The sequence below is a fragment of the Lithobates pipiens genome, unplaced genomic scaffold (genome assembly GCF_037356315.1).
Source record: "Lithobates pipiens isolate NorthernLeopardFrog02 unplaced genomic scaffold, aLitPip1_a1.2 Scaffold_3, whole genome shotgun sequence".
NCBI lineage: Eukaryota > Metazoa > Chordata > Amphibia > Anura > Ranidae > Lithobates > Lithobates pipiens.
In genome coordinates, this window is record NW_027507790.1 from 13393286 (window position 1) to 13446821 (window position 53536).

At 44.5% G+C, this 53536-nt stretch overlaps 1 protein-coding gene across 2 annotated transcripts; it reads left to right on the plus strand.

The window, feature by feature from the left end:
* Nucleotides 1–10904: 10904 nt before the first annotated feature.
* LOC143940163 (L-serine dehydratase/L-threonine deaminase-like) lies at nt 10905–31576 on the plus strand. 2 transcript variants are annotated; one of them, XM_077461276.1, is made up of 8 exons: nt 10905–11170; nt 14709–14867; nt 17722–17761; nt 19366–19505; nt 20926–21017; nt 27260–27487; nt 30264–30388; nt 30470–31576. In XM_077461276.1, the coding sequence occupies exons 2-8, from the start codon at nt 14715–14717 to the stop codon at nt 30676–30678; spliced, it is 987 nt and encodes a 328-aa protein (XP_077317402.1). In that variant the 5' UTR covers nt 10905–11170; nt 14709–14714; the 3' UTR covers nt 30679–31576. The 2 variants fall into 2 exon arrangements, with proteins under 2 accessions (XP_077317402.1, XP_077317400.1); XM_077461274.1 differs by lacking the exon at nt 10905–11170 and adding an exon at nt 12409–12530.
* The last annotated feature ends 21960 nt before the right edge of the window (nt 31577–53536 follow it).

Consider the following 53536-nt stretch of genomic DNA (forward strand, 5'->3'; position numbering starts at 1 on the left):
AAGCCGAGGGCATCATATGATGTCCGCTAAGGATGTGAAATCCCATCTGCGGACATCATATGACTATAGCCCGGTATTAAAGTGGTTAATCTAAATCTAATATCCTACCCCCCATTGTGTTTAGCTGATAGTGGGCATGGAGGAGGGAGGGAGTGGGCTATAATTTATCACTGTGTATACACCCACATGTGTGACTCTATAGTAGCATGGGCTGCTCAGATGTGATGGGGGGGAAAAATGCTCAGTATAAAAACCTCAACAACACTGCTCTGAAAAATCCCTAGCTGAATTGGGGACATGAACAGAAGGTGGAGATAGAAAACGGGAGGATCAACCAGGTATTTTGAGAATGCAGAAAATTGATATTTTAGTAACTGGGTATGTACAGCATGTAATTCAACATTTATTGATAGTGGGTTTTTTTTTTGTTTGTTTTTTTATGATGGGGGTTTAGTGACATTTTAACTTTTATCTAGATATACAGTAGATCTATGTTTAAATTCACTCACTCTCTGCTGGAAGTACATTCCAAGTACCAACTGCTGAGCACCAACAGCAACCTTTTTTTCCTCACACTGGCCATCTTATCATCCTGCTGACTAGGGATGAGCTTGACGTTCGACTCGAACATCAGCTGTTCGGCGAATACCGAATGCTATGGGCCGTTCGAGCCAAATTCATGTGGCGCTCACGGCCCACAATGCACTGCGCTCATGATTGGCCAAGCATGCACTGTGACCCCGCATGCTTGGCCAATCACAGCACCAGCAGCGAGGAGAGCCATGATTGGCCACAGGCAGGATGCCTGTGGCCAATCATAGGTCAGGCTGTGTAGTACACGCCCCACACTATATAAGGCCGCCAGCGCGGCGGCCTTGTATAGTGTATTGGCGTCTGTAGGACGGGCGTTTAATTAAAATTTTTGATGCAATGCTTTGCAGCAGGGCTCATTCCTGCACTACAACTAGAGTATATGGGATAGGTTGCAGTGTCGTGGCACCAGTGCCTAAGGCCCAATTTTTCAGCCCCTGTTTAACAGGGGCATGTAATTACAATTCTTGATATAATATTTGACAGCAGGGCCCGTTACTGTGCCCACCGAGAGTACCTGTGAGGACATATAGTGTTGTGGCACCAGCACCACAACCACCAAAGGCCCAATTTTTCAGCCCCTGTTTAACAGGGACATGTAATTACAATTCTTGATATAATATTTTACAGCAGGGCCCGTTACTGTGCCCACCGAGAGTACCTGTGAGGACATATAGTGTTGTGGCACCAGCACCACAACCACCAAAGGCCCAATTTTTCTACCACTGTTCCACAATGGCATGTAATTACAATTCTTGATATAATCGTTCACAGCAGGGCGCTCCAGCGCCCACCAAGAGTAACTTTGAGGGCTTACAATGTTGTGGCAACACCAACACCTTGTTCCGCCATTTCTGCTGAGCATATAGGGCAGGCCCCTACTTTCAAACATCCAACTTACAAACGTCTGCTACTTGCAAATGGAAGTAGACAACAGGAAGTGAGATGAAAAAAGACGGACGGCAAAACAAATTATACAGGGGTGATAACCCTTCCCTATGTTTTCCAAAAAGCTTAAAAATAGATTTTTTGACTGGAGCTACACTTTAAAAATGTACTAGTTCAAAATTACATACAGATTCTACTTAACACAACAAACCTACACAGTCCCTGTCTTGTTTGCACCGCCTGTATACTGAGTATATAGGGCCTAGGGGCCCCACGTCTTTCCTTTTTTTTTTTTATATGAGTATGGGGTTCCCCTTAATATCCGTACAAGACCCAAAGGGGCTGGTGATGGGCATGGGGGGGGCTACCTATGCCATTTTTCTCAATGATTTTCATCCATATTGCCGTAACCAGATACTACATTAAAACCGCAAGCAGTTTTAAATGACTTTTTTCTGTTAAATGTCATTTTGTGCAGGGACTGTTCTAAACACGGGAAACATGTGCCACTTCACAGGCATACTAAAGACACCCCCCAGGCACGATATTTAAAGGAATATTTCACTTTAATCGTCATTAAAATCAGTGCTCCCGCAAAAACTGACATTTTTAAAAACATTTTGGCCATTGACCCATGTCCCCTGGGGCAGGAGCCAGGTCCCCAAACCCTTTTTAGGACAGTATCTTGCATATTAGCCATTAAAATTAGCACTTTTTATTTCAAACGTTCGAGTCCCATAGACTTCAATGGGGTTCTAAAGTTCGCACAAATTTTCGGTCATTCGAAAGTCCTGGTGCAAACCGAACCGGGGGGTGTTCGGCTCATCCCTACTGCTGACTATGATATATACTGCTGACTGCTGTACTCTATTTGTTGTGTTGTACATAACAAAGTACTTACCACTGTACATTACACATGGCTCCCAACTGTCCATTGTCCTACCAAATCTGTCTGTCCCTCATGAAGCCTCAGCTGTCCCTCTATTTTGTCTGATGTGTACATCTCTATACTGAATGTACTATTTTATTACTGAAAGTGTTTATGCTGCACTAAAATGTTCATCCAACCTCTATCACTGCAGGTGAAAAGATTACTTGTGTGATTTAGGGCCTATTCACCTGGGGCTCAGACATGCATCTCTAGCGCAGGGCTATCTTTTACGTTATGGGGATGCGCAGCTGATGTGTGCATCCCCATGTTGGCATCCCATTAATTTCTACTGGGGCAGGCACAGCTTCTGTGTCCAGCATGCAGGTGGGTGCTGGTCCCCAAACATACTCTGTATGCATTCAGGGACCCACACCCACCTGCATGTAATATTAGGACACAATGGGTGTGCCTGTGCAGCCGCATGTCCCAATAGAAATTAATGGGACACACATAACGGCTGGTGCATGAGCCCTTAGCCCAGCCATTCTCAATCAGGGTTTTTCCAAAGGTTGCTAGGGGTTCCTTGAGCTGTGGCTGATGAACCACCTATTTGATGGTGCCTACAGAGTTCAAGGTTCAGCACCACTTTGCAAAGCCAGCAGCATGACACCAAATATCTTTTTAGTTGTCTTTTAAGGGTGGCATTCTAAACACCACTTTACTGGCCCGTACACATGATCCGAATATCGTACGAAAGCGGTCGTCCGAGGAAGGATTTATGATTTTCGGATCGTGTGTACACTACTTTCAACAGCCAATCATGACCGTTCATCCGATCTTAGTCGATTGGGCATGCGCGATAATTTTCCTTGTACGATTCCAGATCGTATGATTTTCGGTTAGTCAGTACAGTTGTCACCCGAAAATTCAATACAAATACATTACAACACATGACTTCACTTTCGATATTTGTTTTTTTTTTCTGTCATACGAGAATTTTTGTGACTTTATTTAGCTATTCAATTTCTACTTGTGAATATTAAGCGGAAACGGCCGTATGATATTTCCGATCGTGTTTACGGGCCATAAGGGGGAAATTCTTCCTATTGACCACTAATATAAGGAGCATTGTTCCTATTGAGCCTTGACGATTTGTTTTTAGTAAGGGTTCCTTGAGACATGAAAATTATTTTTGGGGTTCCTCTAGGGTTAAAAGGTTGAGAGAGCTGCTTGCTGATTTTTCACCTGTGGCAATTTCAAGAGCGGGATACTGAAAGAATGCCCATTGCATTTTGAGAGGAGATGCGGCGTACGTGAGAGAGGGGAGGGGCCTGACAGCGGCGCTCTCACGAGCGGATGGAGGAGGTCCTGCAGATCCAGCTGGAGCCGAGTGTAGTGAGAGAGCGCGACGCTCCGCAATGAAGTCAGTCTTACCCCGCTGACCGTGCTCCCCCGCCCGCCCGCACGTGCTATGTAAACCGGGAACAACCGAGAAAGATTACAAGCGAGACCCGGAAAACGCTCTCTGACTGGAGCCTGGAGCCTGACTCAGGAAGGAGTGGTGTAGAACGCATGAGAAGAAGTTTTTTCTTGTATTTTTTTTTCTCCCTGTGATGTGATGCTCCAAGGTGCTCTTTAACAGGATATGACCTGTATCCTTTTTCATGCTGCTTTTCTCCCTCTTATTGCATTGCCTGGAAATCTACTGAATCTATTTAAAGAGACACTACTCCGCTTAAAGGCACACCTAAAGGGGCCTGCGCTCCAGTCTATATATTCAATATATGGTATAATATAATATAAGTTGTGACACTGACTTTTGAAAAAGGGGAAAGAAAGATCACTTGTTGATGAAAATCTAAAATTGCTTCTGGTTATAAAAGCACGATGATTGAACGACACGCTGCATCGAGTATTGAGCACTATTAAGTGATTTTTTTCTCTTAAATAATACATCTACAGCGGGACACACTTTTGCACTGTATATTTTGATTTAAAGTGTAATAGGCCTGGATACAAGGGGTTGAGTATTGAGTAGCGGAGAACAGCAGGTGATACGTGCTGAGACATCAGCTGAATATTTATGATTATATGCTGGCGGAGAAGACATCAGAAACTGACCCCCAAAGACTTTTACATACGTCCCTGGGCAGATAACTAGAAAGGAGTAGCTCCGCCCCTTTTGCCCCGCTCTTTCACCTCCTATATAAAGGGGAACCCTGGGGAAGAGAAAAATAAAAAGAGACAATATGAGAGGAAGAAACCCTAAAACGAATGACCCTAAAGCTTCGAGGGAGAGTTTAAACACAAGCACAATTCAGAAATATCTGAAGGAAACAAGTCAAAAAAGCCCCGGCTTAGAAAGAAAACAACAAGGGGTGAGAGAGAGGAAGAGAGATACTGGAAAACCAGAAGGGTTACGGGGAGATACCTCCGGGGAGGAGATGGACTCAGACCTGGACAGCAGAAGAAGGGAGCTGAGGGGTACTTCTCAAATACCAACAACAGGCGAAATGCAAGAAATGTTTATGAAATTAGAAAATACAATTAAAGCTGAGATCTTAACAGTAAGGACGGATATGGGGAATTTGCTAAGGAGAGTAGAGGAAGTAGAGGAGAAAACAGGAAGACAAGCCCAGGAAATATTAGATTTAAAAATGCAAGCAAAAAGAATGCAAGAGGCACACAGGGATATCCTATATAAGATGGAGGAACAGGAGAACCAAAATAGACGCCAAAACCTGAGGATCAGAGCCCTTCCAGAACAGGGGGAAGATTTAGGAGTAAAAATGGGAAAGATATTTAACCCTATATTGGGAAGAGAAGAAGGAGCGGAGTTAAAAATAGATCGGGTGCACAGAGTGAGGAAACCCCCTGGGTTAAAAGAAGAGGTACCGAGAGATGTGATCATAAAATTCCATTTCTATGAAGATAAAGCCAAGATCTGGAGTAAACTCAGAGGACTATCACCCGTTCAATATGAAGGGGTAACGTTACAGGTTTTTACAGATCTGTCTTCGGCAACTTTGGCGCGGAGAAGAAGATTAAAACCTCTATTGTTCCCGGCAGCACTTTTGGTTCAGAAAGAGGGAAGAACTATTAGGCTAAAGTTCTTAGATGAACTGGAGGATTTTTGCAATAAATTAGGAATACCAACCCCCAAGATCCCAGGATCATCTCCAGTTCCTTTTTTTTCTCTTCTCTACTGACGGGGGGGGGGGGGTGTAGGGTGGAGGGGGGTGGAGGGGGGGACGGATTGATGGAGGGATTGGCTCCATCACTCCTAGTCTGTAGAGGGTGACCCCTTCTCCCCGGGGGTGAAGGGGAGTGGGAGTACAGAAGGGGGGCGCTGCAGTCAGGGTCATACCCCGGAAGATAGTGCTTGCAGAAGGAGTTGATCTCACCATGCAAAGCAAAGGCCAGGAATGGGCCGGAGGAATGGAGAGGGATGGGGAGGAGGGGAGGGGGGAGGTAGGAGGGAAAAGGGGGAAAAGATATTCCTTGCAGTGGAGGGGAAGAGGGGGAAAAAAAAAGAGAAAAGAAAAGGGGGTTCAAATGAGTTGTAAGATTAAAAGGTGTAGATTAAGCATCTCCTCTGGTAGTATCGGATGACAGAGATAAAGTTTGTGTCATACAATGTAAAGGGTCTAAACTCCCCCGATAAGAGATATAAACTCTTAAAGGCATTACAGCAATATAAAGCGGAAGTGGTGTTTCTGCAAGAGACCCACTTAACTCAAGACACAAACGTTAAACTGTATTCCGATAACTTCCCGAATTGGTTTTACAGGGACTCACCAATAAGGAGGGCCAAAGGAGTGGCGATTGGGTTTGAGAAATGTACAAAGTTCAAGGTGATTGATAGGTTGACTGATCCAGAGGGCAGATATTTGTTCCTGAAAGGAAAACTTGGGGATAGGACCTTTTACTCTAGCTAATATATACAGTCCAAATAAAAATCCTGTAAGATATTTGAAACAAATCCTGAGGAGACTAGCAGATTTCAAAACAGGGGATGTAATATTGGCGGGGGATTTTAATTTTTGTATGGACCCACCTCTTGATAGTACGTCTCGTGCAAAGGGGATGAGTGGGAAGAGCTTGAAAACAATCAAACTCAGATTAAGACAAAATCAACTGATAGATACCTGGAGGATACAACATGAAAAGATAAAAGATTACACTTTTTTCTCCCCGGTGCACGGGACGCACTCTAGGCTGGATTACATAATGGTTGATCATAGACTGTTGGAGACCGTGTTGGAAACAGGGATAGGAATAGTATCCTTGTCAGATCACTCCCCGGTGACAATGAAGATGAGGATACCTGGAATACATAGACATCCGTTTACCTGGCGGCTAAATGAGAAATTTTACAAGATAATAAAACCGCAGAAACAATACAGAAAGAAATAGAATTTTATTTCTCTATGAATGACACTGGTGAGGCAACAGGTGCCTCCCTATGGGAGGGACATAAAGCCTTTGTTAGAGGTATCCACATCTCCATTGGGGCAGGAAAAAAAAAGGAAAGAATAGAGAAAAGGGAGAAATTGATAAAGGAGGTCCATAGACTGGAGCAGGAACATAAAAAACAAAAGGGCCGACAACAGGAACTCTTTCATGAATTGATCAACAAGAGGGAGGAACTTAAAGATATGTATGATCGGGAAGCAAGAAGGGTACTAGAGGGGAGAACTAGAGAGAGATACTATGGGGAAAATAAAATAGGTAAATATTTAGCGAGACAGGTGAAAAAAAAGAGAGAGATTAATTTTATTTCTAAAAATTCAGGATAAGAAGGGGAAGATTGTCCACACAACTAGGGAAATTGCGGAAGTATTTAAGCAATATTATGAAGCCCTGTACAATGTAGGTCAGAAAGGGGAACAAGGTAAAGGGGAAAAAGGAAAAAATGTAAGAATATTTGTATAAAGCTCAACTACTGCGATTACTAGATTGTGATAGGCAGAATATGGATAGACCCATTACAGAAGAGGAAATCCATAATGCTCTAAAAGAAACGGCATTAGGTAAAAGTCCGGGCCCAGACGGGTTTACGATCTCTTACTATAAAAAATATAAGGAAATCTTGGTCCCTCAATTTTGTAAATATATAAATGGATTAGGTACAAAATACGAAATGGGAGGAGAAGCCCTGCGAGCTGCAATAACGTTGATCCCGAAGGAGGACAAAGACCATTTGCTCTGCTCTAATTATAGGCCGATAGCCTTATTGAATACAGACATAAAGCTATACGCCAAAGTTTTGGCGTCTAGACTAAAGGAAAAAATGACAGAACTGGTACATCCGGACCAAGTCGGATTCATACCCGAGAGAGAAGGTAGGGATAATGGGGTGAGGGCATTGCTCCTTCTCCAGGTCCTAAAAAACAATGGGTCCCCAGGTCTATTCCTGTCAATGGACGCCGAAAAAGCTTTCGACAGGGTAGACTGGGGACTCATGTTAGAAACTTTGGAAGTGATGGGTATGGGCCCGAGGATGATCCAATGGATTAAAGTACTTTACAACAGTCCGAAGGCTGCGGTAAAGGTCAATGGAGAAACATCTGCACAGTTTCAAATGGGAAATGGCACCAGACAGGGGTGCCCATTATCACCTCTTCTGTTTGCGCTATCTCTCGAACCGTTACTGGCCTCGATCCAAAACAATCCAGATATAAAGGGGATTAGGGTGGGAGAGGACGAGCACAAACTCGCAGCATACGTGGATGATGTGCTTTTTTTCATCACTAACCCTAGGATAACGCTCCCGAACTTGCTAAGGTCACTGGAAAAATTTGGTAAAATATCAAATTTAAAGATAAACCTTGGCAAGTCCGAAGCGTTAAACATCAATATCAGCAACCAGGAAGAGGCGAGACTCCAAGCAGAATTTCACTTCCCCTGGCGTAAGGAGATTAAATACTTGGTAATTCTCCTCTCAGATACTATTAGGAAAATATATATGAATAATTACATTCCATTATTAAATGAAATAAAGAGAGAAATAAAAAAAATCTCAACCAGCCCTCTCTCGTGGTTAGGACGGATAAATGTGGTTAAAATGATTTTGGTCCCGAAGATCATATATAAGTTCCAAATGTTGCCCATTTCACTCCCTTTGGCCTTCTTTGAAATATTAAGAAAATTAATCTCTAAGTATATATGGCAATATAAAAAGCCGAGAATTGCGTTTGCGGTGTTAAGGAGGGGGAAAAAACAAGGGGGGTTGGCGGTTCCGGACTTGAAAAGATATTATAATGCAGTGGTTCTCTCACGGGTGGTGGAGTGGGCGAAAGATGTAAATGATAAGAGATGGGTTAGTCTAGAGAATGTAATTTGTCAAGCACAATTAGGGAGAATTATATGGAACCCTCCACAACCTAGGACAATAGGCCCTAACATACATGAAATAACACGATATGCACTTAAAACCTGGGATCGAATCCATACACAAAATAAATGGGGTTACAATTCACCTTTGATTTTTTTTTTAAAGAAAATGATTATTTTTTACCTGAAAAACAAGAAATAGGGGGGAATTGGATAATAAAAAATAATGCACAATTAAAAGATATATTAGTCAAGGGTAAACTAGTCACTTTTCAAGCACTAAGGGAGGATACTGAATTTATGAGGATTGATGCTTGGCGGTTCCTCCAGTTACGTCAGTTCATCGCAAAGCTTCCCCAACCAGTACGAGGTGAAGAAGAACTAAGGCCCTTTGAACGGCTTTGTCAGAGAGTAAAATCAAAAAATAACATAGGCCGAATATATAAAATACTCTCAGAGGGGAATGAACTGGAGGACCCGGCGTTTATCAAAAAATGGGAAAACGAGTTGGGGTCACATTGTAGCACTCAAATTAGAAAGAAAATATTTAAATTAGTTCACTGTGCGGTGGGGGATAATAAATTGATAGAGACGAATTATAAATGCATAGCAAGGTGGTATGCCACCCCTGATAAACTGAGCAGGTTTGGAGTCAAACAACCCTCGGATTGTTGGCGGGGATGTAAGAAAATTGGGAATATGGGCCACATCTGGTGGGACTGTCCCATTATTAAAGAATATTGGAGGAGGATTATTGACATAATAAAAGTTGTAACAAAAAAAGAAGTAAGAGAAAACCCATGGATTGTTTTATTCCATGGGACAGACGAACCAATAAAACAATATAGATCCACGGTGATCCCCATACTGCTTGACACCGCAAAAGGCTTAATTCCGAAAAAATGGCGAGAGAAGGAGAGCCCTAAAATACAGGATTGGATGTTCCGAGTAAATGAAATACAACACATGGAATGTGTTAAGGAAGGGGGAGAGGAATTAACAGTAAAAGAGGGCGGTGTTGGGAAATGGGAACCCTGGGAAAAATTTTAAAAATCATGGAGATCCGTGGAGGAAATAACACAATAGCATTAAGGATAAGCAACACCTGTTAGAAAAAGATGATTTAATTAGGAACCCCTCGAGATACCTGCAAGGAAGGGTAGGAGGGTGGGAAGGGAGGGGGCGGGGGAAGATAGAAGGGTATTTAAGGTTCAGAGGGAATATGTATAAATTAAGAAAGTATTAAGAAATGTTTGTAAAAGGGAATAATGTGTTTCTTATTATTTTTGTATACTGATGGAAAAAATATAAATAAAGATTTAAAAAAAAAAAGGTTGAGAGAGCCTGCCTTAGCCAATCATTTTCTTCATCTTCGTCTTTTTGGTCTATGGCGGGGCTGTGTCCTTTTATCTACATACTGTGTGTTGTCCCTCTATTATTTCAAAAGCTGGGAGGAATTTACTATCATGTGTTACTGTAACGCACATTATTTTTATATAGCACCAACAGTTTACGCAGTGCTTTACAACATGGGAGCAGATGTTACAATTCTATACAAGGGGAATCGCAGGGCCCTGCTCATTAGTGTTTACAATCTAAAATCATACAATAACCTGTTTTGATTTGCTCGAAGGACTAATTCGCACCAACCAGTGTGTTACAATGAAGCAGCTGGTGTGCGGTGTGGTCCAACAAGATCACTGTAGTGCCAATCTCTCACTTTATTTATTTTTTATGAACTTTATTGAAATGTTACACAGTGACAACTGGCCACCATGAAGCCTGCTTTAGGGTTTTTTTTATTATTTATTTATTGTAACAGACACTGCCTGCAAATGTGTGGCACATAGGATAGGCATGTTTCCTGGTCCTGTGGTGGGACTGTACTGGAATACCCAATGCCTGGTGTGAAGGGCCCGAGAGCAATGCTACATTATATATCATGAAGAGGACAGTGTACATAGGATGTCCTCCTCCCAGCATGCACTGCACATGGTCACGTACATGGAATGTGTTTTCAGCATATATGTTAATGTGTCTTGGGGGCAGCACATTCCTGCCTGTTTATCCTCACAGAACATAGCGGCTTGTTTTCCCACTGAGGACCTTTCACACACACGCTGACTCACAGCCCTTTCACCAACCTGACCACATTCAGCAAGAACCTGAACGATCATCACACACCGGGGGGGTGGGGGGTATTTGTCCTCCTTTTGGTAAAGTAACCTCTAAAAATAACCGGCATTTCCTTTAGCTGCTAGTGACCTCCCCCCACGCTCATCCCTTTTGGTATTGTCTGAGATCTCGTGTAGCTGGATGGTCCCACAGCTGTTGCCGCACAGAGGGTGAGAGCTGGGGGGGTGTGTGCGTAGCTGGCCTCTGATTGGCCACCGGAATGACTCGCGGACCTATAAGTGCTCTCCCGTGTGAGCGGCTTTAAAATCAAATCGTCCTCAGCACCACGTGTCACTGGAAGGAGAGCAGGTAAGGCAATGAGAGCAACGCTCCCATCACATTCCTAGCAATGTATCTTTTTGTATTCTTATTATTTATTTCTTTTTTAACATCAGCTCTCTTTGTACAGAACGTTCCTATGGTTGTATCTTTTATTTACACCTTATTTATACATTTTTTTTTTTACATCAGATCTTTGTACAGGATATTTCTATGAATGTCTTTTATTTACACCTTATGTATAACATTTTTCACATAAGATCTTTGTACAGGACATTGCTATGTATGTATCTTTTTATTTTTTTTTTTAAATAAAAAGATACATAATAAAATATCATCGTATGTAGTATTTTTTTTTTTTAATAAAAAGATATACATAGCAATGTCCTGTACAAAGATCTGATGTGAAAAATGTTATAAATAAGGTGTAAATAAAAGATACATTCATAGAAATGTCCTGTACAAAGGGATCTGATGTGAAAAAAAGTCATATACAAAGAATAAATAAAAAAAAATACAAAAAAGGTGAAAATAAAAAGCTACATTCATAGGAACATCCTGTACAAAGATCTGATGTGAAGAAGAGGAAAGGAGGGGAAAAGATTTTCTTTACATCAGATCTTTGTACAGGATGTTCCTATGAATGTAGCTTTTTATTTTCACCTTTTTTGTATTTATTTATTTTTTTAACATAAGTTCTCTTTGTACAGGACTTTATTTTTTTTTCACATCAGATTCCTTTTGTACAGCACATTCCTATGAATGTATCTTTTGTTTATAACATTTTTCACATCAGATCTTTGTACAGGACATTGCTATAAATCAGGGGTCTCCAGGCTGCAGATGTGGCCCTTTGCTAGCCTTTATCTGGCCCTTGGGTCACTATTCCTTCCACCAATTTGAGGCACTATTCTTGCCACTGGCACCAACAAGGGGGCACCATTTCTTCCAATGATGAGATACTATTCATCCTACTAACCACCAGCCTTGAGGCCATATTCTCACTGGTGCTGGGCCCGAGACATTTTCTGCCCCTGCTGGCCACAATCTGGCCCTCCCCAACATCTCAAGGGCAATAAACTGGCCCGTTGTTTGGAGACCCCCCTGCCATAAACGTATCCTCTTTTGGGGGGAAAGAAAAAATTAAAAATCTTTTAATATCAAAGCCATTTTTGGAAACCTACTAGAGCCCGAAGGGATCTGAAGCTCACCCTACACATTACAATCTGATTGTCCCATCTCCTCTTCGTTTTGCAAGTTGCTGCTGAAGTCGTGTCTGAGTCGCGCTGCAAGTCGTGTCGCCCCTGTTTGAACCGGCACTAACTGCATGGAGTTTACATGATCTTCCTGTGCTTTTGTGGGTTTCCTCTTAAACTCCAAAGACATGCTGGTAAATTGGCTCTATGTGCATGCAAGACAGGGATCTTAGATTGTTAGCCCTTTAGGGCAGGGACTGATGTGAATGTGTACATTATATGTAAAGCACTGCAAAAATTGCCAGCACTAATAAATACACACACACACACACACACACACACACACACACACACACACACACACACACACACTTGTAATACGTTTGCTAAAGCTGGTTTATAGGCACCTAAAGCAATAGATATGGGAAGCAGTGATTATTTGTGTGTTCTGAACATAGGAACGCAGGTACAGAAGTAGTTTGAGATGGAGGAAAGATGCATTTTGTTTTCTATACAAAATGGTTACAATATTCTAAACTAGCACGCAATGAAGATGTCCATATTATCAGCAGCAATTCTAAACATTAAAATTAGGCATATTAAAAAACAAAAACAAAAAAAAAACTTCAAATCTATAGGTTTGAAGTTAATTAGGTATGGTGGGTCTTTTTAGGAACACAAAAAACAAAACAAAAAAACTTAAAGACCATCATTAAAGGCTGTTCATGGTCATGCTGACAGTCAATTTATATTCTGTTTAAATAACATTGTATTTATGGACTTACATGTACAGCAAGTGGTAGTCTTGCGTGTTGCTTGTAGCCACTGCATACTAATTAGTGGTTCGTTCTGTGACTGGTACCCAAGGAGAATCCTGGGAATTCTGCCCTTTTACAAAAGTCTTTGTATCTAGGAAACTGTCCCTTTACGTGTAAGCGAGCCAGGGCTAACTGGAAATTTCTGTATAGAACATTTCCAAGGGTCTTGAGTACACCAGCTAATAAAGGCAGATCATTAGAGCTGTTTTACAAGTCAGTAAAAGTAGTGAAGAATTATTATTATTATTATCATGCCAAAGTATATTTGAGGTCTATAGACAAGTCTAGCGTGGCTTATCCCCTGTGCCTCTAGAATTATAGGGAGATTTCACCCTGTGATAATGCACTTCATCTTGTCCTAGCGTGACAACACTCAGTACTGTATCTATGAAAGAGCAATGTTGTCACCCTAGACTGCACTTCTGATTTGAACTACAAACTCTACCCCTTTTCCTCATTATATAGTTTAACCACTTCAGTACCGGGCCTATTCTGGCACTTCTCTCCTACATGTAAAAATCATATATTTTTTTTTTTTTGCTAGAAAATGACTTGGAACCCCCCAAACATGATGGGGTTTTTTTTTGTTTGTTTTTTTTTTCAGACACCCTAGGGAATAAAATGGCAGTCATTGCATGGTATTTCCGCAATAATAATAAAAAAAAAAAACTGTAAAGTTAGCCCAATATTTTTTTATTATTTTTTTTTTTTATAATGTGAACGATGATGTTACACTGAGTAAATAGATACCTAACATGTCATGCTTTAAAATTGTGCCCATTCATGGAATGGCACCAAACTTCGGTATTTAAAAATCTCCATGGGTGACGCTTTGAAAATTTTTAGAGGTTACCGTTTTTTTTTTTTTTGTTTTTTTTTTTTCCCCTATTACAAGGAATCTAAACATCCCTTGTAATAGGAATCTATTGTGACCGGTCCTCTGTATGGAGAGATGCAGGGTCAATAAGACCCCACATCTCTCCTCCAGGCTGGAAAGCATGAGATCGAGGGGAAAAAAATTCACGATCTCATGCCGACAGCCGTGATCTTTTACTTGCCCGGGCGTGTCGTCAGAATGTCGAGCCCAGGCCTCTGATGGTCATAGAGATGACTGGTGACCATCTGGTCATCGGAAATCTCTATCGTCCTCATCCAGCACTGGCCGATTCTTTCTCTGGGCCCCCAAAGGCATGGGAGAGCCCGGAAAAGCATGGGGGGGGGGGGCAGGGCACGCGTCCCCTTCCGTCGCCTGTAAGAACGATCAAGTGGTGGAACTGCCGCTATGATCATTCTTATTGTGCACAGAATCGCTGGCTGGAAAGAATGACCTCTAAACCCAAGAACATCAATGTACAACCAGTACCTGGATACTGTGGCTGCATTATTTATTGATTTACAGACTTTTATAGCCGTCACGCAGCCCTTTACTTTTATATTGTATGTTCCCATCAGTCCTTGGCTGTCCATTCCCATTAGGAGAATAAGCTATACTAATGAAGGAACGCTAGCCACATTCCCCCGTTGTTTAGAACTTTTTCTCTTTTTGCTTTGTAGGTCAAGATGGCAGAGATTAGAAGTCTTCATCTGAATACCCCTCTCAGAAACAGTGTGCCATTGTCCAAACTGTCTGGCACCAAAGTCTATCTAAAACTTGATAATGCTCAGCCAACAGGTTCTTTCAAGATTCGTGGCATTGGACATCTGTGTAAGACGGTTAGTAAACAGCCAATGAATGCCTATCAGACTGCTTTTGAAGTTGTGTCAATTTGAATATGTAAATTAGGAAGCTTAACTTCAATAGGTCCCCCCCCCCCCAGTGTTTAATGGCAAAACTACTGAAAGCAGAAGCAGTGACACTAATTTGCTTGAAGTAGAGTTTTTTCAAAGTGTTTTTAATTTGCAAGATGCGTTTTTACTGAATGAGGTGAAATGGACTGAAAATTCACTTTGCAAAGAATATTAAGTCGTGTGCGGAGGGGGGGGGGGGGGGGGGAGGGAGCACAGTGCCACCTCAATCACTAAGCAATGAGTGAATTTCCGCTTTGCAATGTGAATTTGTAGCGCTCATGTATATAAACTCATTTGGGTGTACATCCACAGAATGTCTCTACCAGCTTTGCACATCTAGAGTAACTTCTTTGCAAAATGGCTCAAGCTCTGTCTGATTAGATGGAGAGTGTCTGAACAGCAATTCTCAAGGGTCAACAGATACCCCAATACCAAACAAGGAGGCATGGATTGTTTCAAAAAATTATTATAGAACAGTCCATTATGGAAAGATTATACATGTATCATGAACTCTTCCAAGCTGGTTGGTCAACGCATTCTGCATTAAATTGCTTCCTTAGGACAAAATTGGGTAGGTGCTGATTGACCTGAACATCAACCTCCGCCCCAGTCTCAAGTCTTTTGCAGACTCTAAGGCCGCGTACACACGGGCGGACTGTTCGCCCAACTAAGTTTGTCAGACAATCCGACAAACAGTCCGCTCAAAATTTGCATGAACGGACTTGACCACACACGATGAACAGTCCGCTGAAAGCGTGCGCGATGACGTGAACGGCACGTACGACGGGACGAGAAATTCGACGTCCAATACACTGCAATGCAACCTTCGCCGTGTAAATCCTTTCTGAGCATGCGCGAAACTTAGTTTGTCGAACAAGCCTACACACGAGCGGACTGTCCGCTGAAACCAAGTTTCAGCGGACTGTCTTACGGAAATTCCGAAAAACTTTGTTCGTCAGACTGTCCGCTGAAACAGTCCGCTGAAGCCCACAAACGAGTGGACTGTCTGCTGAAACACTGTTCAGCGGACAAAGTTGGGCGAACAGTCCGCCCGTGTGTACGCGGCCTAACAGATTTTCTTTTAAGATTTCCCTGTATTTGGCTCCATACATCTTCCCATCAACTCTGACCAGCTTCTCGTCCCTGCTGAAGAAAAGCATCCCCACAACATGATGCTGCAACAACCAAGGTTTCACGGTGGGGGTGGTGTATTCAGGGTGATGTGCAGTGTTTTCTGCCCCACACAGCGTTTTGCTTTTAGGCCAAAAAGTTAAATTCTGGTCTCCTCTGACCAGAGCACCTTCTTCCACGTGCACATAGTATCCAGAGGTAGTAGTAGAGAGCTCAATGACGGAGCAGCAGAAGCTGTGAGAACATTTCTTTAGTGCACAACATGGCTCCCCTTCACCTGTCCTGCCTTCTTCTGGCCTGGGGGCCCCTTACAGTTGTATCGGCTGTACCCCCCCCCCCCCCCTCCGATGGCCGCCCTGCATGTGATTAAATGTGTCCAATCGCATCATAAACAGACTTGCTGGTTATTGGCAGTCCTTTCCTCACGCGCTGTCGCCGCATGAAGAAAGGAGAGCCAGTAACTGGCAATTCTGACAGGCACATTTACACTGATAATCAGCTTATCGTAGTCGATCAGTGAAACTTCATCAACGCACAATCTCAGGGCTGATTTAAATGCCACCAAAAGAGCTCTGTCGAAAAAATGATAAAAATTTGTTTGGGAACAGTGTTGCATGTCTGCTCAATTGTTGTCATACAAAGTGTGGAAGGGGGTGAAAGTGTCCAGTATCCAAGTTGGTTAATGTTTTTCCAAGTGATAAAGCACTATGGAGTTTTTATGTTTCTTTTTACTCTGAGAAGTGGATGAGAGGGCAGGCACCTTCTGGAGTTAGGGGCTAACCAATCCCTTAAGGGGAAAAAGGCATGTTTTGTGCTGTTGGAACATATAGGCCAGAGATATGCAATTAGCGGACCTCCAGCTGTTGCAAAAATACAAGTCCCATCATGCCTATGCCTCTGGGTGGCATGCTTGTGGCTGTCAGAATCTTGCTATGCCTCATGGGATTTGTAGTTCTGCAACAGCTGGAGGTCCGCTAATTGCATATCTCTGATATAGGTCAAAGAAGAGCACATCTGGTATTTGAGCACAAGTGGCGGTGGCGAGTGAACAAAGGAACACTTGCAGTGGTTTTTGTCTGCAGTGTGGAGTGGACCAACAAAGATACTGTTTAAAAGCACAGTACAAAGTGGAGTGATTATTAAAGACACCATTTTTTTTTTTTTATTTACTTTTTCCGTTAATTCATGATGATAAATGAATGGTTTTGGGAGTAAGCACGTTTTCCTCCATTAGTGAATCGCCTTCACTTAATGTATCTGCAGTGGGGGGTTGGAGAGGGGGACTCCTTCTCTCCCTCTCTCCCTCTCTCTCCCGAGACCACCTCCTGATCCTATTGTTAGTCAATATTTGACCCGCCTAATGTTATGCTAAATAGTTTTATATAGTCAAAGTTCTGGTATGTTCAGCAACAAGATGGAAACAAAGTAAAAAGGGTAGAACTGCAAAGATGCCAATCTGCATTCAGCTTGTCATTGTGTTGACTGATGTGGGGTAAAATTTGTTTGCTATGCACTATTGTACTTTGCAAATCATCATTGCACTTCTGAAATGTATTGTGAAGACCATTGTTTCCTCTAGCCAATATTGCATAAATTGCAATAATCCCCAGTAATAAGTTTAATTTTGTTTAAATGTCTTCTCTTATAGTGGGCAGAACGTGGCTGTATCCATTTTGTGTGCTCCTCAGGTGAGTTTCCTAACTGGTTAAATTCTTGTTTCTATAGTCAGATATTACCTTTTGTTGGCACTGCACGTGCCAGGTATGCTCAATCTACCGTATACGTAGCACTGTTGCCAAAAAGACTAAGTAACCCCCCCCCCCCATTTTGAGCCTTGGGTTCTCTTAAGTAGTTGCATGCAGCCATTTAATTTTATTTTTACTACAGTTTTTGTATTAAAATGAATGTCAAGTCAAAGCTTAAACTGAATTCTTCTTTCTACTGTGCTATAAGCTCCAGTAATGTTAACTCGGCCCAAAACTTTTTTTCGTTTTTTGGATAGGGAATGTTAGAACCTTTTTGTCTTGTTTATATTGCTGTCAATGTCCCCATTGAAAAGATCTCCCATTCCTTTCTGTTCTAATGACTGGTGCCACCTAGGACAAGAAAATCTAACTAAGACGGCAATAAAACTACTTTTTTGTAATGTAAAAGGTATTACAACCTCTGATAGAAAATAATTTCTTTGACCTTCATGTGTACCTTATTTCCTCTCCATGCTACCAGTATTGCCTGTAAAATGAAGCAGTTTAAACTCTTGAATGGGGGATAAACAGCAATAGAAACCTGAAAGGGGTTCTAATCCTTCCCCACGCTATCATAAACTAACAAAGTTCTAGAAAATATGTAGAAACGCAATGGGACTTTTAAGGGGGAAAATACACAAGATAATATCAAAAATACATTTTATTTTACAAAGATTAAAAACGCTAGAATATAATCCATCAAGACAATGAGACCGTTTCAGAATGTGCAAAATTTACACACTTCTCTACATGTTTCTCCACTGGTTTAGTAGCTTCCTTAGGAACTTTACATTAATCAGGCACTGTCTACTGAAAAATAATACACATAATTACAAAACTATAAATGCCTAATATATATCCGTACTTCAGTTTTATCCCAAAGTTGGCTGGGGTCAAGAGGATCAAACTGGGATAAAACTGAAGTACGGGTGTATATATTAGGCATTTATAGTTTTGTAATTATGCGTATTTTTCAGTAGACAGTGCAGCTGTTCTCTACACATGTAGAGAATGTTGTAATTTTTGCACATTCCGAAAAGGTCTTTCATTGTCTTGATGGATTATGTTCTATTTTTAATCTTTGTAAAAATAAAATTTATTTTTGATATTACCTTGTGTATTTTGCACCTTTTTAAAAGTCTCATTTCGTTTCTACATATTGTTAAAGGATGTGGTACCAATTTTCAGATGACAAACTTTTCTCCCTAAAAGTTTTATAGGTTGAGATCTGCATCACAGGGGAAGCTTATGACACATTAAGGTGAATTTACTAAAACTGAGGAGTGCAAAATCGGCTTCCAAGTTATTTATGTCAGATCTTAATTGAACAAGCTGAAGTTAGAAGCTGATTGGCTACCATGCACAACTCCACCAGATTTTACACTCCAGTTTTAGTAAAGCCACCCCAGTGGAACTTTATTTATTTTTATTTATTTATTTTTTTTGCCATAAAAAAAGTGTTAGATATGTTCCTTGGTACAGTGATTAAAATTACAGCATACTACACATGCATCAAGCTTTCTGTTAACATCTGTTTGTTATTACAGGTGGTAATGCCGGCCTGGCAACTGCTTACAGTGCCCGCATGCTGTCCATTCCTGCCACCATCCTTGTCCCTACCACTACTCCAGCTTTTACCATTCAGAGGGTTAAGGATGAAGGAGCAAAAGTGTGTGTAGTGGGGGAGGTACGCTTACCTTAAAATTGGCCATGGTACTTGCATCTACAAAAAGGATGATGGGCATGGAGTGTTTAACTTTATCATTGTTGTGGACCTTGGCATCAGCACTACAAGCGATCTAGCAAAATAGAAAGATCATTCTATTTATTTTCAATTATACAGTACTCCTAAGGTTCTAGGAAATGGGATAATGCATAAGCTTTTACATCCTACTGTAAAGGATGAAAAGTCACATAAAAGACAAAAAACAAGGCAGTGAAATGCCGTTATTTACACTTAATAGCAAAGATGTCTAAAATCAGGTTATATAACTTCTAAAATGCAGTTACACTTTATTGTATTCTATTACAAAACTTTTTATCAGTAGTATTTAACTAGTTAGATTTAGATTCCTCAAATATAATCTCAACATCCGCAAAGGCCAACAGCAAATACTAGTTTTAAGGAAATTACTAAAATCATTGATTCAGTTTGGAACTGACTAATGTGTAGTTCAGACGTATTTTCCTGCATCTGGGGGTGACCATAGCAATAAAATGATTGGGAAAATCCTCTTGGATCGAAAAATCAGTTGGTCCCCTATATAAGGCAAAAATGCTAAGTGTACCCATTGTGCTTAAGACGCATTCTGGCTCTTGTGAGATGTCATGCTTATGCACTGATTTTCTCAAAATGGTGTTCATGAGTCAGATTTTTTTATTTAACATTTCTACAGGCACCCTAATACATTATATTTGAAAGTCAAATGAGCACTTAGAATGTCCAACTTTTCAGAGTCAATGGAGCTGATTTATTAAAACTGAAGAGTGCAAACTCTGGTGCAGTTCTGCATAGAAACCAATCGGCTTCCAGGTTTTGTCAAAGCTTAATTGAGCAAGCTGAAGTTAGAAGCTCGTTGGCTTCCATGCACAGCTGCACCAGACTTTGCACTCTCCAGTTTTAATAAATCAACCCCACTGTCAATTACAACAACTGCATTGTCCTGCTGTATGCACAATGCAGTGTTTTGAAAGTTCTGACCACATCGTCCTTATTCTTTCCCACAGAAATCCATAGATGAAGGGTAAAAAGGAACATGCAGTGTGTGTTCATACTTCTAATTTTGTTTCATAGTCAAGCTTAATGAATCATATGGGGTCCTAATTAAGCATTAATATGACCACTAATTAAGCACTATGGATCTGTATAGTCCTGGACGATTTTTTAACAATGTATGTATTTTTGGTGAATACCCAATTCTTACACATTATCAAGTCGTCTAACTTAACTCGCAAAGGTGTACATTTGGGGGTTACTTACGGCAAGTGCAGTCACTGTAGATCCGTGGGGGACATGCAAGGAAAATTAGCATTTTAGCTTGTGCATGATTGATCAAGTGGATTTGCCTTTCGTACATAACTCCCATTGTCTCTACTTTAATTTGCAGATGCTGGATGAGACAATTGAGCATGCTAAAGAGTTGACGAAGAATAACCCAGGATGGGTGTATATCCCCCCTTTTGATGATCCTTTGATATGGTAAAATATTTTCTTACAACATCAGCCATAATGATTGTCAGTGAATAAAATGTGTCCAGTACATGTATCAAACGGTAACATTATAGATTATGATTATACATATATGATCTAGGAGGAAGGTATGTAAACTATGAGGAAGACCACTCAGAGCATTTCCTAAACCACCAATGTCAAATAGTGGGGTCTTGATGCTCTTATTGTAAGAGGGTTGCTTTCAAAATAGCTAGAATTTATGGTCTAATAGAATGTGTCCTACTGTTTGGACTGTACATGGTGCTTAAGGACTAGAGTAATTCAGTCAGAGGAGCAGCGACATGGATTTCAGTTTATAGTAAGAGTGTGTGTATGTAATATAATTAGTTGGCCTTTAAGACTGAGGAGCAACCTTTCAAACTTGTTGGCTATAATGAATCTGTCAGGTAATCTTTCAGGCTGTATTCTCCAGGTGCAGCACCTTGCAGGGCCTCCTAGGTATCTTCATTTTCTGTTTGTTGGAGGAACTACTTGATCCCTGTTGTATGGTATGGTATGGTATGGTATGATATATATATATATATATATATATATATATATATATATATATATATATATATATATATATATATTATGACTTCTGCCCCTAACAGCCCAATGCAAGAAAAGAGTTTACTGTTCAATGAGTCTCTTGCACTCATCTCTTCAATAGAAGGGGTAATGGCTTTGCTTAAGGCCTATGTTCAGTATGTACCCAGCATGGCAAGGTCTTCCCTGGGACAGTCATTTTTGGACTAAAAATTATGTTCAGTCAGTGAGTTTTATTTATTGTGACTTCAAGGTTTCCTGTAAGATAAATTAGAAAATGTGTGACAGTATTGCCAGGATGACTGTAAGGCCCCTTTCACACGTGCGGATCCCGGGAGGGTCTGTAGCCAGCCATCCGCTGGCTCAGCGGGGATCGCTCCGTTGATCCCCTGCTGAGCCGGCGGACGACTAGTCTGTCTGCACTCTGTGCAGAGAAGGACAGGTCAGATCTCTGCTTTCCTCTATGGGGGGATCGGATGAAAATGGACCATCTTTCGGTTTTCATTCGATCCGCAGACGGATGGAAAAATAGGGGTTTCCTCCGTCATCGGTTTCGCATCATAGCGGAGACTGATGACGTTGGATGTCAGCAGATGTTCATTCACTATCCCATAGGGATACATGTGTGTCCCTCTTTCATCCGAAAACAGATGGGTGAAAAACTGACATACGGTCCGCCGTGTGAAAGGGGCCTATTGCCATTTACAGTATATCCTGTATTCAAGGGGGAGACATAATCATTAAAGTTACAAAATCTTAGGTAATGAAGGCAAAGGAGTATAGGACAGTAGTATGGTATTTGTGTAAATGGAGTATTTGGGATTAGTAGATGAAGGGAAAGCGCTGCAATTAAAAATGACAGATGGCAACAGTGGTAGGGGTTTGTCTTGACCTTTATTGTTATAAAGACCCCAAAAATATCACTTCTATTCAGTTTATCAATATAGCACATTCCTTTTGATAAATACTAGTCCACCTCTTCATGAAGAACTGACATTTTTCCTTTGGTACAATAACATTCTTGATTTAAAAATAAAAATATTTGTCATAGACGTTGGATAAAGGTTGGTTGCACATCTCGTGCATCTCGTTGTCTCAGTCTTCAGAACTGTCTTCTACTCTAATAGGAGGCCCAATTTCACACTGGACAAAACATATACAATGGGGAATGATTTTCCCAACATGCTGGTCTGCTTTGTTTCTTTTAAATATGCTTGTTTTTGACTGCTGCCCCATAGACCTAAAAATTCTCCCCAGTTCAGCTACAAAAGACTGGATTAGAAGACTGTCATTTTAATCTGTTTTACCTTGAATGTAATCATACAATCTCTCAATGGCTAACAAGGGTGTAACTGGCTCAAAGATGCGTGAAGATATGACCAGCACATGTATAGCATGAATATGCATCCTTAAGAGAGTCTTGAGCCTCATCTCTGGCAGTGACCATCCAGAAAAATGAGATGGAGATACTCTACATCAGGGGTGTCTACGCTGGTCAGGGTGTGGAGTTGCCATTGCTGACTTCATGGGCGTCGCAGGTAGGGGCAAGGGGTGTCAAGTGCCCCCCCCCTGGAATCGGGTATCGGATCGGCACATTCAACACATTGGCTTCACTATGAAGGTGCGGGTAGCCAGTGGGGTGACACCATCAAGGTGCTGTCAAGCCCCCCCCCCCCCCCCCATCAGTATAGTGTGTCTGCGGGCTCTTTTCCCTGCTCAGTCCAGCAGAGAACTCAGCGACTGTGTGTCAGGAGAAAGGCGAGCTGCGGGCAGGGCCGCTGATAAGCCAGTACAACTGACCCTGTTGTACCGGGCCTGGCCAGCAGGGGGGGGGCCCGAGCAATCTTAACAGCATTTAGAATAATAATAAAAAAAAGTCTGACTGCACAGGGGCCAGGGCTGACCGAGGGAGGAGAAGAGCATCACCCCAGGAGCCTGGATATCACCAATGCTCAGATAACTCGGGTCTATGGATAAGAGAAGAGCGGACTTGTATTTCTATCAGCAACCGAGCCTCCTCCCCCTCCCCCCCCCCCCCCGCCCCTCGGAAGGACAGAACACCGGAGATCTCCTCAAGGCAAGATAACAGGTGACAGATTGCATTCTTCTCCTGTGATCACCATTGTTCCGTCTCTGTACAAATATGTGCTGTAAACTTGCCCTGTACTTCAGCAGGACAGGTCTGGTGGAAGTGAAAGCTAAATTCATGAATATGTTAGGAAAATGGACTTTTCAGGTACTACACACAGATGCATTTCACAAAATAATTATTTTAATATTTGTGTATGTTGAATATATTTATATAGCACCTGAAAAATCCCAGTATATTCCTAACATATTCATAAAGTTGAGTATTAACAGCAAAGAAAGTGTATACACATATATACAGTCCATCTCCAGGAAATGAAATAAAGTCCAACCTTGCAGTGTATATATGTGTGTGTGTGGGGGGGGGAATAGACTCTTTCACTTACCTGTTTCCATGCTCCAGCCAGCTGCAGAGCCCTCTTCCTCCACCAAACCTCATCACATCGCAAGGGGGCTGAAGTGTGAGCAACTGAGCTTAGGTGTCCGTTTATGAAGCAGTGATCAGCAGTGATCCAGAGGATCGCCGCTGATCACAGACCATAAACAGTTTATGAACCAGAGATAATCGGGGGAGAAGTGTTTGAACATGTTCTCCCGCCGATTATCTCCACACACTGAGAATCCTCATTGAATTACACAGTAATGGCCAGTTTATGAAGCTGCGATCTGAGCGCAAACTGGCGATCTGTGTCAGAATTCACACTCCCCGATTCACCAGCTCAGAGGTGGAGAATCGGGGAGTGAAGAGAGAATGTGGGGGGATCTGAGGAGAGAGGGAGATAATTAACTTCCTTATGCCTCGTTCAGACCCCCCAACACTGTAACCATGTCCCCCTGTCCTATTTATGTGTGTGTATATATATATATATATATATATATAATGTGTGTGTATATATAATGTCTGTGTGTGTATACATGTATATATTATGTATGGGGACTTTTTATTTTACTAACATTAATCACACCGTGTGTCACTGTATTGAGCTGTGATAATTTATCAATGCTTAATAAATTGACATCTCTGTGTATCGGTGAATGTCTAGTACTGTAATCTTGTAAAGTCTCACGAGATTCCAGTATTAGGGGCCGTTCTCCAGTGTTAGAAGCGTCTGTAGATCGCTTCAATCCTCCAAGGGTGAAGCGATCTACTCCGCTTTATAAAATGGCATACAGAGGAGAGATCTCCTCTGTGAATGCCGGAGAATGAAGCGGTGAATAGATTTCACTGCTTCATAAAAGGACACCATAGTCAGTAAAACATACACAAGCGCTGTAGGGAACCATTCAGCGCTGGAAGAAGCCAGCTAAAGCAAGAAATTGGGTAAAGCTAGGTACACACACATCAAAATTCAGTTTAGCACTAATCAGCCAAATTTTGATCTATGTGTAGCCCTCCGTGTTAGAAGCCAATCATTATACCACCTTAGTATATTCATATGCCATCCCACATACTGACTCCTACCACCTTTGATCACTTCAAATCACTGAAGTGGTCATTGTGTTTAGAGTGTTCCTTTAATATCTCTCAGAAAAAGTTAACCTATGTATACTGATTCCATTTCATTTGATCATCCTCTAGTTGTGTTAAATTGGTGGGGGAGTGCTGTCTGTATACCCTAGCCTCTCGGTATAGGGGCGGGGCCAGGGGTGGGGCTGAAGGGGGCCCCGTCAGGTGGGCTGTATGGGGCCCCATGATTTCTATCAGCAGCCCTGGCTGCGGGCTGCCAGAAGTTTCCCCCGCTGGCCCCCCTTCTCCTGTCAGGTAGAAGAGCCGGCGGCTCTCACCAGGTTCCCCGCCCAGCTTCCTGCCCACTCCTTTCCTTTCACATTGGCCATTACCGAGGGCCAATCAAAGGAGACTAGGAGAGGAGGGCATCATGAGACATGTAGTCCCGAGGATTGGCAGCCCCATTTTCCACAGGAAGGAGGCTACAGCTCGATCAAGAGAGAGATTGAGAGACTGTAGCCTAGAAAAAAGCTGAGGGAGTGAGTGCTACAGGACAAAGAAAGAGGCGTTTGCTGCCCAGCGCCACCAGAGAGAGAGCCCCGCTGCCCAGCGCCACCAGAGAGAGAGCCCCGCTGCCCAGCGCCACCAGAGAGAGAGCCCCGCTGCCCAGCGCCACCAGAGAGAGGGCCACGCTACTCTGCATTAGAGAGAGAGCCACGCTACCCAGCACTACCAGAGAGAGCCACACTGCCCAGTGCCACTAGAGAAAGACTGAGCCACTGCCAGGGTACAGACATGCTATACTACTGACCAGAATCGCCCCCGGGGAACCCAGAGTGAGCAATTGTCCAGCCAGAGGGAACACTGCTATAGTTTTGCTGGGTCTGGTAGGAGGGTCTGTCCGCCATTATCCATTACATTGCGGTGCATGGGTGGCCCTAAAATGATGCCCCCCCCCTGAAAAAAGTTCTGCGGACGCCCATGGCTGACTTGTTTTTGGGGATGTATATTCAGGGGCTGTCACCATTATCTTTTGCTTTACATCTGGAACAAGCATGCAGTGTGATCAGCATGTACATATTCCAGATCAGTGGCTCAACTGGTGGTAAGGGAAGGATAAGGATGACCAGTCCCATACTTGTATAAAAAAAAGGGGGGTAAAAGCGCAGTGCTTAAAACATGAATTAAATAACATGCTAGTCCTTAAAGAAAAAAGTCCACAGGAAATATCCTGAATAAGGCCTCTGTAGTAAAGTGCAGCTAAAAAGCACACGGGTCTCTATACAAATTAATACTGGGATGCTGGCAAACTCTATTGAGAATATTATTTCTTTTTGTGGTTCACCACTTATAACTACAAAGGTCAAAAAGGCATTGGGCAGCAGTCAAGTATAGCATCAATATTTGTGGGTTAGCAGATAATCCAATATTATCCTCCAAAGCTTGATCAACCACATAAAGGGACAAAAGTCACTCCTCATGGTGCAGAACCTCAATCCAGTTTATTTGTGAGATGAAGAGTAATACTCGCATACACAAGCGTTGCATGTCTCCAGCTCCTCCTTATGCGTTTTGTCATCAGATGACATTGTCAGGTGTGTGGTTAGATGTACGTTCTGACTCTATATATAAGCAGGACAGGTATAGGCAGCGGCTATAGTCCCGTATTATGCTTTGACATGTTGCTTTTGGTTTTCTACTTTGGATATTTTTTTTTTTCTTTCTGCTAGTAGGAACATCGTGGAATGGGAGTACTGGGAAATTTACTGGCCTGCTATTAACTGCCAGTTACTAGTAAACTCCCAGACAAATTTTTACCACTGTAGCATTCAATTTTTATGTGGGAGGGGTTTAGCTCATGCTGCCAGACAGCGAAGATGCAAGGAACACATTTGGGCATTAGCAGAGATGGACAATTCCTAGGCTGCAGCTAACTCATTTAATTTGTTTATCAAATTAGTTTCACTCCTACATACCACACTATATGTAGCTTCATAAAATTAACTACCAGCGATGGAACATATTAGTTGTAGAGGGAAACCTTGGCTTAGGCGATGTTTAACTCAACACATGTTCTATTTTATAATGTAAAGTGATTATTTTGTTTGTCCAAACCGGAAGTTTTACAATGGTCTTTTTCATACAGGGAAGGTCACGCTTCACTAGTGAGAGAAATTAAAGAAAGTCTTCCTTCAAAACCTGGCGCTATAGCCCTGTCAGTAGGTGGTGGTGGCATGCTCTGTGGTGTGGTTCAAGGCCTGCGGGAAGTAGGATGGGATGATGTCCCTATCATTGCCATGGAAACCAAAGGAGCTCATAGCTTAAATGCAGCTGTGGAAGCTGGGAATCTAGTGACCTTACCAGAAATATCCAGGTAAGCCCTCAATTTTAACCAAAGTACACCCATAGCCTTCTATCAAAAAATAAAAATAAAATAAAAATATGTGCTGTACTTGAGTCTATTCACACTTTGTTTTCTTAGTCTCCCTGCAAAGTCCCCCAAATACCTGTTGACCTGCTAGTGAAATGCACCTAATGCAGGTTCCTGTGATAGTGTAGCAGTGATGCTGTACTTCTCCTGAATTCAGAGCAGCGTTGTCCCTCTCATGTAGGCTTTACCTGCCTGCACTATAGTGGGATGGCAAAAAAGATTGCAGTGAATGTGGCTATTGGCATTATCACTGCTGATTCACAAGTCTGTACTCTGTCACTTGGCACCTGACCAAACTTATTCCTGCCCACTGCTTTATGGATTGACAGCACTACCTCTATTGATGACTTCCATCCATTATGAGCTGCAGCGTCGGAGGGGGGATGCGTGTGATTAAAAAAACACTAAGGATTTGGCTCAGTCAGGGAAGGTTAAGGAAAAATTATTTTTATTTTTTTTAATTTAATTTGAGGCTTATGCATCCCATAGTACCTGAATTTGGTACTTGTTTTGACTGTCTTACAGGAGCATTTAGAAGATCAATCACAAATAGATTCTCCACTTTTATGATTAGCACAGGAAAAAGTTCATAATTTACTTAGTTTTGCCTGTACCAACTGGCCTGAGAGAACACCACTTCAAGCTTTTGTAAAGCAGTTTACGAGTCATAGAAATGATTTGCCTTTCATAGAAGTTACTAATTTTGCCAACTTGCAAGGCCATCACAGTTCTATTTCACTGCTGTTGCATTTGTTAGAGATTAATCTCTATCATCTCCTCTCCCAGAAGCACATTTGTGAGGTCAGGCACTGATGTTTGCTTGAGAAGGCCTGGCTCAGTCTCCGCTCTAATTCATCCCAAAGGTGTTCTATTGGGTTGAGGTCAGGACTCTGTGCAGGCCAGTCAAATCCTCCACCCCAAACTCTCTCATCCATGTCTTTATGGACCTTGTTTGTGCACTGGTGTGGTCATGTTGGAACAGGAAGGGGCCATCCCCAAACTGTTCTCACAAAGTTCAGAGTGTGAATTGTCCAAAATGTCTTGGTGTGCTGATGCCTTAAGAGTTCCCTTCACTTGAACCAAGGGGTCATGCCCCAGCCCTGAAAAAACAACCCCACACCATCATCCCCCCCCCCCCCCTCACCAAGTGATTTGGACCAGTGCACAAAGCAAAGTCAATAAAGACATGGATAAGCAAGTTTGGGGTGGAGGAACCTGACTGGCCTGCACCTCAACCTGATAGAACACCTTTGGGATGAATTATAGCAGAGAGTGTGAGCCAGGCCGCCTTGTCCAACATCAGTGCCTGACCTCACAAACTTGCTTCTGGAAGAATGGTCAAACATTCCCATAGACACACTTCTAAATCTTGTGGACAGCCTTCCCAGAAGAGTTGAAGCTGTTATAGCTGCAAAAGGGTGGGCCAACTCCATATTGAACCCTATGGCCTAAGATGCCCTTAAAGCTAATGTATGTGTAAAGGCAGGCGTCCCAATACTTTTGGTGTATTTGTGTTTATTGTATGTCTATATCCATACTCTTGGACCTTTCCGCTGCCTTTTGATAGTTGACAACCTCCTCCAAAACTCCATTTGCTTGGTCTCCATGGCTGCTCTCTGTGTTGGTTTGAATCTTGCCTATCTCGCCGCACCTTCAGTGTCAGAACTCTCTTCCTCCTCTCCAACTCCTCTTACCGTTGGGGTCCCTCAAGTTTCTGTCCTTGGGCCTCTTCTATTCTCAATCTACACATCCATCCCTGGGTCAGCTGATGGCCTTTTGTGTCTTCCACTACCATTTTTATATGCTGGTGACGCCCAAATCCATCTCTCTGCCCCTCAGCTCACCCCATCGGTCTCCTCACACATCACTGACATCTAAAACTAAGCTCTTAATATTTCTCCCACGTGCCCCTTCCCCCGATTTCTCTGTCAAGATCAATGGCACATCTATCACTGTTCCCACATGCCAGGGTGCTAGGGGTAACCTTAGACTCTGAACTGTGCTTTCAGGCCCACATTGAAATCATGCTGCCTAGCATCCAACATTTCCAGAATTTGCCCCTCTTTAACTAACGACACCAGCAAGCTTTTAATTCACTCCCTGGTTATCTCTTGCCTCAACTACTGCAACTCCCTCATTGGATTACCATTTACATAGACTATTTCCCCCCCCCCCCCCCTTAGTCCATAATGAATGCTGCTGTAAGACTCATTCACCTTACCAACCATTCAGTGTCCTCCGCCACTCTCTGCCAATCCCTGCACTGGCTTCCACTCAACGAATAAAATTCAAAGTACTAACAATTCATAACTCTGCCCCAGCTACATCACTAACCTAGTCCCAAAATACCAACCAAGCCGCTCTCTTTGGTACTCCCAAGACCTCCTACTTTCTAGCTCCCTTGTCGCCTTCTCCCATCCTTTGCAATTCCCTACCCCAATCTGTCTGACTGTCCCCTAATCTATCGGTCGACTATCCCAGAAAACCCTTCTCTTTAAAGAAGCCTACCCTGCTTCTAACTATTTTACTTCCTCCATTTTTTTTTTTTTTTTTTTTTTTTTTTTTTAGATTGCAAGTTCTTTATAAGCAGGGCTGATTCCTCTTGTACCAAATTGTTAAGTAACTGTAATGTCTGCCTTCATTTTGTTAAGTGCTGCACAAACTGTTGGTGCTATTGATAACCCTGGCAATTTTTTATCTTTTTTTTTTTCCTATTCAGTGTAGCGAAGACTCTGGGAGCTAAAACCGTGGGAGCCCAAACACTAAAAGTAGCTCTGGAACATCCAGTTTTCTCAGAAGTAATTTCTGATCAGGATGCAGTGATCGCCATTGAGAGATTTTTAGGTAAGTAATTACACGTGTAAAAATATATTTTTAGTAACCTAATAAATATCATATTTGACCCTTTTTTTCGTATTCCTGTAGATGATGAAAAGATGCTTGTGGAACCAGCATGTGGTGCTGCTCTAGCAGCAGTTTACAGCAACGTCTTTGGAAAATTGCAAAAGGAAGGCAAACTGAGCCAAGATCTCTCCTCTCTGGTTATCATAGTATGTGGTGGAAACAATATCACCCTGACACGGCTATTCCAGCTCAAGGAGCAGCTGGACATCAAATCCATGAGTGCTGCTTAACACGGATGCATAAATCGAGGCAAAGACTTCTTAACACTACTAATTCCTGGATAGACTTGTGTCCTACTGTCACATTAGGAAAAGAGCATGAAAACAGCTGCTCTGCACAACCACTGACTGTATATACCTATAGCAGCAAGTCTTGTTTTCTGAACCAAATGTGTCTGTCACAGGATAGCTAATGAACACTAACTGGTCAAAAAGGACAATTTACACCATATACTTGAAAATAATTTCCATAAAGTGTTTATATGTTTACTTGGGTCTGACCTCTGGCATCCAGGGGGCTCCTATAGCTTTCTTAAATGTTTTTAACATGGATTACAATTTTAGCCTTTTATGTTGAGAGCTTCAGACAAAAAAAAAGCAATATCCATTTGCATGATTACAATGTAAAATATGTGAACTTTCTGTCTCCACCAAAAAGTTCCCATGGAAAACCTAACAACCAGAATAATGCGTCCACACAAGTTGTCTTGTCTTTGGGTAGATGGAGTTGTGGGTTTTTCCTCCTATTGGTGCTGAAGTTCCCATACTGTCTAAGCACAGCTTCATCTAGTGTCAAAAGAAAACAAGCAAAGGATAAAAAAGCCAAATATCAATGCATTATTTTATTTTTTCCGGTATCTCAGGCATCCCGCAATAGTAAACATTTTCACACTTTTTCTTTTTACATTTTATTATTTTTCATTTTTAAAAGGGCAGTTTAGATATAGAACAAGATCAAAGTTTTGAAGAACAGACTAATGGGAAAACTACTTTTAAATGTATCTACCTCTAAAAGTGAGTGATTGCATTGTGTATATACATACTTGACACGGGTGTTTTTTTTTTTTTGTAGCTGAAATACTACATAAAACTTAAAATGTAATGCAATCAATACAGAATTTTGAATTTATTTGTTATTTGTTGTATGTTCAATGTATATGTGACACAAAACCCTTTCCCTCCCCCCCAATAATGAGACTAATCTAATTATTTGGGTTTCTAACAGCAAAACACATCATGTGTTTAGTGTACGCACATAAAAGTGATAGATGTTAGTGTTACCAGACCCAGGACCTGCATTCACTATATCTGGTGTCCCACAGTACACAGAGCATGGAAATATAATTTTAGTAAATATAAACTACTAAATACCCTTTCTCATCAGCAGTATATAGCAGTCTTGTGACTTCTATCAGTGTCTGGGTAAAGTTTGTAGGATGAGTTTTCATTCTATTCTGGCTGTCCTATGAGGCTGCAGGACCCCTGATCCTCTGTCTGGACAATGCCAATTGTCCCTGTGCTGATCATACACCCTCCCAAGAAATGCTCTAGCAATACACGCCAAACTGAACATGTGCAGTGTGACTCTAAAGGCTGTTTTTTTCAGATTGGGGACAGTGAAAGTGGACAATCGGAGAAGACGAGGTCAAACAGCCTTTTTACACAATGCACAGGATTAACCTCTTGGGTTTCCCAGCGAGTATAACAAGCATGCTTTACTGCATACACAGACTGCTTTTACGGTTGTGGGTTTAAAGTTTAAACTCCAGTTCTGAGAAGAAACCTTAAAGGAATCTAGATCACCTCTCACTTAGTCATTGATTTCTTTAGACAAGGGAAAATGTCATTGCACTTGCTGGAAGGTTTCTAAACCAATGTTAAATCACAGGATCATAATCTTTCTGAAGTTTGCACACAACTTTACGTTAAATTAAGTGACAATTACAGATGTAAGGCAATGGAAGTTTTGGCAAATCTTGTGTATAGACTTGGTGCAGCTATTTGGAAGTGATGGAGTGCTATACAAATGCATATTTCAATAACTTTTTTTTTTTCCTTCTCTTAAATCGCCTTTCAGGACAACCCCGGAGAGAGTTTAGCTCCACCTTATTCTTAGGAAACGCATGCCCACTTTAAAAACACCTCCTCTTTCCCTATGGCTTCAGTTAGTGTTTTCCTCCATGGGGGAAGCATGTGCCTGGAACCAGGGGGAAGCTACACTCTCTTCAGGGGAGTAAAGGCTTACCTTAAAGTGGTGGTTGTTTCTTTGGCCCCCAGCAGCATCTCCAGTGGGAGAGGTCTCCTGGAGCTCCTGGTCCCATCATCTCACGGAAGCGAGGACCGGCATCGTGTGCCCGCTGGACAAGTGCAGGGAGGGCTCTGCTGCTGGCAGAGGTTGCTGCGGGTCAGCGGCGTGGCTCAGTTTTCGGGAAACCAGGTCCCGGGCGGCGACAGCGTCGTTTGCGGTGACGCTCGGGTGCTCTGAGGGGGTGTGGCACCGTGGTTCAAGCGCCTGGAATGCAGGGACCATGGGGCGGGTCATGTGACCAAGCGCTTCCTGCCAGCCCTGATGACACGGCAGCCTGGGAAATTCAAATGGATGGCGGAACTGATTGAAAGAAGCTGTCTCACTCGGTGGAAGTCAGCAATGGCGGAGGCAGGTGCCCCTAGCACCGGTCCAGCCCAGGTATGTAAGGTGCAGCGGCACCCTCTGCTTTACTATTGTTTTACTATAGTTAGTTAAAGCATTTGAGTTTAACCTGTATGTTGTTTTGGGAAAGGTCACTAGGGAAGGCTAAACAAAGTCAGAGGAAATGTCCTTCTTGCAAACCCCCCTAGAGACTTGTGGCAGAAGGCAATGTGCAGAGCTTGTATCAGGGAGTTGGTGGAAGAGGAAACATCCCAACAGTATAAGGAGTTATTTTCCTTGGTTAAAGAACTGACAAGCTCATTGAGTTCAGTCAGGTCCATCCTGATACAAAACCCTGCCGGAGAGAACTTGCCACCTAGCCCCAGGGCATTGTCATCCAGACCTGTAGACACTGAGGACTCTGAAGATGAAGGGGGTAGTACTCTTATCTTCCATCAGGAATTCTGAAGAGGAATACGATAGCAGGGGCTCTCGTTATAAGCCATCCCTAGAGGAGGTAGATGACAACCTTAGAGCAATCTACACGACTCTAGAAATCCAGGAGGAAAAAGTACAACTGTCAATTCATGACAAAATGTACCAGGGGTTGGATGAAACAAAACAGAGTTTTTCCAGTCCACAGGGTCCTCTTGGATATGGTGAGAAAAGAGTGGAAGGACCCAGAAAAAGCCCCTTTTCTCCAAGGTCCTCAAGAGAAGGTTTCCTTTTGAGGATAAAGACTTGGAGGTATGGAACAAAAAACCAAGAGTCTATGCAGGTATCCAGACAAACGGATCTAGCCTTTGAGGATATGGGGATCCTAAAGGACCCAATGGATAAGAAAACTGACTCCATCCTCAAGAAGGCCTGGGATGCAGCGTCCGTCAGTCTGAAGCCGGCCATGGCTGCTACGGTAGTGGCCAGGAACTTGGAATGCTGGGTGGAGAAACAGAACAGCCATGTTGAAGCGGGATGCCCTGCAATGATCTCGGAGTCTTTCCCACTAATTCTGAATGCAGTCAAATATATGGCAGATGCATCAGCAGAGTCGGTCAAGCTAGCCGCCAGGTCTTTGGCTCTTGTGAATTCAGCCAGGAGGGCAGTTTGGCTGAAAACATGGTCTGGGGACACAGCCTCTAAAGTCAAATTGTGTAGTCTGCCTTTCTCTGGTGACTGGCTCTTCGGCCCGATCTAGAGTCAGTGCTGGATAGGACGGCTGATAAAAAGAAGGCATTTCCAGCCAAGAAGAAGCAGGTTACCAAAAAGAATTTTCATGCTCTTCAACAGTCCCATAAAAAAGACCAAGACTGTAAGAGCCGATGGGGTTCACAGAGAGGTAGAGGCAGGGGTGGAGTCCTCTTTAGATCCCCCAGAGCAGACTTCCAAGAGCAAGTGACAATCTCTCCCCAGTGGGGAGGGGGGGGGGAGAGAGAGAGAGACTGTCAGCTTTTCGCGAACAGTGGACAAGCTGTCTCCAAATTTGTTTGTGAAAAGCTTAGTCGATCAGGGGTACAGGTTAGGGTTTGCAGAACCACCCCTGAGCAGGTTCTATGTGACAGCTTTGCTGAGGGATCAGGAGAAGGCCTCTGCAATGAAGCTCTTATTACAGGAGCTGATACAGCAAGAGGTTCTAATCCAAGTCCCAGTAAATCAGCAGGGCAAGGGGTTTTACTCCCCTATCTTTCTGGTGAGGAAACCCTCAGGGAAGTACCGTCTAATCCTGAACTTAAAAGTTCTGAACAGGTCTATACGGTACAAACATTTCAGGATGGATACAATTTTTTTTCCATCACGAAATTGTTGACCCCAAATTTTCATGGCATCCCTGGATCTAAGAGATGCCTACCTTCATATACCCATTCATCAGGCATCACAACAGTTCCTGCGCCTAGCATTGAATTTGGGGAGTTTGGTGTGGCACCTCCAATTCAGGGCTCTGCCTTTTGGTCTCTCGTCCTCTCCCAGAGTCTTTACAAAGATTATGGCAGAGGCTCTGGAGCCCCTGAAATTAAAGGGGATTTCAGTCGTCCCTTATCTGGACCACCTTTTTGTTTTTTTTGCGGATTCCAGGGAGCAGGTCCTAATCAATCTCCAGACGTACCAGTCTCATCTCGAGGACCTAAGGTGGCTTCTGAATCTGGAAAAGTCAAACTGATCCCCTCGCAGGAGATGAAATTTCTGGGGTATACGATAGACTTGGTTCTCCAGAAAGTGTTCCTGCCGGTGGAGAAGCAGGAAAAGTTGCAGATACAGGGCAACCAGGCAGTCTCAGTCAGGACGGCTATGGCAGTTCTGGGTCTGCTTACGGCAGCAATCCCGGCTATTCAATGGGCCAGGTTCCATTCCAGACCCCTTCAGAGGGAGATTCTGTCAAGCTGGTCCTATCAGGATCCTCTGGAGAAGCAGCTAAAGATTTCGTCAAGGACGAAAAGGGGCAAGGGGGTCTGGTGTGTACTTTTCCCATGGACAAGCGACTGCCAACAGACGCAAGTGCCTGGGGGGCTGGGGGGCCCACTTGGACGGACGGTCAAACATCTCAGGGGATCTGGTCCAAGCAGGAAGCCCAAAGATGGTCCAACTGGAGGGAGTTGAAGCCCTTTTTTTTTTCCCCTGGGATTAGTGGCCTTTCAGCAGATTTTGAGAGGTCACCATGTTCAGGTGTTGTCAGACAACACAACAGCAGTAACCTACATAATGAAGCAGGGGGGAACCAGGAGCAGGAGCTTGATGGAGGTAGCCAATTTATTGTTAGCCTGGGCAGAGTAGAACATGGCCTCGCTATCGGCAGTACATCTGAAGGGCTCTCAGAACTTGTTTGCGGATCTCCTAAGCAGACGGAAATTGTTAGAGGCAGAATGCAGCCTGAATCAGGAGGTGTTCCTGATGATTTCTGAGGCCTGGGGGGTTCCACAGATAGACTTTTTTTTTGACAGCCAGCAGAACTCAAAGGTGGACAAATTATTTTCTCTTCACCGAGGAGATGCAGCACTAGGGTTGGATGCGTTTGCTCACCCCTGGCACTACCAGCTGTGCTACACCTTCCCCCCCCCCCCCCTTCCCCCGATTCCACTAGTTCTGAGAAAATTCAAAGAAAGGACGGACTTAATACTAGTCACTCCTTTTTGGCCAAAAAGACCTTGGTTCGCGGGACTTCGAAACCTACCCTCGAAGCCTCCATGGAGGTTACCACTCAGAAAAGATCTGTTATCCCAGGGGACAGTAAATCTTCCAGAGGTGGAACTTCTACAGCTAACTGCCTGGTTTCTGAGGAGGACCTCTTAAAAGCAAAAGGGCTCTCAGATAAAGTGGTAAAGACCCTGCTATCCAGCAGGAAAGCAGTCACTCAGGCAATTTACATGACGGTCTGGAAGAAGTTCAACTCCTGGTGCAGTTCCAGGGAGCTCAAAGTCAAGATCACGGTGTCAGTCTTGGAGTTTCTCCATGAAGGAATGGAGAAGGGGCTAGCAGCCAGCACCCTGAAGACTCAGGTTGCGGCCTTAGCTTTCTTTGAAAAGACTTTATCAAAAGAGACTTTAATTTCTAGATTTTTTTTTTTTTAGGGCTCTCGCTCGACGTAGACTGGTAGCCCTCAAAGACTGTCCCAGTTGGGATTTGTCAACAGTTTTGCAGGGTCTCTTGGGAGCACCATTTGAACCCTTACAAGAAGCCTCTTTACAGAAGGTAGTTCTGAAAACAATCTTTTTAGTGGCCATTAGTGATGGACGAACTTTCGACGGGACGTTTCGCGAACGTGGCCGATAGTTTCCCGAACCGGAACGTTCGCGGCGGGCCCCATTGACTTCAATGGGAGGCGAACTTTGCAAACCTACAGGTCAAATTTGCAGCCACAAAATAATTAATAGCTGTGCAAACATAGTCCCACCACATGGCCAATGACATAACACATGTATGAGGTGAATCTGGGATCGACAACTGCAAGCATTTTTTTTTACATGGGAAATTGTTGTGACAATTCAGGACTGTGGAGCGCATGAAGGCGATGGAGGAGAGGGAAGGTCAGGGTAGGCAAAGAAGAGGGTGCAGGAGATGATCACCAGCAGCGTGACATACAGCAATGACACCAGCACCGTGATAGAGTCGTCTGACACCAGCACCGTGATAGAGAGCACTGACAGCAGCAGCGTGACATACAGCAATGACACCTGCACCATGATAGAGTGATCTGACACTAGCACCGTGATAGAGAGCACTGACATCAGCAGCGTGACATAAAGCACTGACCCCAGCACCGTGATATACAACACTGACATCAGCAGCGTGACATACAGCAATGACACCTGCACCGTGATAGAGTGATCTGACACCAGCACCGTGATAGAGAGCACTGACATCAGCAGCGTGACATAAAGCACTGACACCAGCACCGTGATATACAACACTGACATCAGCAGCGTGACATACAGCAATGACACCTGCACCGTGATAGAGTGATCTGACACCAGCACCGTGATAGAGAGCACTGACATCAGCAGCGTGACATAAAGCACTGACACCAGCACCGTGATATACAACACTGACATCAGCACCGTGATATACAGCACTGACACCTGCACCGTGATAGAGAGCACTGACATCAGCAGCGTGACATAAAGCACTGACACCAGCACCGTGATATACAACACTGACACCAGCACCGTGATATACAACACTGACACCAGCACCGTGATATACAACACTGACACCAGCACCGTGATATACAACACTGACACCAGCACCGTGATATACAACACTGACACCAGCACCGTGATATACAACACTGACATCAGCACCGTGATATACAGCACTGACACCTGCACCGTGATAGAGTGATCTGACACCAGCACCGTGATAGAGAGCACTGACATCAGCAGCGTGACATAAAGCACTAACACCAGCACCGTGATAGAGTAATGACATCAGCACCGTGATATACAGCACTGACACCTGAACCGTAAGCAGCCCCAGGAGGAAGTCAGCATAGCACAGGGATGGTGGGAGCCATGGGCGTCCGCAGGTAGGGGCAAGGGGGGGGGGGGTCAAGTGCCCCCCCCCTGGAATCGGGTATCGGATCGGCACATTCAGCACATAGGCTTCACTATGAAGGTGCGGGTAGCCAGTGGGGTGACGCCATCAAGGTGCTGTCAAGACCCCCCCCATCAGTATAGTGTGTCCAGGGGCTCTTTTCCCTGCTCAGTCCAGCAGAGAACTCAGCGACTGTGTGTCAGGAGAAAGGCGAGCTGCGGGCTGTCAGAAGTTTCCCCCGCTGGCCCCCCTTCTCCTGTCAGGGAGAAGAGCCGGCGGCTCTCACCAGGTTCCCCGCCCAGTTTCCTGCCCACTCCTTTCCTTCCACATTGGCCATTACCGAGGGCCAATCAAAGGAGACTAGGAGAGGAGGGTATCATGAGACATGTAGTCCCGAGGATTGGCAGCTCCATTTTCCACAGGAAGGAGGCTACAGCTCGATCAAGAGAGAGATTGAGAGACTGTAGCCTGGAAAAAAGCTGAGGGAGTGAGTGGTACAGGACAAAGAAAGAGGCATGTGCTGGGCATAAGCCAGAGAGAGAGCCCCGCTGCCCAGCGCCACCAGAGAGAGCGCCACGCTACCCAGCGCCACCAGAGAGAGAGCCGCACTACCAGGCGCCACCAGAGAGCGAGCCACGCTACCCAGCACCAGAGAGAGGGCCACGCTACCTAGTGCCACCAGAGAAAGAGCCACGCTACTCAGCACCAGAGAGAGAACCACGCTAACCACTACCAGAGAGAGCCACACTGCCCAGTGCCACTAGAGAAAGACTGAGCCACTGCCAGGGTACAGACATGCTATACTACTGACCAGAATCGCCCCCAGGGAACCCAGATTGAGCAATTGTCCAGCCAGAGGGAACACTGCTGTAGTTTTGCTGGGTCTGGTAAGAGGGTCTGTCCGCCATTATCCATTACATTGCGGTGCATGGGTGGCCCTAAAATGATGCCCCCCCCTGAAAAAAGTTCTGCGGACGCCCATGGTGGGAGCCCCTCATAATGAGTATAGCACAGGGATGGTGGGAGCCCCTCATAATGAGTATAGCACAGGGATGGTGGGAGCCCCTCATAATGAGCATAGCACAGGGATGATGGGAGCCCCTCATAATGAGCATAGCACAGGGATGGTGGGAGCACCTCATAATGAGCATAGCACAGGGATGGTGGGAGCACCTCATAATGAGCATAGCACGGGGATGGTGGGAGCCCCTCATAATATGCACAGCAGAGGTACAGCCCCAGGAGGAAGTCAGCACAGCACAGGGATGGTGGGAGACCCTCATAATAAGCAGCCCCAGGAGGATGTCAGCATAGCACAGGGATGGTGGGAGCCCCTCATAATAAGCAGCCCCAGGAGGATGTCAGCATAGAACATGGATGGTGGGAGCCCCTCATAATAAGCAGCCCCAGGAGGAAGTCAGCACAGCACAGGGATAGTGGGAGCCCCTCATAATAAGCATAGCACAGGGATGGTGGGAGCCCCTCATAATATGCACAGCAGAGGTACAGCCCCAGGAGGAAGTCAGCACAGCACAGGGATGGTGGGAGCCCCTCATAATAAGCAGCCCCAGGAGGATGTCAGCATAGCACAGGGATGGTGGGAGCCCCTCATAATAAGCAGCCCCAGGAGGATGTCAGCATAGAACATGGATGGTGGGAGCCCCTCATAATAAGCAGCCCCAGGAGGAAGTCAGCACAGCACAGGGATAGTGGGAGCCCCTCATAATAAGCATAGCACAGGGATGGTGGGAGCTCCTCATAATATGCACAGCAGAGGTACAGCCCCAGGAGGAAGTCAGCACAGCACAGGGATGGTGGGAGCCCCTCATAATAAGCAGCCCCAGGAGGAAGTCAGCATAGCACAGGGATAGTGGGAGCCCCTCATAATAAGCAGCCCCAGTAGAAATATGACACCGCTCAATCTCTTCAAACAGGAGGGTACGGGCATATAGTACGGTGTGCTTCTTTTGGACAAGGAAGTGAGCCAAAATGAAGAAAGAAGGTCTGTGTGCTCGATTTAAAAAATTGTTTATACACATATACATGGTCTACTGGTCACATGTGTTGAATTCCTCCGAGATCCATGCCTCATTCATTTTTAGAAATGTGAGGTAGTTAACACTGTCGTGAGCTAGGCGAGTACGCTTGTCGTTCACGATCCCCCCTGCTGCGCTGAACGTCCTTTCGGACAGGACACTGGACGAGGGGCAAGCCAATAATTTGACTGCAAATTGGGCAAGCTCTAGCCAGAGGTCAAGCCTGCCCACCCAGTAGTCCAGGGGTTCATCACTCCTCAGAGTGTCCACATCGGCGTTAACCCGATGTAGTCGGACACCTGACGGGCTAGGCGTTCACCGATGCTGGATCCGGATGACACCTGTCAATGGGTCGGCTGAAAGAATGACATCATATCCGAAGTCACCAACACATCTTCAAACTGGCCTCTTCTTGCAGGCGCTGTTGGATTGGTACCCGCAACTCCTTCTCTGGGAGTGGGAATTGCTCCTCTGCCAGCGCACGCAAAAGCAGAATGCAGCATTTCTCGAAGCAAGGCCTGGAAGTTCTGCATTCTGACAGCCCTCTGTGACGGCGGTAGCATTTCCGCCATTTTGTGTTTGTACCGGGGGTCTAAGTACGTTGCCACCCAGTACTGGTCCTTGACCCTTATGCTTTTTATATGGGGGTCCCTATTAAAACACTGGAGCATGAAGGCCCCCATTTGCACTAAAGTGGAAGCGGTGTGGTGGCCTGGCTCCTGCTCATCATCCAGGATAATGTCGTCCTCTTCATTCTCCTCTCCCCATCCACGCACAAAAGGGGTCCCAGAAAGGTTTAAAGCATGCTCTTCTTGCTCCTCCTCATCTGTCCCGGCACCATCCTCCTCTGACTCCTCTTCAGACTCCTGTTGTTGACTTGTCTCAGATAGAGTAGCCCCCCCTGGGAATTCATCCAGCATTGCGACTTCCTCATCTTCCCGCTCCTGCTCCTCCACAGCTTGATCAATGACACGCCGCAATGCACGCTCCATAAAGAAGGCATAAGGTACCATGTCACTGATGGCGCCATGGCTGCGACTGACCAGTTTGGTGATCTCCTCAAATGGCCGCAGAAGTCTGCATGTGTTGCGCATGAGCAGCCACTGGCATGGTGAAAAAAAAAACAGCTCCCCAGAACCTGTTCTGCCGCAGAGTTCATACAGGTAGACGTTAACTGCACGTCTCTGCTGGAGCAGCCTATCAAGCATATAGAAGGTTGAGTTCCATTGCGTCGGGCAATCGCAAATAAGGCGTCTGACCGGCAGATTGTGTCGCCGCTGAATGTCAGCAAGGCGAGCCATGGCCGTGTAAGATCTTCTGAAATGGGCAGAGATTTTCCTTGCCTGCCGCAAGATGTCCTGGACCCCAGGGTATTTGCACGACCAAGTTTAAGACGTGTGCCATGTATGGCACGTGCGGGATTTTGCCCTGTTTCAATGCGCTAAGCAGATTGGCACCGTTGTCACACACCACTTTACCAACTGTCAAATTTAGCGGTGTTAGCCACTGATCTGCCTGTGAATGCAAAGCTGAAAGGAGTGCTGGGCCAGTGTGGCTCTTGGCTTCCAGGCACAACAGACACAGCACGGCATGGCAACGTCTCACCTGGCATGTCGAATAGGTTCTGGGGAGCTTGGGCGGCGCAGAGGAAGAGACGCTAGCAGCGGAAAAGGAGGAGTCAGCCGAGGAGGAGAGGGAGGAGGATGGAGTAGGAGGAGGAGGAGAAGAAGAGCCAGGCCTGCATGCAATCCGTGGCGGTAAAACCAAATCTACACGGATGCCACGGGTTACATGCTTGACGGCCGTCAGAAGGTTCACCCAGTGGGCAGTAAAAGTGATATACCTTCCCTGCCCGTGTTTGCTAGAACACGTGTCTGTGGTCAGATGTATCTTGGCACCGACAATGTGTGCCAGAGATACATTCACTTGCCGCTGAACATGGCCATATAGCTCTGGGATGCCCTTCTCTGAGAAATACTTCCTTCCTGGGACTTTCCATTGTGGTGTTCCAATGGCCACAAATTTTCGAAAGGCCTCTGAGTCCACCAGTTTATATGGCAGTAGTTGGCGGGCTATCAGTTCTGACAAGCCAGCTGCCAACCGTTGGGCAAGAGGGTTATCCGGCCTCATCATTTTTTTTTACACTCGAACATTAGGCCCACGGAAGCCTGCCCTTTTGCAGAAAAACGTGAGCTTGGCTTGATGGAAGGTGGAGTGGAGGACAATTGTGAGGAGAGAGGAGAAGGAGAAGTAGAAGACGAGGCTGGACGGTGAGAGCCTGGAGTGTGGCTTTGTGTGTTCCGTTGCTCCCACTGGGCTCGGTGATGGCTGCTCATGTGCCTTCTTAAGGCGGTCGTCCCTAGGTGAGTGTTGGGCTTACCGCGACTAATGCGTTGACTGCAAAGATTGCAGATGGCAACGCTATTGTCAGCAGCGGACACATTAAAAAAAGCCCACACTGCGGAGCCATGTGCCAGTGTGCTGGGTGCGCCAGATGTGACCGTACATGGTCGATGACTCGCTCCTGATACATTTTCAGTCTGCTTTTTCCCTCCTGTGCAATGCAAGTTATTCCTGCTTCTCCTCTTCCCTATCTGCTGGTCCATATCTCCCTCTGAACTCCCCTCCTCTTCCTCTCTTGTGGGCACCCACGTAACATCACTAGACACGTCATCATCAACGTCACCTTCCCCACTGCTATAAGTAGAGATCTCGGAGTAGGCAGCAACACCGGGGACCAACCTCCTCTTTGGGCTGATCTGGGTACTGTCGTCAGACTGCTGAGTAGCGGTTGTTGCTACCTCCTCTTCCTGATCCAATACCAAGAGTGGCTGCACATCAGAAATGTCTTGATATGGATCGGAAAATAATTCCTGTGACTCAAGCGGAAGGTATGTGGTGTTGTTGGTGGTAATGTCTTTGGGGGTGCACATAGCAGAGAGTGATGAAGAGGGTGCAGATCGAGAGGATGAGGAGGGTGCAGAAGAGTAAGGCTGAGTTAGCCACTCAACCAAGTCTGGTGCGTCCTTTAAAGTAATTGAATGCACCTTCTGCAACTTCCCACTTTGGCTCAAGCCTGTTGCTACTGCCCTACCCCTACCACCCCTGCGGAAGGGCCTGCCTCTTCCTCTGCCTGTCATTTTTTAAATGACCCTGTGACAAAACTCTCAGTCCCTATACTGATGAAGGACTGCTGCAGTATAGGGCAGCGGGCAGTAGTGCACCTCAACCCTATGTATTGTGGACCTATACCAGTCCTTATGGAATAGCAGACTGTACCTCACTCAACCCTATGTGCTGTAGTACCCTATACCTTACCAGTCCTTATAAGGACCTTTGTGGAACAAGTAGGTTGTGTGTGACTGATTAGCAGACTGTACGTCAGTCCCTATACCGGTGATGGCGAACCTTGGCACCCCAGATGTTTTGGAACTACATTTCCCATGATGCTCATGCACTATGCAGTGTAGTAGAGCATCATGGGTAATGTAGTTCCAAAACATCTGGGGTGCCAAGGTTCGCCATCACTGCCCTATACTGATGAAGGACTGCTGCAGTATAGGGCAGCGGTCAGCAGTAGTGCACCTCAACCCTATGTATTGTGGACCTATACCAGTCCTTACGGAATAGCAGACTGTACCTCACTCACCCCTATGTACTGTAGCACCCTACACCAGGTTACCAGTCCTTATAATGACCTTTGTGGAACAAGTAGGTTGTGAATGATTAGCAGACTGCAGCAGAAGGGCAGCAGTCAAGTATAATATTCTTTCTATATTTGGAAGAAAGAATATTATACGTGTACAAGCCTATTACCATACCACCGATACCAGTCCTGAAAAGAACCTTTGTGGACCTAATATAGTAACAGCTACTGATTAAACTGACCCTCACTGCCTCACACACAGCTTCCTGCCTGTCCCTATATAAACTGACAAAACAGAGGCTGCTGGAACAATAACTGGAATAGCACTTTTGTGGACCTGATAGTAACAGCTAATGATTAAACTGACTGTCCCTACAGCACACACCGTCCTGTCCCTTTCTCTACACTGACAAAAGACACTCAGGCTGCTGCAACAATCACTAGCACAGCACTGCCTCAAACCTATATCCTGAACTACACCTAACACCTATACCAGTCCTGAAAAGAACTTTTGTGTACCAAATAGCTAGCGTTTTGGGTCACTGCAATCTCTCCCTGCTCCACACAGCAAACTCTCCCTATAGTGACAGAAGAAAGAATGTAAAATGGCCGCTGAATCGGGTGTATTTATAAGTTAGGGGGAATGTCCAAGTGTCCATGTGCTGTAATGTCTCAATTGGCTGTCCTGTACCCCATGATGGATGTGTCATCATAGGTCAAAGTTCTTTTACACAGTAAACACGGAAGTCCGCCAGGCGAACGGCGGCAATAGTCTGCCACTCGGGCGGACCGTGAACAGACGAAATTCGCCGCGAAACGACCTCCGGGCGAACCGTTCGGCCATCACTAGTGGCCATCACCTCCGCCAGGAGGATCAGTGAGCTGCAAGCTTTGGCAGTTACGGAACCCTTCCTTAGAGTCTATCCGGACAGAGTAGTGCTGAGGACGGATCCAGCATTCCTACCTAAAGTATCCTCAGCTTTTCATCGATTGCAGGAGATAGTGTTGCCTACATTCTCTGCAACCCCAGTTAATGCAGGAGAGGAAGTTTTCCACACATTAGATGTGAGAAGATGCTTACTGCAGTTTCTGAAGATGACTAAAGGCTTTAGAAGATCAAACACCCTTTTTGTGATATTTTCAGGATCACGCAAGGGGGAGAAAGCTTCTAAGAGTATGCTGGGTAGGTGGCTTAAGTGGGCTATAGCAGAAGCTTATAAAGCAAAAGGAGAAATGCCCCCCTCAGGTATTGCCGCTCACTCTACTAGATCCACGGCAGTTACCTGGGCTGAAAGGCCCGGTGCGACGCCTGAACAAATCTGCAAGGCTGCCACTTGGTCCAGTTATTTGACATTTCTCCGGCACTACCGGTTAGATCTACTGCCTGCGGCAGATCAGGCCTTTGGCAGGAAGGTACTGCAGGCAGTAGTCCCACCCTAGAGTAAGTTTCTCGGTTATCCTCTCCGGGGTTGTCCTGAAAGGCGATTTGAGAAAAACTGAGTTAGACTTACCGGTGAAAGAGCCTTTCAGGACAACCGTTACTTCCCTCCCTAGGTTATTCTTAGTAAATGTATTAAGTTCTACCATGCTGTTGTGCTTTCTGTGCTTTGTTTTCCAGTGTCGGAAGGCCACAATAACTGAAGCCATGGGGGAAGAGGAGGTGTTTTTAAAGTGGGCATGCGTTTCCTAAGAAGAAGGCGGAGCTACTCTCTCCAGGGTTGTCCTGAAAGGTTTTTAGAAATACCGTCACTGGTAAGTCTAACTCAGTGGTGTTTTTTTTTTTTTTTTATATATAAATCATGCTGAGGAAGGGAACTACATTTAACTTAAAGGGAACCTGTCACCAGACCATTCATTTTATAAAATAAAATCTTGACATAAGATTCTTTTGATAATAGTGTAACGGAACTCCTCTCTTTACACGCGCCTGAACTTTAATGGCATCCCAGTCTTAGTCCGTAGGGTTCAATATTGAGTTGGCCCACCCTTTGCAGCTATACCAGCTTCAACTCTTCTGGGAAGGCTGTCCACAAGGTTTAGAAGTTTGTCTATGGCAATGTTTCAACATTCTTTCAGAAGTGTTTTTTGAGGTCAGGCACTAATGTTGGATGAGAAGGACTGCCTCGCATTCTCCACTTGTGCCTTCTATCAGTGTCTGAAATTAAATCGGGGAGGGGTATTTTCATCACCATTTTTCCCTACTCTTTGACTATTTTATACCCAGGGGCTTCAGTATGGCTTCCTACTGCTTTATGGAGTGGTTTGCCTCCAGTGGGAGCTCCTGGTGCACTTACGCTGGTACATTTATGTATTTCAGCCCTGTATGCCAGAAGTCTAATATGTCAAGGTGTCATCCTATAAAAACCCTAGTTGGGGGTAGATCCTCAAAATACTATGCAGATGGCTCATCTGCAAAAAAAATACATCACTCCTTACATTTGCCAAGTACTAGAACCCCAAAATGTAGAGCATGTGGTGCTACCAGATAAACTAGTCTACAAAAGCGGTTTCAGAGAATATGCAGCAGATAGTCAGAAACTCAACAAGTGACTGACCTACTTAAAAGCAGGATTCCACTGTCTGCAAGTATTTTTTTTTTGTTGGCAATATGACAATCAATACTAGTATTAAATATAGCACTCACTTCTTTTGTTTTCAGCGCGATTATTTGTCCGCTTTGGATAACTTATAAAATTTTATCACGATCGTTTCCATTTTGTCTGTGGGCATGTGAAGCCCACAGGCATCCTCTTCCGGGATACGGGCATGCTGATGGACCAGCATGCACCGCCCGTTAGAGCGCCGATCTCGCGCATGCGCAGTATTTGTTTTCCTTCCTCGTGTGCAATGGTGGTAATGGCAGATACAGCTGCCTGCCCACTTTAAAAATGGCAATTTCGGACACGCCCTCATCACGTGACCGGCGTCCTCCCGAAATCTCACGAGATTTCGCAATTTCATTGTCCCCCATGGATTCTTGGGAAATAGCTTAGAAATTTCCCAGGGACCATTGCGAGGATGATAACCATGCCTACTCCCACGGGAGGACAGCCCGGAAGTCAGCACAAACATCTGAAATATAAGGTAAGTACTGAATATTTTTTTTTTTTTCAGGGTTCATTTAGGTAAGTATGCTATTATGTGCTTTTAATAACAAGAAGTTAAATTTTTAGGTACAAAACCTCTTTAAAAAGGTGGTCAAAGACTCTATAGCGGAGCTATCTGCGGTAGGTACTCTGCATCTTTCTGGTCAACCTCCTGCAGAACCTTCATTACCTAGGCCATCGTTGGGCTCCCCTTCCATCCCAATAGCAAATACCTGTCAGGCAGGATGAGAGTGGATCCCTCTGGCTTCAGCTTTTCTCTGGTTTAGCCCTATGTACATGCCATAAAGTTAGCCATCGGCTGGGAGGAAGCTGACACTACCTCAAAAGTCAAAGAGTTACTTCCCATTTATAAAGAAACAGATTTTTTTTTTTTCCTTCTGATGTTAGAGATGTTATTGAAGAAAAAAGGTTTACTCTCAACTGCCTGGAAAAACATCATGCTATGTCAGATCAAGTTCAGCAATATTAGATGGCCCACCGGCTGTAGACACAGCAGTAGTTTAGCAAAAAATATCGCTCTCCCGCTGGATGATTCAGCTTCATTTAAAGATCCTTTAAGGTCCATACACATGATACGAAAATCTGAAAGAGTCTGCTGATTTTCAGATCGTTAGTATGGTCCTTTCAACAGCCGATTTCACTTTGTAGGATAAAAGCTGGATGTACAGACTATAAAATTTGTCGCATGTGAACTCAACATCCGATTTTTCTTCCATTAGTACGGTTTTTGTACAAAAAACAAAAAAACCCCCCCAAAAAAACAAAAACTGCAACACATTTTCCATCATATAAAAATTTTGGTATTGAGTAACCTCTTCACGTTCGACATAAGACTAGCATGCCACAAAAAAACAAAAAACAAAAACAAATACTGACATTCGGTCATCCAAAAATCGAAGTGTTTGTAAAAGGCATTAGACAGGCTCTTTTTAAATTGAATTGTATTCTATCAAATGATGGGTAATGTCTGAAAACCAGCAAGTTCCTTAAATCGTTGTCCTGCCTTCCCCTTTAAAAATGAAAAGGTCAGTGGCTACACATACTGTAGCTTCTGACTTTTAACATGAGGATGAGGTTATTTTTGGGTTGAACTCTGTTTTAACATCGGTATCCAATGCCCTGCAGACATGGACAGAAAATATAGACACAACTATTCAACAGGATATTCCCAAGGAAGAGATCATCAAAGCCTTAGACAAACGCTCAGCAGACTTTGTGGTGGAAGCATTTGACAGAAAAGCACTCTTTGGTGAGAAATTAGAAAAAGCCATTTCCATGTCACAGGGGGAAAGTCAGGTTTGCTTCCCCAAGACAGGAGAATTAAATGCCCCAGAGGACCAACTTCTAGGTTTCAACAGTTTAGGGCAAGGACACAAGAATAAACTGGTACACAATCCACCTTTCTAAAAGGTGCACAGGACTCCACCAAGTCCTTTTGATGCCAGACCATCCCAGTAGGTTCAAGACTCACTTCTTCATAGGGCTGCTGATAAAGAGGGTCCACCAGTCCTCCTGTACCAGGCCCACGCTCCTTCAGTTCAAGAAGGGGCCTGGGAAGCCGAGAAGCAGTTCTCTCCCTCTGCCTTTCTGCTACATTAGCAGTCGATGCCCAGCCTCCAGTTATTTTCTGGCCAACATTTCAGTGCTCTGCTTCCTGCATCTCTTTCCTCCCCCCCCCCTTACAAATTCTTGTCCTACTCACACTACCTGTCCTATTGCCCCTCATCCCTGCTACAATCTCCCTTCTCTGATTGTTCTCAGGTCAGTCTCATGTATGCTTACAGTCCATCCTGTTCCTCCAACTTCCCAGCCTGTATGTGCTTTTGTGCTCTTCCCCCCTCCAGCTCTGCCTGTCTGACAGTCACAGCCATAGATGTCCTTTATCTTATGCAGCAGGGCTCATAGTGCCTTCCTCAGACAAACCCCCCAGCTCAGTGCAACATATCTGTCATTCCCCTATTTAATGTAAGACCCCTTTCACACTGGGGAGTTTTTACTTAAAAAAATAAAAAATAAAAACACATGTAAAGTGCTTGAAAGAAGTCTCATCTACAATCCCAAGTGCTTCAAGAGCCCTTTCACACTGCCAGCGCTCGAAAAATGCTTGTAAAGTGCCGCTTAAAACAAGCGGCGTTTTTCAATCGCTAGTGGGGCGCTTTTAACCCCTGCTAGTGGCCAAATAAAGGGTTCAAAGTGCTGCTGCCAAAAGCGCTTTGCAGGCGCTTCCCACTCAGGCTTTCACATTGGGATTGCAGTGGCTTTTTTTTTTTTTTTTTAAAGCTAAAGCGCCTGAAAAACCCCCCAGTGTGAAAGCACTCGGGCTTTCACATTGGGATTACAGATGAGGCTTCTTTCAATCGCCTTTTTTTTTTTTTTTAAACATTAACCACTTGAGATCCGCGCTATAGTCAAATGACGGCTACAGCGCGGATCTCAATTTCCGGGACGACGTCTATTGACGTCGTCCCCTTTAAGAGCTCCCCGCGCGCTCCCGGGAGCACGCATCGGGGAAAATCTGTGTTGGCCGTGTCCCCTGGACACAGCCAATCACAGATCGCTGTAAACGGCCAATCACAGCGGCCGTTTACAGCGTGATCGCCGCCTCCAATGGGTGATGATCTCAAATGTAAACAAATGAGATCATCACCCATTGCCGAATCTGTCTCCTCACACAGTGATAGCGTGTGAGGAGAGAGATAGCGTGAGTTACAGTTTTCTACCAACATAAACCTTGCCAGTGCCAATATAAACCCTGCCAGTGCCCAGATCTACCCCACCTGTGCCCAGATCTACCCCACCTGTGCACTGCCAGTGCCCATCGGTGCCAATCGGTGCCCATCTGTACCAATCGGTGCCCATCTGTGCCGCCTCAGCAGTGCCCATCTGTGCCGCCTCAGCAAGTGCCCATCTGTGCCCATCTGCTGCCTCATCAGTGCACATCCGTGCAATAAATCAGTGCACATCTGTGCCGACCCATCAGTGCCAATCTGCCGACTCAGCAGTGCCCATCTGTGCCGACTCAGCAGTGCCCATCTGCTGCCTCATCAGTGCACATCCGTGCAATAAATCTGCACATCTGTGCAATAAATCAGTGCACATCTGTGCCGACCCATCAGTGCCCATCTGTGCCACCTCAAAAGTGCCCATCAGTGCTACCATGGCTAAACATGTCTTTTCCGCTGAGGAGGCGTACCAAATTATTTCCACGGCCGACGAGAGCAACGGGGAGCTCTCCTCTTCAGATTCCTTTTCGGATTCGGATTCTGAAGCCGAAGTAAATTATGAGCCAGTCCTCAGCAGTGAAACACTGACTGAACCCGAGGAGGAAGATATCCGGCCCATCAAGCGAAGGCGTTCTAGTGAGGCAGTGCCGTCCACCAGCACCGCAGTGCCGTCCACCAGCACCGCAGTGCCCCAGCAAGAAAGGCCAAGTACCAGTGGGGTGTCATCTCAGCCCCAAAGGGTTAGGAGCCATGCTGGCCTTCCCTATGCCCTTCAGAACCCCTTGTGGCTTCCTCCTAATTCAGGAGAGGCCAATGTTCCCCCTTTCACCACCCAGCCAGGAGTCCAGGTGGACACGGAGAATTTTAGCCCTATAGATTTTTTTTATTTAATTTTTACGGAGGAGATGTTGGCGTCAATTGTGGCCCAGTGCAACCTGTATGCACAACAATTTATTTTTCAAAATCCGACCTCTTATTATGCCCGTCCCTACGAATGGAGAGACCTAACGGTGGAGGAGTTCAAGGTTTTTTTAGGCCTCACATTTAATATGGGACTCAACAAAAAAAATCAATTACGTAACTACTGGTCAACCCACCCCCTCCACCACTCACCGCTCTTCTCCACGGTAATGCCCAGAACCAGGTATCAGATGATCCTGAGGTTCTTACATTTCAGTGACAATTCCCAGTGCCTTCCACGAAATGATCCAAATTATGACCGGCTTTACAAAATTCGACCAATACTAAATTATTTTTCAGAAATATTCCTCAAATTGTTTACCCCGGACCAACACATATGTGTGGATGAGTCCCTTATTAAATTTAGTGGCAGGCTTAGAATGAAGCAATTTATGCCCAGCAAAAGGGCCCGCTATGGGGTGAAGGTCTACAAATTATGTGACCGAGCCACAGGGTACACATATTCATTCAAGGTGTACGAAGGGAAGGACACCCAGCTACAGCCCCCTAATTGTCAGGACTACTTGGGATCCAGCGGAAAAATTGTTTGGGACCTCATATACCCCCTACTGGATAAAGGCTACCACCTCTATGTAGATAACTTCTACACATCTCTGCCCCTGTTCCACAACCTTCACCGGAAGAAGACGCCAGCATGTGGCACTGTAAAAAAGAATCGGAAGGGCTTTCCTCAAAGTCTGGTGAACAAGAAGCTGCGGAAAGGAGAAACCGCAAGTCTGAGAAACAAGGAGGTTCTGGCAGTGAAGTGGAGGGACAGAAGGGATGTATACATGTTATCTTCTATCCACAACGATACCTTCGTGGAAGAAACCCAAATGCATTTCCGAATATAATTTGTTCATGGGAGGAGTCGACTTCAACGACCAAATGATGGAACCATATCTTGTCACAAGACGGACATACCATTGGTACAAAAAAGTAGCAATTTATTTTTTTCAATTGGCCATTTATAATTCCTATGTCATTTACCGCAACTCCACCCAAAACCCCAAACGTTTCTTTGGCTACCAGGAGGAAGTTTTCACTGCCCTTATTTTCCCAAACGGCCCACCAGAAAATATCAGATCAGACGTTGTTAGTCGACTCTCCGAGCGCCACTTTCCCGATAAAATCCCCCCCAAACCAACAGGCAAAAGACGCCAAAAAAGATGTAAGGTGTGTACCAGAGCAGGAGTCAGAAGAGGCACATCTTATTATTGTGCACAATGTCCTTCCCAACCAGGCCTCTGTATAGGCGACTGTTTTCGGCGTTACCATACTTCAATAAATTTTTAGTGAAGTATGGTAAACATAATCCTCAGTTCCTGCCTTCATACACCTTCACACCCCTTATGCCACTGCCTGCTCTGTAACTGACCCTGGCTTGTTATTTGACCACTCTTATGCCTGCCGATTCTGTACATACCGCTGCCTGATCTGGAACTGACCCTGGACTGTTATTCGACCATGCTTCTGCCTAACAATTCTGTACATACCTCTGCCTGATCTGGAACTGACCCTGGACTGTTATTCGACCATGCTTCTGCCTAACGATTCTGTACATATCTCTGCCTGATCTGGAACCGACCTTGGACTGTTTGACCACGATATTTGCCTGCCTCTTGGACTGATCTTGTATTCTGCAACTGGACTAGTGGGATTCAACACGGGGTCTCACATATGTGAGGGGCTCCAGTATAGTTTTTCTGGAAGAAAAAAACAATTTTCTTTGTTTTCTTATTCCTAGATTAGGGTCTGGAGACTCAGAGGCTTCAAAGAGATTTGGGAGAGAGAAGCCTCTACCCCTATCCCCATTCTGTCCTGAACGAGGCTCTACTTCTGTCTGCTGCCTGTAGGACTTACTGCCATCATGCCGCACTGACCACACCACAAGGACCTGCCTACTACCAGGACCAATATTTTTGGCACTGCTGACATCTCTGCACTGACCCTGGACTGTAATATGGACAGTATCCCTGCCTGCTGCCTAAAAAACTGTGTTCGCTGTTGCTGACCAAGTCCCTGCCTGCTGCCTGGACCAGTGATATCCTCCTGTGGACAACTGCGCTTCTAAAACCACGGTAATCTTTTCTTTACCCTTTGCTCAGCATAATGTATTTGGGGGTGTAATTCTTGGTATGTGCAGGCTATGTGTCCCTGGAACGCCGACGGTGTTTCTTGCATGTTGCGCCTCTGTATGTGGCCAGGCTGTGTAAACGTCTCACACATGTGGTATTGCCATACTCAGGAGGAGTAGTAGAATGTATTTTGGGGTGTTATTTTTGCTATGTAAATGCTATGCGTTGGAAATATCTTATAAAACGGACAACTTTGTGTAAAAAAAAAAAAAAAAAAAAAAAAATGCGTTTTCATTTTTTTCCACATTTTCCAAAAACTTCTGGAAAAAAAATGAACCATTGAAAAGACTCATTATGCCTCATAGATTATACGTTGGGGTGTTGGCTTTCCAAAATGGGGTCATTTTCTGGACGTTTCCATTGCCCTGGTGTTCCAGGGCCTTCAAAACTGTAATAGGTGGTTGAGAAATGAAATGTGTAATTTATGCTCCTAGAATGCCTGAAGGTGCTACTTCAAAATTAGGCCTCTGCATGTGGTCAGGCTGTGCGAAAGTCTCACACATGTGGTATCGTTATACTCAGGAGGAGTAGGAGAATGTATTTTGGGGTGTTATTTGTGGTATGCACATTCCGTGTGGGAGAAATAAGCTATTACAATGAAAATTTTGTGAAAAAATAAAAAAATATCAAATCGTAATTTTGCAAAGAATTGTGGGAAAAAATGACAACTTAAAATAACTCACCATGCCTCTTACTAAATACATTGGAATGTCTTCTTTCCAAAAAGGGGTCATTTGGGGGGCATTTGCACTCTCCTGGCTTGTTAGGGTCTCAAGAATGGAGATAGGCCTTAGTACATCAGATGTGATCTTTTTTTGCAAATCTTTA

Coding starts and splice junctions, on each gene's coding strand:
- LOC143940163 (XM_077461274.1), top strand. Junction 19,506..20,925: donor AAGTGTGTGTAGTGGGGGAG/GTACGCTTACCT, acceptor TTTAATTTGCAG/ATGCTGGATGAGACAATTGA. Junction 27,488..30,263: donor ACCTTACCAGAAATATCCAG/GTAAGCCCTCAA, acceptor TTTCCTATTCAG/TGTAGCGAAGACTCTGGGAG.